This window comes from Malania oleifera, chromosome 5 (assembly GCF_029873635.1).
Source record: "Malania oleifera isolate guangnan ecotype guangnan chromosome 5, ASM2987363v1, whole genome shotgun sequence".
Taxonomy (NCBI): domain Eukaryota; kingdom Viridiplantae; phylum Streptophyta; class Magnoliopsida; order Santalales; family Ximeniaceae; genus Malania; species Malania oleifera.
Genome location: NC_080421.1, coordinates 99,561,565 through 99,633,653, shown reverse-complemented (window position 1 = coordinate 99,633,653; position 72,089 = coordinate 99,561,565). Strand labels below are relative to the sequence as shown.

At 36.5% G+C, this 72,089-nt stretch overlaps 2 protein-coding genes across 2 annotated transcripts; both read left to right on the top strand.

The window, feature by feature from the left end:
* Nucleotides 1-29,886: 29,886 nt before the first annotated feature.
* LOC131155408 (uncharacterized) lies at nucleotides 29,887-57,204 on the top strand. The gene is made up of 4 exons (XM_058108499.1): nucleotides 29,887-30,229; nucleotides 30,429-30,460; nucleotides 54,548-54,754; nucleotides 56,516-57,204. The coding sequence occupies exons 1-4, from the start codon at nucleotides 29,983-29,985 to the stop codon at nucleotides 56,831-56,833; spliced, it is 804 nt and encodes a 267-aa protein (XP_057964482.1). The 5' UTR covers nucleotides 29,887-29,982; the 3' UTR covers nucleotides 56,834-57,204.
* Nucleotides 57,205-65,620: 8,416 nt separating this feature from the next.
* LOC131156065 (uncharacterized) lies at nucleotides 65,621-69,589 on the top strand. The gene is made up of 6 exons (XM_058109515.1): nucleotides 65,621-66,364; nucleotides 66,479-66,685; nucleotides 66,911-67,345; nucleotides 67,770-67,864; nucleotides 67,992-68,646; nucleotides 69,530-69,589. Exons 1-6 carry the CDS (start codon nucleotides 65,621-65,623, stop codon nucleotides 69,587-69,589), a joined length of 2,196 nt encoding a protein of 731 aa, XP_057965498.1.
* The last annotated feature ends 2,500 nt before the right edge of the window (nucleotides 69,590-72,089 follow it).

Here is a 72,089-nt window from a genome sequence, read left to right as displayed (position 1 = left end):
ATTCCTCCTATCTTATTACTCACAATCTCTCTTTACTTTATTTTATTTTGTTTAGCTTCCTTCAAAAATTCGATTGTTTCAAATATGTATTTGTATTTATCATGTTTATTTACTTACTAGCTAATTAAGATATTAAGGACAAACATTTTAAAAATAATTAATTACTCGAGATAAATAAGGGATGTTATGTACACATCTCGTGTTTTCATTGATTAATTTGGTGAAATATTTTTTTCTCTATGTAATTTTTAGTGTTTGATATTATGAGCTCGTGGTGCCGTATTGATTTTTAAAATTTAAGTAACTTCATTTAAGCGAATTGTCTTATTTAATGTAACCAATCCTTTTATATTTCAACATAATGTATGATAATCTTGAAATATATAGCCCTTTTATTTGCATATATGCATGTCAAAAGAATAAATTTCTTTTTCGATTTGAAAAATTGTAAGAAGGGTTTTCAAAAAATTAACAATTAAGTGTAAAAAACAGCTTATGTAGTACTTCTATGCATGTGTTGTTTAATTCTAATTGGTTTAACCCATATAGCTTATTAGATAGAAGTCTACCTACTAATTTATCCTTTTTAGGTGGCTACCGCTGTCACTCCTCATGTAAGAAGTCTAAAAATAACAACAATTTTTATTTTTTTTCATTTTCTTTCATGTGACTCTAATAAATAATAAATATTGGTAAAAGATTAACTTTTTCTACGTCCATAATTTTATAATAATTTAGTTGGTGGGACAGCCAAAGGTATCTCAATTAAGTCATTTTGATAATGTAAATATCTATTACATGTTAAACTATCCTAACTCTTTGTCTCAATTTATACTTGATGATCAAGGAGACACGCATAACTAGTACACCCAAATAATAGATAATGTAAATTATGGATCAATTCATCTAATAATGGTTTTGTAATTAAAGAACCTTATCAAAGTGAGTTAAGACCCACAAACAACACAAAAAATACAAACAAACAAAAGTCCTAAATAATATTTCTTCTTTGATATTAATGAATATGTAAATTTAAAATATTGAAGATAAAATTTGAAGCATAAATATAAGATCAATATACTTTTTTTTATTTAAAATATTCAAGATTAAATTATTAAAAATTTACATGATATTATACATAATTTGCATTATATATATATTTATAGTATATCGGTTTGGTTTGGTTAATTGTGATTATTGAATGGGCCAAATAAAAACCAAACTGATAAATGAAAAAAATTAAAATTTTGTGACCAAAATTGAACCAAAGAAATGGTTAACCAATTTTTCGATTTGGTTTGGTTTGATGTTGTGGTTCGATTTTTTATTATGAAACATAGATTCTTAAGTAATATCAATTAAGCAAATAATAAATAAATTTTCTAAACTGAAATTAAACATTCAATTTCTAAAGATAATAATAATAAACTTGGAAATGGAAAAAAAAAATTATTTTCAAGAACTAAACAGGCCCTAAGTGTACAGCAATACCAAATTCTACAAATCATTATGCAGAGTATATACACATACTAATAGAGACACAAACGTTAATGAAATTATTAATTAAAAAAACTAACCTTCCTCTAGATGCAGCAACGAACCCAAATAGTCGGAACGCAAATATGATATCAAACCAACTCAAAACATAAAATAAATCTCAGTAAGTTAAATAATCTATTCATGTTTTTTTTCTAAATAACAAATAACATACCCTACCCCATCTTCGGCCCTTAAATAGCCTTGCCTCGCCTTCGCCCGAACGGTCACCTGCCACCTCGAACGGTAACCTGCCAACGGTCCTCTACAAGCTCGAACGGTCTGCAACTTTTCTCCTCTGCAATATTGTGTTCTGAGAGGGCTCGGGAAGGATTTGAGCAGACGAAGCAAATCTTGCAGGACGATCCTGCGAGATTTACCATGTGTCACCACACGGATGGATTTCAGGCGCAAATCTTGCAGCTTAGTCCTGCGAGATTTCCGCCACGCGTCACGTTCCAGTTCGATGCCTCATTAAATCTCGTAGCCACGCGTCACGTTTCGATTCGATGCCTCATTAAATCTCACAGCTTGGAGCTGCGAGATTTCTTCAAGCGTCGCCACGCGTCACCTGCCCCCTGTTTCTCTCTTTGCCACGCGTCGAAGGCAGAGTGACCATCAGTTTAAATCTCGCAGCATGAAGCTGCGAGATTACGTGACCATTATTTTGGGAAAATTTTTCCCAATCAGAGTGTTATTTTATATTTTATTTCTTTTTTATAATAAAACGGGAAAAAATTCTGCACCTAGACTTAGCTAAAACTCTCTCTCTCCTCTCTCTCTCTCTCCACTGCACCCCTAATTGTTAGCTACCTTCCTTTAACCTTTTGTCTTTATATTATATACGCAAATTAATAAATTTAAAATTTTATAAATAAAAGAAAATATAGGTAAAAGTAGCATGTGAAAAAATAAAATAAAATAAAAATTAGAGAATAGGTTTAATCTAATAAGTACAAATTATTTATACTTTTGTACTTATTAGACTGAATCTATTCTCTAATTTTTATTTTGTTTTTTTATTTACATGCTGCTTTTACCTATATTTTCTCTTATTTATAAAGTTTTAAATTTATTAATTGGTGTATTTAATATTACTAAAAAAATATTTCCGGTGGTCGAGTCATGCAAAATATTTAGCTCCATAAAAATTTATGAGTACTCGTGTTTATAAAATAAGAAAAAAATTCAAACTTTGATTTTTCCCTTGCAAATAATTTGTAAGTACTTTTCATGCATTGAAAAAATAATTTTACATTGGGAGGTTGTGAAATCAGGACTCTGTAATTAGAAACAAAGTCACCGGCCCACCATTGATATCATAACCCCAGCTGAAATTGAGCTTCTTATATGTGTGTGTGTGTGTGTACCCAATGGGTACTAGACTATCTGCCTGATAAACCAATATATAATCCCTAATATTTTTCAAGTACTTGATTATATGCTTTACCACAGTCCAGTGTTCTCACTTTAGGTTAGACTGATATCTACTGACCATGCCTAAGGCGAAACAGATATCAGGTCTAGTGCAAAGCATAGCATACATGAGACTTCCTATTGCTGATGTATAAGGAATTGCCTTCATGTTCTCTACCTCAATTGATGTTTTAAGAATTTGATCATTGGATAAAGAGATTCTATGTCTGAAAGGGAGTAACCCTTTCTTGGAATCTTGTGTTGACTTTTTGGTCAGATCCCTGTTTTAATTATGACAAACCACAGTATCCCATCTATATGCTTTGAGTACTTAAGCAAGTTTATGTTTTAGTTAGCACATATGATGATGCAATGTGGAAGTCATAAGAGCACCTGAACGAGCACACCCTGGTGTATTCCATGGAATTGCAAAGGAGCAATGCATGAAGATCGATTTATGTTTCAAGTTGTATTATATTTTTATATTTATCATTCGGGTCTGTAATTATAATCCTTGGTCTGTAATAATTAATGTATGACATACATGATAGGATTATAACTCAAATGACTATAGGGAAACCAAATAACCGTAGGGCAACCTTCTATCGACCGATGCCGGATTTTTTCAGTCGGCTCTCAAAGACCTTAAACTGGCCATAGGACACTATTATGCATGAAAATGTTCTCTATTGACTTAAAATTAATCATTATATGAATAAGGACAACCTTATAAAAAGAATAGGACTGAAATGCTCAAAAAGGGCATATTCGGTCGACCGAACGTTAATATATAGGGATCTTCGGTCGACCGAACCTCCATCGAGTCAACAGTTTGACCCTTCGGTCGACCGACCTTAAAATGAGCTGCAACGCTCTGGTCGACCGAGCTGACATGTGGGGAGATCCCAACTATCTAATCGACCGAACTTATAGAAGGAAATTTTCCTGGTCGACCGAACCTCGAAGGGTTCAAAATTGCCTTTGGACAGTCGACCGAACCTGTAATTCAAAATTCTCCCAGTCGACTGAACTTAGTGAGATGGTCAACCGAACCTTAAAAATGGCCGACCAATCCTCTCGAGTTGTCAAATTTTTTACCGAGTTAAATGGGGTTAATTTTTTTAAACAATTTTAAAATAAATTTAATAATTACCCATATGTTCCCAACGGTCAAAATTTTGGGCATCTCTATATATATGTCCTCATTTGCCCTAATTAAGTGTTGATTAGCAAATAAGATTAACCAAAAATCCTCTTAAATTTCCTAAACCCTATTTGTTCATTCAAACCCTATACACTCTTTATTTTGCTATTCCCTTGATAGATCAAGTTCCCAAAAGTGTTATTAAGTGATTCATATTGCTAAAACTCTCCTTACTTACATTGATTGTTATTTTCATTGAGAGTTTTTAGTTAGGGTTCTTCCCCCGTTTTAAATAATAAATCTTTGAGTGGGAATACCCTTACAGCTAATGAGTCTTTGCATCTTGCAATTGATTGCAAGACTCATAAAACTTGTGATATTTGATTTGCAAAAATATTTTTACACAAGCTTATATATTTTCAAATATCTCTTGAGCTATTAATTTTAAGAAAATTTTATTTGAGATATTTTGAATATTATTGTTAGAACACTTTGAAACTTGTGGTGATTGATGTACATTGATTATTTGTTTTAAAGTTTGCTTGGAAATACACTTTAGGTCTTAACTGTTGATTTACATTAACTTGAGTGTTATTACACACATATTTGCACTGAGCTTATAGTTCTTATCTGTTTGAGGTGCATTGATTAGTGTTTGTGCTGAATTGATACATAGTCTGCTTAGTTAAGAAGCATTTATTTATACGCCAAATTTTTATATATTTTGTATTCTAGACATGGGCCTGAAGAGGGAGACTAGCCCTGTTGAATAGTCCCGGATTGGCTTAGATCCGGTTAGGAAAGTTAGGTGCACTATCCTGCTAAGGTGTGGTTGTAGGTTGAGGTCAACCCTGTTAATTGATCTGGTTGTAACCGGTGCCGCTCCACCCATTAAGTGAACATTAGTGGAATTCTCAGGCTTACGAGTTAGAGGCGGGGACGTAGGCATAGTTGGTTGAACCCTGATAACATATCGTGTGTACACTTTACTTTTCCGTAATTTATTTTTTGCATGTGTATGTTATTTTATGAATGTTGCGCATAATTTAATTTCCGCATATTATCTGCACATTTGGGTTTATGTGTATATAGAAAGACCCTAAGTTGTGAAATACTATTGTTGGATTAGTTAAACTTAGGACAAAATTTTAAATACCCAATTCACCCCCCTCTTGGGAATACACTAAGGCTAACATCTTATATGTTAAAATGGGCAAGAATCATATTGACATAAGTAGCTTGTGATAAGCCCAACATCCTTTGCTTGCGATCTCGCAAAAGCTTGATCCTAAGGATGTGACTAGCTTCTCCAAACTCCTTCATGTCGAACTGTCTGGATAACCATACCTTAACCAAAGATAATACCATCACATCATTTCCGATGAGTATGATATCATCCACATATAGCACCAAGATTACCACCACGTTTCCATCAGGATTTTTGTATACATATGACTCATCAAGACATTGATCAAAACCATAAGATTTAATGGCTTGATCAAAATGGATGTTCCAAGACCTAGATGTCTGCTTAAGTCCATAAATGGACTTCTTAAGCTTGCACAACATGTGTTGTTGGCCTACTGCTGCAAAACCATCTGGTTGCACCATATAGATGCACTCATCAAGAATTCCATTAAGGAAAGCTTTCTTGACATCCATTTTCCAAATTTCATAATTGAAATGAGCTGCAATTGATAAGAGAATCCGGATAGACTTTAGCATGGCTACCGGCGAGAAAGTTTCTTCATAATCAATTCCCTCTTTCTGAGTAAACTATTTCGCAAAAAGCCTAACCTTGAAGGTTTCCACCCTCCCGTCTTCTCCTCTCTTCTTCTTATAGATCCTCTTGCATCCGATGGGTTTTATCCCTTCGGGTGGCTCTATAAGATCCCAAACTTGATTAGAGTACATGGACTCCATATCTCATTTCATAACCTTATGTTAGAGTTCTGCATCTTTATCTTGAAGTGCTTCACAGTAGTTGCCGGGTTTGGTATCCAGTTCATCAGGGATCCTGTCATAAGACTCTCCCAAAAACATATATCAATCAGGCTGGTGTACAACCCTCCCACTACGATGAGGCATGTTTTGTTGTGTTGATCTTGATCCTTGTGCAACATCATTCTGCCCTAATTGTACAACCGGCGTATTGATGGTAGCTACATGTGATGGGCTAGACTCAGCTTGAGTTATAACTTCCTCCCTTTACGACGAGGCAACGAGATGTCAATAACTCTGTCTTGTGGAGGTTCTTATTGCACTATTGGTATAGCTGATATATCTCCTCTCAACTCTTCTAGAACAATCCTACTCGGGTTAACTGAATATTCTCTTGTCTTGACCCTCACCTAATGATACCCTGTTTGAAGTTTAATTTTTTTGGAGAAGACTTGTGTTCCCGAAGTTGGTTAAACAAGTCATATGTACAGAGTAGTGGGTACTTGTTTTTAATTGTCACCTTACTTATTTCTCGATAATCGATATACATCCTTAACAACCCGTCTTTCTTTTAATAAACAAAACCAGTATTCCCAATGGTGACACACTGGGTCCGATGAATTCTTTATGCATTGAATCCTATAACTGATGTTAACTTTGGTGTATTCCCAAGAGGAGGGTGAATTGGAATTTTAAACTTTTCTCCTAGGTTAAACCAGATATTAGTATTACACAACCTACGGTTTGTCTATGCAGTTCCAAATGCGCAAATAAATATAACGCGTGGAAATTAAATCATGCGCAAAATTCACAATATAACATAGACGTGCGAAAATATAAATTGCGAAAATATAAACAGTGTACACAAGATGTGTTATCGGGGTTTAGCCAATTGTGCCTACATCTCCGCCTTTAGCTCGCAAGCTTGAAGATTCCACTAATGCTCACTTAACGGGCGAAGCAGCACCAGTTACAACCAGGTCAATTAACAGGGCTAACTTCAACCTACAAATACACCTTACCAGGATGGTGCACCTAGCTTTCCTAACCGGGTCTAAGCCAATCCGGAACTATTCAACAGTGTTAGTCTCCCTCTTCAGGCCCACGCCTAGAATATAACGAATAATTAAATTTGTGTACACGAAAATATGCTTCCACACAAGCAGTTATGTACTACAATACCACATAGTATAATCAATGCACACCAATCATGTAAGAATTATAAGCTCAATGGTGTATATGTGCAAGCAACACTCGGTACAATATATAATCTCAAATATGCACAAGAGTGTTCAAATAAGCTAATTTTTGAAAGCAAAGTATATCAAATCTCAATATCAGATTAGTGTTTCAAAGATGCTAGTAATAATATTCAAATGAATTAAAAAATATTTTCTCAAATGTGTCAAGCACAAGAGTTGTTTGAAATCAAATTTTGTAAAATATTTTGCACACACAAAAATTATAGGCTAAGGTATCTTGCAATATTGATTCAAAAACCCACAAGCCACAAAGTTCTCCACACACCAGATTTATTAAATTAAATCAGTGGAGAACTTTAGCCCTAACACTCAATCAACAAGAAATACAATATAAGTGTTTGAGTAATATTGGATTGAGTATAAACACTCTAGGCACTCTCACAAAGGTTGGTTATTCAAGAAATTTGGGGTAAGAGAGTGTATGGTAGTAGTATGTGAAAAATAGGCTTGGGAAATTTGAGAGAGAATTTTTCTTAATCATAATGTTAATCCCCACTAATTTTGAAAAATGAAAGCATATATATAGAGAATGGGCAAATTATGACCATTGGGGACATAAGGGTAATAATTAAAAAAGTTTTAAAATAAGTTTAGGCCAAATGACCCCATTTTAACCTCGGTAAAAACTGAGCAACTCAAGAGGGTCAGTCGACCATCTTGATGGTTTGGTCGACCGTGGTGCTCAATTCAGTCGACCAAGGAGAATTTGAACTGAGTGTTCGGTCGACCATTTAAAAGGCGATTCTGAACCTCTGCGGTTCGATTGATCGTATTAGGTTCGTTTGACCGAACTTTACGAACTTCGATCGACCAGCATGAGAATTAACTAGTTTGGTCGGTCGACCAAAGTGTTAAAGTTTCCCATATAGGGATTCGGTCGACCAGGGTGTTGCTTTATGTTTCTAGTCGATCAACCGAAGGGTCAAAATGTTGACCCGGTGGAGGTTCAGTCGATCGAATGGTTTTGTGTATTACAGTTCGGTCGACCAAACATGCCCTTTTAGAGCATTTCAATTCTATTTTCTTTATAATGTTGTCCTTATACATATAATGATTAATTTTAAAATAATAGGGCACATTTTTATGCAAACATGAGGGTGTTAAGGTCAGTATGAGTTCTTTGAACTTATCTAGAACTTACATGCATGCTATGTAGGGATTATTACAGACCTTTTTCCTATGTTACTATTACAGACCTAAATAAAGCAATAATATAGATTACAATAGAAAAGAAATCTTCTAGGTCTTTAGTCTTAGAGTCTTCATATGCTATCAAGTGATTTGCTTATATGGACCTGCACACAGACTTGATAGACATCAAATACCTGAGTATTTGTCATTATCAAAACTGAGTATGACCTATAAGGTCAAGTGCATAAAATAATTCGAGTGCATAACTCTGGGGGGGAGAATTTATCTTTCATGGTTATAAATTGAAATGCTCTCTTGATATCATATCTTTTATGCTTATATAAATAGCATTTCCGCACTATTCATGACCGCCAGGGTAGAGGTGATGTAGATGTTCCCTTACAGGTTCAGGGAGATGTTAAGACTAATGAGCAGTTGATAGTGCCAGAGATTCCACCAGAGATTCCATCCAGGAGATTTGCCAGAGACCGACATCCTTCTACTCGGTATTCAGCAGAACAATTTGTGTTATTGACTGATGGGGAAGAGCCCCAGTGTTTTACAGAAGTCATGGAAGATGAACACAATACAGAGTGGGCTGAGGCCATGTAAGATGAGATGCAGTCATTGCATGATAACCATACCTTTGAGTTAGTGAAGCTACCTAAAGGAAATAAAGCTTTGGAGAACAAGTGGATTTATAATAAGAAGCTGAATGAGTTCTTTTCACAGCCATGACACAAAGCTAGATTGGTTGTAAAAGGGTTCGATCAGAGAAAATGTATTGTCTTTGATGAAATCCTCTCTCCAATTGTAAATATGTCATTGATCCGTACAGCACTCGGCTTAGCAGCTAGTCTTGACTTGGAAGTTGAGCAGATGGATGTGTAAACTGCCTTCCTTCATAGTGATTTGGAAGAAGAGATTTATATGAAGCAGTCGGAGCATTTCAGAGTGAAGGGGAAAGATGATTATGTTTGCAATCTGAAGAAAAACTTATATGGTTTGAAACAAGCACCAAGACAGTGGAACAAGAAGTTTGAGTATGCTATGGGGGAGTAAGGCTACAAGAAGACAACTTCAGATCACTGTATATTTGTTCAAAAAATCTCTGATGATGATTTTATACTTTTACTGCTTTATGTGGATAACATGCTGATTGTTGGTAGGAATGCTTCAAGGATTAACCAGTTGAAGAAGTAATTGAGTAAGTCATTTGCTATGAAGGATTTGGGGCCAGTAAAGAAAATTATTAGCATAAGAATCAGTCGTGACATGAGTGCCAAGAAGTTATATTTGTCACAGGAGGAGTACATTGAGAAAGTGTTTCAGATGTTCAATATGGACAAAGCAAAAGTGGTTAGCTCTCCTATTACTACCCACTTCAGACTAAGTACACAGGAATGTCCTTCTACAGATAAGGAAAATGAAGACATGGAAAGAATTCCTTATGCTTTAGTAGTAGGAAGTTTGATGTATGCAATGGTTTGCACAATACCAGATATAGCCTATGCAGTTGGTGTAGTTAGCCGATTCTTGACAAATTCGGGAAAAGAGCATTGGAATGCAGTGAAGTGGATCATGAGGTATCTTTGAGACACTTTTGGTTTGAGACTTGGTTTGGGAAACAGACAACCATTGTTAGTTGGCTACACAGATGCAGATATTGTAGGGGATATCGATACTCGTAAGTCTATTTCGAGCTATTTGATAACTTTTGCAAGTGGGGCTATAGCTTTGCAATCGAGATGTCAGAAGTATATTGCTCTTTCTACGACAGAGGCAAAGTTCATTGTAGCAATGGAAGCGACTAAAGAGTTGCTATGGGCAAAAAATTTCTTGAGAGAACTTGGTTTCAAGTAGCAGAGGTATGTGTTGTTTTGTGATAGCTAAAGTGCTATTCATCTTGCTAAGAATTTTAATTTTCATGCAAGATCGAAGCACATTGATATACGATACCATTGGATCAAAGATGTATTGAAAGATAAGTTACTGGAACTTGAGAAGGTTCACATTAATGATAATGGTTCTGATATGTTAACAAAGACACTACCAAGGGAGAAACTTGAAGTTTGTTATTCGATCGTTAGGATGATGATTCCCTCTATATAGTCAAAAAGGGGGAGATTTGTTGGGTTATTTCCTTCCATGTGAAGAAAAGCCCAAGAGGGGGGTGAATTGGCTTTAAAAATTTCTTTTAATTCCTTTTTATTTTATTTATTTTAACCAATTTTTGACTTATTTGTTTAATTTGTTAAGCACTCAAGAACTTAGTTTCTTTATTTAGTCGTTAACCATACAAACATCCGATCATTCAACCAAACCAATCAACTATAATTAGAAAGCAAACAAACAAGCCAATACACAGCACTTATGTAATATAAAAACTCAAAATGGTTGTTTGTTGATATTATCCAAATCCGAACCAAACCCTGTAGTGAATGAGAATTTATGTTTGCTGATGTAAAACCTTGTATAAATGAATCCAATCACTCTTTCCAAATATTTAGAATTCAATTATACTCTTGGTAAATTTATCTTTGGGGTGTTAACCAAGTAATGTACTCCTATATGGTTTCTACAAGATATGGTGTAACCAACGTACTTCCTTTCGATTTCCGCAACCCAAATCAAAATTTGGACTTAAGTTTATTTGATTTCCAAAAATGCGTAGTATGTATAATTTAGATATTTAAAACATCCACGCAGTTGTATATGAACCAAAAATAAAGAATAGGGAAAGATAGAGTGAGACGGGGATTTTTACGAGATTCGGCTTATACCCAGCCTACGTCCTCGCCTTTGGCAAACTACCAAAGGATTCACTAAACCTGTTCCGTTGACGGGTGGAACAAAACCTTTACAAGCGATACCCCACGCTCAAACACTCCTTCACTAGGCTAGAGCCCGCTTCTCCAAACGATGTCCCCTTGTTCGGTCACTCCTTAATTAGGCTAGAGCCCACCTCTCTAAGCAATGTCCCCTTGCTTAGCCAATGATCCAAACAATCCTTGGAACATCAAAGAACTACAAATCAAAGAGCAAGTATACAAGTATACAACTACAAGAAATACAAGATAAGATCTGTATACAAGTATACTCTCTCAAAGAGCAAGTTAGTACAATTTCCGCATTATATACTTGAATGTAAAATATCAATATGAAATATAATGAAGCTCAAGTGTAGAATTCGCCAATATCCTTCTTAGATGAGGATTAGCAGTAGGAATTCAGAGGAGGAAGGATTAGCACTTCAGAATATCTCAGCAAAAGAGATTTGCAATGAGTGAGCAAGAGAACTTTTGAAGAACAAGAGTGCTTTCAACTTCTCAAAACAGATTTTTCAATTCTTGGATATATTTTGATTTGCAAAACCATGTATTTATAGGCTTTCAAACTTATTTCCATGTTGCAAAAGTTTCTTTAGAGAGTTTCCTAAGTTATTAGAAAAATTGGAGCTCAAAACGGCTATATTTTAAAATATTAGAATTTAAAAATTTGCCTTTTGAACAGTGTTCAGAAGTCTGAAGATTCGAATTCAATCATCTGAAGTTCCTGCAACACTTTAAAAAATGAACTGAACACAGGGTCAGATGTCTGAAGTGAAGGTTCAGACGTCTGAAGTGTCAGGTTCAGATGTCTGAAGTGTCAAGTTCAGATGTCTGAAATGTCAAGTTCAGATGTCTGAACAGCTACTGCCTGCTTTATTTTTGTTCCAGAAAATCTTCAGATGTCTGAGGTGTCGAGTTCAGATGTCTGAAGTGATTCTGTGTGCTATTCAGATAGCTGAAGTTCCTCCCGTGAACAGTGTTCAGATGTCTGACAACTGTGACCCCACTTCAGTGTTTTGGCCATAACTTTTTCTGCATAACTCCAAATTAGGTGTTCTTCATGTCAAAAGAAATCTAATAGAAAATCCTACAACTTTTATTTGAGAAAATTTTAAAATAAGGAGATTTTGATAGATAAAAATTCACCTCAATGCAAATATATAAAAACTGACAGCATTTGGAAAATATCTTTTTGGTGCTTTTCATTCCAAAAATGATTCTAACCTTTTCAAAATAATTTTTGACCTTATAAAAATATTTTGCAGGTATTTTAAAAGGTATCTAGGTCCAAGAAGTTAACCTAAGAACTTCAAAATATTTCAAACGATATTTTAAACATTAAAGTACTTACATGAGACTTCTAAGACATTAACATTCTAGGTTCTTGAGTCTTCATGTTTTGTCCTTAGATTGAGTCCATCTTTTCTTCAAGCTTCCATATTCTTTGAGCTTTCTCACTTTGGCTTTCTTTGGCTCTTTTGACTTTAATATTCCTTGGCATGCAAGACCTTATATTCTTTAAGGTTTAATATATCATCTTTAAATCCATGCTTTGATCTTTAAATTCATGTTTTGACTCTTTTAAACTTCATTTGATCCTTGTGAACACTTTGACCTTACTTTCTCATATATGAGCCCTGAAATAACATTACTCACACAAATATGTTAAATTCTACTTGTTTGTTAGCATCAAAATAAGATAACAAGATTTTAAACCTTGTAAGGCCAACACCGTGGTTTTTCTTCCTCACACTGGGGAAGTTTTCCACGTAAAAAATGCTTGTGTTCTTGTGAGTTGGTGTGATTGATAATTTTTCCTATTATTTTCAGCACGTATAAAAGTAGAGATATACTATATTGCATATAGGGAGACGAATTATTCCGTTGTGGTTGTTTGTTGATATCTCTCCTAACACTTACATCCATATGCATACATATACATACACATACTCTCATGCATGCATGTATGCATCCATGCCATATAGTTATATATGTATCCCTACATCTTGCCATCATGTATATGCATACCATGCATCATGACATGCATCACATGCATATGTCCATTCAACCATGCATATGTTCATGCATATCATGCATCACATCATACCTATGCATGTCATGCATGTATGTTAGAATTGGTGTATTCCTAAGAGGGGGGGTGAATTAGAATTTTAAACTTTTTCTCCTAGGTTAAATAAGATAAAAGTATTATTTCGCAACCTAGGGTCTTTCTAAGCAATCCCAAATGCATAGATAATATTAATATGCGGAAAGTAAATCTTGCACAACATTCACAATATAACATACACGTGCAGTAAGTAAATTTGTGAAAAAATAAAATGCACACACGATATGTTATCAGGTTCGACCAATACTGCCTACGTCCCCGCCTTGGCTCACATGCATAAAGATTACCACTATTGCTCACTTAACAGGTGGAGCGGCACCGGTTACAATCAAGTCAATTAGTGGGGCTGACCTCAACCTAAACACACCTTAACAGGATGGTGCACCTAGCTTTCCTAATCGGGTCAAAACCAATCCAAGACTATTTGACAGGGCTAGTCTCCCTCTTCAAGCTCTTGCCTGGAATATAATAATGAAGTACAAATTTTTGTATACAACCAAATATATTTCTTAAACTAAGTAGATGTGTACCAATATGTTCAACCAAATAATGCACTCACATATGATAGGATATCAAGTTCAAGTGAGATTTTTTTAACCAATGTGGTAACTCTTAAATAAGATGTAAATCAATGTGTGTATGTGAGAACGAGACTTTTGATGTCTAGTCAATATGCTTGTAATGTGATTAATCATAAGCTTTCTATAACCCTAAGAAATATTTCAAACAATATTTCTAACACAATAGATAATAAGGTTTTCAATCTTGCTAAAAATGTTTTCATCAAAGCACAAATCAAGCTTTTGAAAACTTGCAATGAGGATGCAAGATCTTAAGTCACACAAGGGTTTTTCCCAATTAAATATTTATGAATGAAATATTACGGGAAAAACCTTTGCTAACTCTCCAAAAATCAACACATAATCAAATATAAACAAGGGAGATACAAATGATATGAAAACACTACCTTGTTTCAAAGCAAGTGGTTAGATGAGTACAAGAGATAGGTCTTTGGCAATAGGATTGAAGAGATATGAAAGTATAAGAATTTTGGACAAAAATATTTTTAAAGAATTTTTCCTAATCTTAAATCCTAATCAATGCTTAATTTTTGCAAATGAAGGGCTATATATAGAATTTAGAAAAATATAGTCGATGGGGACACGCTGGGTATTTTAGAAAAAGATTAAGTAAGTTTAATTAAAGTTAACCCAGTTTAACTCTCTGTAAAAATTCAACAATCCGAGAGGCTCGGTCAACCGTACTTGAGGTTCGGTTGAACGTAGTGTCCAGTTCAGTCGATTAGGTAAAAATTGAACTGAGAATATGGTCGGCTGTCCAAAGGTGATTTTCCAAACCTCTGTGGTTCGGTCGACCAGATCATTTTGAATTAGGAGGTTTGGTCAACCAGGAGGTTGAAATTTCCCATGTGGGGGTTCGGTCAACTAGGGAGTTGCCTATAAATTCTTGGTCGGTTGACTGAAGGGTTAACTTGTTGACCCGATGGGGGTTCGGTCGACCGAAGATCTCAGTGTAACTAAGTTCGGTCAACCAAACATGCCATCCTTGGGCATTTCAATCTTTTTCCCTTTATTAAATTGTCCCTAATTATTCGATGATTAATGTTAAGACTATAGGGCCCATTTTAATGCAAACATGAGGGTTCTAAGGTCAGTTTAGGTCTTTTTGAGCTTAAACCCTATCATGTATGATATGTATTAATTATTACAGACCATAATGCCTTAAATATTACAAACCCAATTAAAATAAAAATATAATAGATAAATATTCCAGGTCTTTATTTTCTTCAAGTGCATGTGCATCATATAGAAACCTCCAATTGATCCTGAACACAAACTCATCAAATATTAAATACCAAGATATTTGTTATAATCAAAACGAAATATGACCTATAAGGTCAACAATGTACACTCACACACCCGAGCACTTACTAACACACATGCACACACACACATGTTGTCATGCATCATAGAAGAGAGAGAGAGAGAGAGAGAGAGAGAGAGAGAGAGAGTGGCAATATGTGTGAGAGAGTAGTTTTCTTTAAACACATTTCTAGCAACATATAATTTATTTTGAAGTCCTTCCAATAATTGGGGTACGCCTATATAATATAAAACTAGCCACCTAAGAGTCCATTTGATATTATTTTTGTTTTATATTTTCATTTTTGTATAAGAAAAATATAAATTATGAAGTATAGATGTTTATGTTGTCAATTTTTATTTATACTATTGGCTTTTAACTATTTATAAAAAAAATGAAAATGAAAAATTTTATAATTTTTAATTGTTTTGACAATTGTCAAAAAATTTTAGTATTTAAATTAATTTTTAAAAATTAAGCCATTCATTCTATCTGTCTTTAACTAAAATTTAAAATAAAAAATCATAAAAAAAACTATAAAAAAATTAAAATTTTAAGAAACACTAAGACTATTTACAAAATGTTTTTACTATTTTATACCAGTCACCTATTGCAAAATTGCTACTCTAAAGTGAAATTTGATAATAATTAAATAAAACAACTATAATAATTTTTTTTATTATGATATTTTAATTTGTAGTATTTTATAATTTTATTATTTTTATCATAGTTCTTAGTTGTTATTTTTAATTGAAAGACAAAAATAAATATTTATTTAATCAAAATTTTAATTATTTTAATTTTAAAAATATTAACCAAATAATTAATTAATCATTAATATTTATTTTTATAATTTTTGACAATTACGGCATACCTCCCAACTGGGGAGTTTTTTCCCATTTTATTATTAAAAAGAAATAAAATATTAAATAATACTCTTATTGGGAAAAATTTTCTCAAACTAAAGCTCACGTAATCTCGTAACACCAAATTGCGAAATTTAAAAGCCCAGCGATTGAGAAACTGACGCGTGCCACGGTTGCAGAGAAAATCTCGCAACATGAAGTTACGAGATTTAAAGGCTCGGCCCAACAAGGTGGTGATGTGTGGCACTGATCAAATCTCATAGGTTAGTCCTGCGAGATTTACGAGCTATATTTATAGCATATCATTTGAATTTTCCTTCTTTACAAATTTAAATTTAAATAATATATTATTGTGGTATTAAAAAGTACTTATTAATTACAAATATGTATTTTATTATGGAAGTGTTTGTATACATTCAATTATAAGAAAAGTGATTATCCAATAATTAATTATTGTCAAATGCACCCTGATCAATAAAATAAAAAAAATCCTCACATAAAAGAAATTATTGATTATAAACAAGTATTTTGTCATAAAATTCAAAAAAAATTCAAAAATATGACTCTAACCCCTGAATTTTCAAAAAAATACTAAAAAATTTCTTATAATTTAATTTTATTAACGAAATGAATATTTTGTTAGTTAACTATTAAGTGCATGTGGAATAACAAAATTTGTCCTTAATAGAATGATATTTTAAAATGACATTAATTTAGTATATATATATATATGATTAATATAATGATTAAAGTCAAATAAGTGGATTAGGGACCGAACAAAAATTTCAAATTGACAACTCTAATGCTTTGGGTCAACTAATTATATAAGTATGACAAAATAATTTGTATTATTTCAAATTTTTTTAAAAATATAATTGGAAAAAATAAAATTTCTCAATAAGTTATAAAAATGCCTAGTAATTATAATACTGCAAAATGTTTATTGGATGTAATATTTAAAATTAACAATTAAACACATTATAAAATAAATTAAATATAATTTAATATTTTTAGAGTCAAGTAATGTATAAAATATAGTATTAAAAAAAATGTAAACTAAAATTTCACTGACTTTACCAAAGTTACTATGTTATTAATGGTCTTCAACAAGACTAAAAAAGTGAACCAATCAACCGATGCAAACTAATTTTACTTACTTAATTGGTCGTAGTTAAATAAAAATGAAAAAAAAATTATTTCGACTTATTAGAGTGGGTAAAATCCATAAAAATCATACTTCACTCGATCTAATATATATATATACACATATATATAGCTCATACTCCTATTATTTTGAAAATAATTTTTTATCTATTATTTGTCATAAACTCATAAAAAGATCACATTATTATTTATTTTATATTGTCAAGATAAATTAAAACCAAATTTATAATTAGTGTACAAACCAATCAACAAGTAGTAATTAAGTGATCTAAATACACTTAGCAAAATAATAGGGTGGTACCGATTCTATGAAATTAAAGTGATTATTATGACCTCCAGCAATCTCAGACACTTGTAGATGTTGCGATACCATTCAAACTTAAAATAACAAAAATTTGCTATCCATTGTCATTTTGGGTGAAGGTTTCCGCACTTTGCATGTTATAACATATATATAACTGTTATGTTTCATTTTTTACATTTGACAGTATTTAATTCTTTGGAGCAAAGGTCGAATTTTCACTGTTTAGTTAAATAAAAGTTATTTTATTCATCTCAATTGAATTTGAAAAATTATATAAATAAACTTCAAGAGTATGAAGTGTGCACAAGACACATGACTATACAAATAAAATGAAAATAATCAAATATTATACAAGTGAAATGAAAATAATCAATGATATATACAAAAGAAATAAAAATAATCAATACTGTACAAATAAAATAAAAAATAATCAATGATATACATACAAATGAAATGCAATGAAAATAATGTTAAACTACTCTGTGCCGCAGCGAGGTCGTCTCCGGGGTCGTGGTGGCTGCCGTTTGCGTCTGCCCTCTCCCTGTTGGTCATCTGCACCAGGTGTTCCTGGATGTGGATCATCTCTGCCAAGAGGTACTACATAATCATCATCCATGCGGAGCGCACGCGGTGAGAACTAATATGATGTCTCAAGATGAGAATGAGGCGGCATAACGGGGCATCGACCTCCTCCCCATCGAAAAGATCATCCAATAAAAATGACATCGATGGGGTAGCAGCAGAGTCAGATGGGGCGTCAGCCAGTCTACTTGACGGTTCGGCAATATCAGCTGTAGTGGAAGGCACATACGGTGCTGACGGACCGAACACGTACTCCGCCTGTACAACCGGTGGCGAGGAGATGGGAGTCATTGGACGACTAGAGGAGGCATGTCGTTTTCCTTGTATTGGAGCTGGTCGACCTCCTCGTGCTGGGATCCATCGATCATCCTCGTGGATGAGGTCTAGTGCAGCACTCATCAATCAGTGGATCGCAAAATCGGACGAGATCTAGTCTGCCTCAATGACTATGTCAGCCTGCAGGATATGAAAATATTTGATTAACGTATGCAAGTCGTAACTTATACATAAAAAAATGAATTGTGGGTTATAGTCTTCTTACGAGGCTCAAATATACAACAGCGGTCCTGTTGATGAAGCGGCGTGTGATGAACCTATACCAAGTAAAGTATGGGTCATCTAGACGTATCGGACCGTCCTCCGCCACTCCTGGTATGATGTAGTCTCGCCGATGCTCCCACATAGTGACGAATATCGTGTGCGTAGTCAACCAGTCTGTGACCCCTCGACTGCGCCCATCCATGTCGTGGAGGTCATCCCTAACTATATCTACCCTCGACGTCAGAAATCAGTCAAGAATGCCCTGTTGATACTCGAACTGTCATATGACTTGATCGGGGAGATACCACTCAATAATATGAAAGCATATGAGTTGCACTCGGGCTACTCACAAGTCACTCCCATCTACATAGTCAAGAGGCATGTCGGCTAGAATCTCAGCCGTGTAAGGCATCCATAGGAATTGCACTTAGACATAAACAAAAGTTAAGCGAACTATAAATAACTGAAAGAAAGAAAGAGAATACCATGTGCTATACTTTAATTGGTTTATACCTCATGCTCCCGGTGCATGTCCAACTCGAACCTGTACCAGGGCAATGTGTGAAGCACAACCATTGGTGCCCTCAAGTCGTCCCTCCATCTGTGTAAGATGAAACATAAGTTTTCGAATGTAACGACTAGTATGTACTACAAATTAGTATTCGTAGTACTTATACAGTGAATGAGGGATAGATGATGTTGGTACTAACTGGTATGCGAGTGGGAGTGGATCAACCGGACGACCGTCCTAACCCCTTTGAATCTGCAAGAAACCTCGGCGCGTAGGCGCGAAGGAAGGAAATATCTCCTAGGCCCAAACTTGGAGTAGGCGAAGGGGGCCCCCGCAATCTGTGTCTTCGAGTGCTAAGCGAGGCGACACATCTCCCTGTATAGCCACGTCAAAGTAGCGGACCCCCAACTGTACGAGTGACACGCTCCGACGTCCTCAAGGAGTAGAAGGAACATCAGATATGCATAGCTGCCCGAAACATAAGAAAATATCACCCCACAGATCAAATGCAATAAGTGGGCTCGTGCGTGGCATGCTATCGTCCGTGCATCTGCATCTGTAGGGAGCTGACGAAACGCATTCCCCTCGAGGAACCGTATACAGATGCATGCACCAACCAACTTGCTGTCAGGTGGAACAACCCCTAACAAATGCTCACACATAGTACGTAGGGTGAGTTGTCCCTGACGGTCTATAGGTCCCTCCACTGGTCCGGCAGTACGACCGGTCACGGCTCGCCCATCAATCAGCAACCTGAATAAACGGTGATGTCCTGTAGTGTGACGGTTGCCTCGCCATGAGGTAAGTGAAACGTGTGCATCTCAGGTCTCCATCGCTCCACCAAAGTTATGACGAGATGCCAATTGAGTTGGATATGGGTAATCCGATAATTGGCATAAAATCTCGCATCGCATATCAGGCAGATGATGCGGTGGTCTGCCTCCAACCAGCGCTTCGCAAACTGTGTGCCCCCTCGGCAGAACAAGGGGTTGGCGTGCCCATCAGCCTACGCTCGACTGGCCCTGTGATCATCACCCATCATCAATACGCTCGAATTAGACGGCCCTGAATCAATCCTGCAAAATGCATCATCGCATTAGAATAAGTATATAGAAAAGAAGAAGGGTCTGAATGAGTCCCAAACTGCCTACAAAATCAACGCGACGGTCCAGAAGCATCCCCAGGTTGGGTCCTTCTCAGACACCTTGTACGATTATGTCCTTTTTGATGACATATACTACGCGTGCTCCTCTTCCTACCTTCCCTTGCGTTTATCTCATTGTGTATATAGGAGCTCCTAGGACGACCTTTATGTCAAGCATACGCTGGATTTGCCTGTATAGTTGGCAACGAGGATGTTGGCTAGTATGCCTCGTGCATAATCGGATGAAAATCCGCTGCATATGTCACATAGTATTTGGCAGTGCTCCAACATGACTCAACGTATTACAAAGCATTCAGTCATGTCTCCGCACATGCAGCTAGAAGGTGGGAGCATGGAAAGTGTGACACTTGCCACTTCTCACATGAGCATTCGTGCATATCCTGAATGCGCAGAGTTTGCACGTTGTTTCCTTTATAAGGTCCCAACTGCGCAGTCGTGATGCTAAAAGTATGCCTAGACCGGTTGAACGTCATCACGCGATGTCCGGTCGCCTTCAACTTCCTTCTTTCCATCGCTAGAAATATGTGAGGAGTGAATGCATTTCCTCCCGATATTGCGTTACGAGCAGCTTCTCGTTGGTTATTGAAATAATGTGCAATGCGATAAAATGTCAGTTGCACAAGGGCAGTGATTGGGAGGCTACGAGAGCCCTTTAGGACGGTGTTGAAACATTCGACGAGGTTAATCGTCATGTTCCCATACCTTCTGCCACCGTCATGGCACTGAGTTCACATATGAAGAGGGATCTGATCAAAAAACGTTTTCGCGGGTTCCCCACCCTCATCGAATATCCTCTCCATCCACATGTTAAACTTTCTTACCTGATGCTCCCTTCTCGCTCGCTCAGCCATACGCTTAAGATTGACACTGTGCACTTTCATGCTAAAGTTGCTGACCATGTGTCGAAGGCAGGATCGGTGGTGGGCACGTAATGGTTGCGAATCGGGATTGCGATGCACTGCAGCTAGGATCCCTAGATGCCTATCTGATATAAGGCAAATGTCGTCCCTATCAGTAATGGAACGAAGACAACACAAAAACTAATTCCATGTGTCCAAACTTTCCTCTTGCACAATAGCGAATGCAAGGGGAAATATTTGCCTATTTTTATCTAGGCACGTCGCAATAAGGAGTTTGCCTTTGTACTTACCGTACAAGTGTGTCTCATTTACCCATATAACAGGAGGATAGTGGGGAAAACCCTGAATAGACACTGCGAACGCCCAAAATACTGATACAAATGTTGCGGCCTAATCGCTACCTAGTATAGGAGTCCACCTCCACTTGACAACAGTACCAGGATTATGCGCGCACATTGCTTCTATCCACCTAGGCAAAGTCTGATAAGACATCTCCCAATCGTCGAATACTTGGGCAATTGCCTTTTGTTTGCCCAACCAAACCTTCTTATATGAGATGGAATAGCCGAAACGACGATCTATGAACTCTTTCAATGTAGCAATTGATGTTGATGCATCACCCTTTCTCATATTCACGATCTCCCTAGCAATAAGGGACGACGTGATTTGGTTATGGTCCTACGAGAGAAGTTCGTTCAAACACATGTGCGGACCACCATATTGACTGATTTCGAAAAATTGGTGTTTTTGACGATACATTGCACACACTCTTCAATCGAAATCAGAGTTCTTACACCTAACAACCCATAACAGTGGAGTCGACTGCACGATGTGAAGTCATGGTGCGTTCGAGCGTGGTATATTCGTACAACCGCTATCAACTGATCTTTCGACCCGAATAGCATCCCTTTACTCAGTTCTGACGATTCATCCCAACGAGTTACCCGTATAGGAAGCTCCTTACCACATGAAAAATCTGCAGCATCTACGTCAATTACACCATACATAGGAGGTTCGTCCATAAACTCGACATTGTACGTGGCATCATTCATTTCACGGGTGGGTGGGTCGACATCATCGGGGAAATCGTTCGTCCCTTCACCAATTTCCTGCTCGTATGTGTCATCTCGTAAATGAACATCATTTGTGATGTTCATCCCCTCGTCTAATGCGTTGTTCGTAATGGCAAACAACGATTTTGGTCGTTCTGCTGGAACTTCTTCGTAAACACCATGATCATCCGTGTCAATAATAGATCTTTCGTACGTGTGCGGCTTGAACGACGATCCTGGACATTCGTTCATATCCACAACAGGCATCCCACCAACATCTGTACTCGTGTATGGATCTGCATCTTCTTCATTCGCTTCAACCACATGCTTAACAGACGTTCCTGTCTGCCCATTCGCGATGACACCCATGTAAGGAATGTTTTTGACATATAATTGCATAGTTAAATATGTCGTCCCTACGCAGTGTGCATCCAACACAATGCGCAGACCGTAATCATCAATTATAGGAACAGCTTTATAAAGGATAGTATCATGATGCCCTTGAATCGGGTGTCTTGCGGTTACCCGCAATGCATATTGATTTGGATCAATATGCAAATACTTGTATATCTTTGTATACAATTTAGTTAATTTACACCTATGACCAATTCAAATAGGTCAAACTGGCTGAATACTATAACTAACACCGGTTGGTCTAGTTATAATGTGACCCCCTATGTACAACAATATCGTCATCGGAGTACTGCTTGAACTTCCTACCATTTAGATCAACGCTCAGGAAAGATAAAAGACCTACGCAAAACAACAATTGTATGTATAAGTGATATGCTAATTCAATAGTAATCAAGAATTATTTTCACTACGTTCATGCGCATGCAATCTTCCAAGAATTATTCACTTGATAACAACGTATTTTTAATACTTATAATAAAAGTGACTTTCCTAATACTACTTGTATGAGAAAATGTTTGACAAAGTAATGGTGATGAAAAAAAATCATGTGTTAGAGAATATGAACCACAAAAATTGAAACACTATTTTTTTTTTACGAACCCTAGCTAACCCTTTGAAGCACAACACAATGCATTATTCATAGTTATACCTTTATTTGAAAGAGTTTTGTTAATTACGTAACTAAAAATGATGACAATGGTAATATTTCTTTTACAACATATTTTTCTAAATAAATGGATTAGTTGATTATGAGTTTGGTCAAATAACAATAAACTTAAAATAATAATGTAAGAACTCGAAAAATATAAAAGGAATTTCTGCAGATTTCGTTGACGAAGCCAGATTTCGTCGACGAAGGCAGTAGACTTTTCGTCGACGAAATTCAGAGGTTCGTTGATGAAGAGAAGCCGAGAGGTCTAGAAAATTTTAAATATCAGACTTCGTTGATGAGGCTGCCGACATCCGCGACAAAATCCTTGACTTTTCGTCGATGAAGGTACTTTTCATTGACAAAAATCGGGCGGGTCAAAGGCTTAAAAAGGGGATATTTGGGTTTTCTTCTTCATTAAGTTTCTCTCTCTCTCTCTCTCTCTCTCTAAACTCTCTCTCTAGATTTCCTCGCCGGTCGTTAATAGAATTGGAAATCTAAGGTTACCACGAGGATCGTGGAGGGATTCTCTACAACTTCTGTGGATCGAAATCTTGATTCGAGCATTTTCGGGTTTCGGGCCAAAATCGAGGTAAGGCTCGGTTTTCATTTCTGATTCGGTATATGTATAGTAGTATGGATCGTAAGTATGTTTAGTACTGTGGTTTGTAGATTTCGGAGTCTCGGTTCGTAGTTTTGAGAGCCGTAGAGTTCATGGTTTGGTTTCGGGTTGAGGTAAGGGGATTCTGTTTATATTAGCTCATTTTTGAAATCAGGATCGATAAGCCTGTAGGCTACGATCATATGTATGTTTTGGCTACTTATTTGGGGAAATCTATCGGGTAAAAACATGGGATTTTCGGGTTACAGTTTTCAGAAAAATTGGGGATTTCGGGTATCATCTCTTATTTGATTGGAAAACCGTTTATGTTGTTTAAACTGTATTATTGAGGTGACCGTAATCCATATTTGCCTAAACTGTATACTTGAAATTGTAAACGATATGATTTTCCGTAAACCAAATAAGTGTGGTATGTGTGTATGTATGTATATTGTTCTAGATATTTGTGAAAAACAGCTATGTGGCGGCTTATTACCGTACGCTGAAATATATAGGGACGTGAGTTCCAAAGTGATTCCAGGTTTTGTGAAAAACGGCTAGGGGCGGCTAATTACCGTATGATGTGCCCTATAACGGCTAACTACCGTGGGAAAGAGTGGCCGGCTCTATATTCGGGGTGTGAAATATCACCAAGAGTGGCCGGCTCTATATCCGGGGTGCGAAATATCACCAGTATGATTCGGCTGGTCACCGAATGTAGCAATGGACCACAGTGGCCCTAGGTTGACGTAGCGTAGTTTGCACATGGTAACGTAATCGGGTTAGACCAGGTGACCTTGTGTAGTTGCATATGGAGTAATGGATTCACTATTGGGCCTGAGTCAGAAACCTTTGTTGTTTAATGTGTTGGAACGTAACCGCTGTGAGACTAGGTGACTTGTTTAGTTGTGAGTAGTGTGACGACACTGACCATATGTATGTATGTATATATTTGAGTATCGTATGAACTAGAATGATTTTGTGAAAATATTGGAACTATATGGAATTGTATGGAAATGTATGGAACTTGTTTTGAAACTGTACGTATTGGTTCAAACTGTATCGTATGAATGTGTTATAAAGTATGAAAATGACACTGGTATGCCACACACTGATATAACCTGTTTTCTCCCTTACTGAGAGGTGTCTCACCCCGAATATATACAAATGTTTTTCAGGTCCTTCGGGTAGCCGAAATTAGCATCCTAGCATCCAGAAGCGGGGGGTGTACTTAGCTACCACTAGTACCTGATAGGTACGAGTTTTGTAACCGGGTGGTCGTGATAGATTTTGTTGACACTCGTAGTATGTATGGTATTGTAGGGAATGTATAATCTTGTATGTTATAGACTCTGGTATGGTACAGTTTATGTATAGAAAGACCGTATTCTACTGCGTATGTTGATGAGTATAGAGGATTGTATGTGTGTATGTAGGGCATCCGTTCACCCCATGGGGTCGGACCCTTCTTGTATGTGGTATCATGTATGTTTTAAATTGATACGGAGATAGGTTAGGTTACTAAATTCACCCTTGGGTCCCATTTCCGGGTTCGGGGCGTGATAGATAAGATCTAAATTTGGCTTTACAGGGGTTTGTTTGCAATTGAGGAATAAGCATGAGAGTAGTTGTGAATGTTTGTTCATAAAACAAAATACTTGCTCATTGTTATATATATTTAGTTAAATTAATATAGAAAATAGCGGTAATTGTTTATGCTGTGAAGATGAATAAAGAAGTCGACATTGCTAATACAACACCATCGAGATGACGGACAATAGAAATATAAATTCAAGGGACATATGATTCTAATTTACTACTGACGCAAACAACTGCTAGCAATTTACCTTTATTTCTCAAAATGTGGTAATGTCTAGTGAAGTGTCTCTAATTGTGGGAACATCCTCTACTTGAAAACTTAATTAGTTGGAATAATAATTGTGACGCCCCGAAACCCGCCAATGGGGCCCGGGTGCCACGTGTTCTAATCACTTATATCTGATACCATAATTAACATGCACGCAACGGAACATAAATAAGTAACCTCAAATAAATACCAGAGTTCTATATAACAACCCAAAAACGAACACCATAACATCCAGATATCCATATCCACAACCAACATTTAAAACATAACCCAATACAAATATATCTGTATATATATATCAGTATCTCACAATACCCCAAAAAGAAACCACAAAAAATAATCCCAGCCTAGGCCTTTAAACCCGATCTCCAGAAGAACCTGAAAAGTTGTTAATCCACTAGGGTGAGACACTTCTCAGTAAGGGTGAAATAAATTATAACAGTGTGTGACAAATGAGTTTTAATATTTATATATCAAAATAAACTGTTTCTCATATAACATCAATAACAACTGAGAAAATGTATCATTAATAACATCATTGACATCTAATATCACACACACATCCAACATGCACAAATACATAATTTTTATGCAGGCAAAAGTCTCAGAGGATAGGGAAGATTACCCGCTCATACAAGTAGTTTTCCTCTTCTCTGGTATTAAAAACTACCTACCAGAGCACTCACCTTACTCAGTAAGCCCTCAAGTGAAGAATTACCTCGCCGCCAGTATACACATCTTTATTATTTTAAAGACGAAGGTTTTTGAGAATCGAGATGTCTACCCGCCTATATAAGTAGCATCCCTTTGCACAGATACTAAGAAATTACCTAGCAGAGCACTCGCCTTTCTCAGCAAGCCTCTGGTGGTATGTTTACCTTACAGTATGCACACACATGCATTTACAATATGATATACCAGTACTGTTATGTTTTAATTAAATTCACATGCAAAACACATCCACATAAGAATCACGCAACTTATACTTCGTCTACCAATGTCCTTAGTACGTGGCCCACACATAGCAATTACGTACATATCAATACGTGGCCCACACAGGCACCTACGTACTTCTTATCTACGCGTGGCCCACATAGGCACCACTACCCACAGAGGATACATAACATGGCCCACACAGGCACCATTATCCACACAGGATATAACGTGGCCCACACAGACACCACTACCCACAGAGGGTACATAACATGACTCATACATGCGCCATTATCCACACATGATATAACGTGGCCCACATAGGTACCACTCCAGCTTCCACAACACGTGGCCCACATAGGCACCACTATTCACCAGTATCCAATCCCCATGACCTACCCGTCATACATCAGTAGAACAAGCTCCTCGACCTACCAATGTCCTATCCCATATAAATGACAATATGACAAGTTCCTCGACCTGCCAATGTCATATCATGATTACATCTAGGCAATATAACAACCTCCTCATGCCAACATTATATTGAGATGCATACGAATAACCAAACCAGTTAGTTCACACAGACGCATCAATGCATTATCACACAGGTATCCAACATATCAATACATTCCCACACAGGAATCAAACATAAAAATTCATTCATCATGTCATAATCATCTAAACAACCCCTCATGCAAGCTCAAATATCACAGAAATTCATATTCAATTTATTAGAAAGAAATTGTTCTCAGGCCACACGATTTTAATATCATAAGCAAATATCCCAAATATAACCTTAAACCAAAATTATCATTTTTCCAGTAATTAGGCTATTCTGAAAATCATATAGATAAATAATAAATTTCATATGCTCGTAAATAATTGGTTTACCTTAATAAAATACTGATATAATTTTATTCCCCCTTACCTGATTCCCTGAACCACGCCTGTGCGACTCCTAAAATTATACCCACGATGCTCATCCGAACCCTGATTCAATCAAATTAACTCCAATAAAATATTATTTTGACATTTCCTAATTTACAATAATTAAATAACAATTAATTTCTAAATAACCAATTTATCCTAGTTTTGGAGCTATTCCTACAATGATCCCACAAGAAATCCACTTCGTTAGATTTGTAGAGAATCATCCCTAGATTCTCGTGGTGGTATTCGATCGTCAATTTGACTTAAAATTTAAGAAAAAATGAAGCAAGAATAAAAATTTGTCTTACCCCAGGAGATATGTCTACGTTGCTTTTACGATAAATCCACTTTGGTAGAAATGTCGGTGGCAGAGAATGAAGTTCAATGGTATTCTCGGATTTTCAATTCGGCGAGAATCCGCCGCGAAATCGTAAAGAAAAGAGGAGTGGAGAGCGTGAGCTGAGAGAGTTTTTTTTTTTTTTTTTCCTTTCTTTGTTGCGTGAAACTTCTTCTTTTTTTCTTCTTTCCTCTCCCGCTTTGCTCATAAACTTAAGCACTAAGTTTTTTTTTTTTTTTCTTTCCTTTATCCTTACTTATACTTTTATATATACTTATATATATATATATATATTATTTTTGGTCATTACAATAATAATAATAATAATATTATTATTATTAATTAATAAATATGTTTTAATTTTTGGAGGTTGAAGTTAATTGGGAGTTGAGGTAGGTGCAGTTTAATTAATGTAAAATAGACATGTAGTTGAAATTAATTTTTGCCTATAATATTATTAAGTTGTAGAACTTAAGACTGTTTGGTCGGTCCATCCTATTATTATTATTAATTAAGAATAATAATAAAATAAATAAATAAATAAATATATTTATTCACTTTAAATAACAAAAAATATTACCCCAAAAAAATGTTCCAATTTTTTTGTGATCCAAATTTGACTAGTCCCAAAACACATCAATAAATATAAATTATTTAATTAAATAAATATGTTTTAATTTTTGGAGGCTGAAGTTAATTGGGAGTTGAGGTAGGTGCAGCTTAATTAATGTAAAATACAAGTGTAGTTGAAATTAATTTTTGCCTATAGTATTATTGACTCTTAGAACTTAAGACTATTTTTAGTTGCACAAAAATATTAATACAATGAAAATACATGATGGAGTAGATTTACATATCTCTAAATCACAACATTCTTATTTTATTACAATAATTTATTTTTTAAAAAATAAAACTATTTTATTAATATTATTATTGTTGCAAACAGATATGAAGATGGGGAATCCGAATTTTTCAAAATGTATGTCATGCCAATATACAGTAATTTTAACATGCACATATTAGATATACATTTACACCTATTAATTATTACAAAATATTTTAGTATTATGTATGTGAGCAATAAATTGAACAGGCAAAACATGAAAAAAAAATAAAATAAAAAGTAAATAAATTAAAATTAACCTTCGTCCAGATGCAACTATGAATCGAAAAAATCCAAACCAAGATATGAAATAAATCCAACTAAATGCAACAAATTCAAATTCAGTAAGTAAAATAATGAAATTCACGTTTTTGCTAAATAAAAAAATACCTACCCCATCTTCTCCCTTAAATAGCTTTCCTCGCCTTCAAACGGTCACCTGCAAGCTTCGCGAACGATCACCTGCAATCTTTGCCTCTCTGCAATCGCCAACTGTTTCTCCCTTTGCAAATGGTTTTTTGAGCGCTCGGGCGAAAAATGAGCAGACGAAGCAAATTTCGCAAGATAGAGTTGCGAGATTTTCCACGTGTCACACGCCGCAACATTTCAGAGACAAATGTCGTAATACCAAGTTGCGAGATTTCTACCACGTGTCGCCTTCCCAAACATTGGAACTTTAAATGTCGCAACTTCGTGCTGCGAGATTTTCTGAGCCCCGTGCTACGTGTCACCTTCCCGCTCGCTGGTAGTTTTAAATCTCGCAGCTTAGTGCTGCGAGATTTGCTCAGTTCCGTGCCACGCGTCACCTTCCCACTTGCTCATCAATTTAAATCTCGCAGCGTAAAGTTGCGAGATTACGTGAGCATTAGTTTGAGAAATTTTTTCTTAATAAGAGTATTATTTAATATTTTATTTTTTTTTAAATAATAAAACGGGAAAAAACTCCCAACTGGGGCGTCGCTGGAAGCGGCTATTAGTTGTACAAGACACCACAGTGGAGGCCTTGAACCAGAGAGCAAGCCTCGAGTCGCCATTTCTCGAGCGATCAAGAATGGAAGACAACAGCATCCTTCTCAAGGAAGTGTTTGGGGAATCATCGGATAGTGAAGACGACGATGACGAACAACCATGCCCTCGCCACTTCGGGGACTATTCGATCCACGAATGTCGTCGATCCCAGTCTCTGCTCCTTGAAAAACCTAGCTGGGAACGAGTCACTGGGATCAACGGCTTGTGCTTGTGTAGGGACTTTCTCTCTGCAGATCGGCAATCTTCTTTGCTCTCTGCTATCGAAAACGGTGCGTTTGTCGTTCTACGCCCCTTTATTCCGCGAAAAAGGTTTCCGAGGAAAGGATTTTGCTGTTAAAATTCAAATTTGAGTATGACCTCTTTTCCCCGGGAAAAGTAATCTTTGACTGTGATGAATTGATGCCGATTTTCAATTATGCTTTACAACATTAGTTTTTTTGAATTATGCTTTACAATTTGTAATTGCAGAAGGGTGGTTCACTGAAGCCTCTCACAATCAGGTACCATGCAGCTTAATTATTACGTAATGTAGGTAATGCTCTAGTTTTCTTCAGCATTACGCATTGCTATTGTAAATTAGCAACACTGTCTTGCAATATTGGATTTTATATAATGAATGCATTGTGCTCTCTCTGACATTGGTGCGCATGTTGTTTATGTACAAATTCTTTGATTGAATTAAAATATCGAATTGCATAAGTTGTAAAGCATAATAAGAAATACTGATTGCAGTACAGATTGGAGGAAGGTATAAATTACAATATTTGGCAGTGCAGATTGAGGCTAATAAAAAAAAAGGTTTCATTAATTAGAACCATACATATCATCAACTATAAAATAGATTCAAGATTACATTAATATGAGTGTAGTGTGTACTAAAAAATTATTGATAAAAAAAAAATCAATTTTAAACTTTTGAGTGATTTCTCCTGTCATGAATCTATATTCTATAGTTGTGCTTGCTGCCCTTTCATGGCATACAATTCATTTATTGTCAAATTGCTATCGAAATTTTTAACAATTTCCATCTCAATCTACATGACCAACAAGTTTGCAATATAATTATCTTTAATCTTATTGCGAAGCCTAGTCTTTAACAAGATTCATGGTTGAAATTGCAGGCATGTTTTCAGTTGTAAAAATCAGAAGAGTGAAAAAAAAATGAAGTAAATTTATGAATAAGAGTATGTATCACTATTTTAATGTTTTTTCTAGCTCTTAGAATAATTTAGAAATGGTTGGTAGTTTTGAAATTTAAGATTTTGACAAAAATCAAGCTCATCATGCTATGACTGAAATCTCAAATGCAACTTCTCATGCTTAGTAAAATTAGTTGGATAAATTTTATTTGCAAACTTGAACATCATCTCCATTAAATGATTTGTAACCATCCCTGCTGCAATATTGAGCTAAGGATAGCTCCTTTACATCATCTCAAAGCCTTGAGTTTACTTATTGTAGTTGAGAGTTAATGTTGCAAAAATCTCATTAACTTGGAAATGATTGCCCATTGCGTTAGATTCTTCTTAATGACAAGATCAACCTCAATCTGTTGTATGAGAACAACTCATTTTGGAAATGTCTATCCCATGTTTTTTTCCAAACAAACAATCTCATCCATATTCTCAAAAATTTTTGTTGAGAATCTTTGTTGTCAATGCTAAGTAAATTGCATTCACTATATCTTGAGATTTTCATTGCAGTGCTTGACAAATATCATCAGTAATCTCCATAATCTCTCACATTAGATGAGAAGCACAAATTCAGAAGGGGTGATTGCGTAGTGAGTTGCATCTGCATATACTCTTTGATCTTCTTCAACAGTTATATTTTTTAAGAGGGCAAGTGGCTTCAAACATATTTATCAAGTTATGGATGAAGCTTAAGTGAGAATCCTAATAAATATCATCAAGTTGTTTAAGAGTGCCTATGAATTAATATAATTGTTCTAGATGACTTACGTAATGCTAATTGAAGTTGCTGAGCATGACAATGGATACAATATGCAAGGGCCCTAACTAGAGAATAATGATTGTGATTTGGTCGATTCTCCATTTAGCTGCTTTATCCTATCCTTTGCCTTGAATATTTTGTTTTGCTTAGGTTATACTAGGAAAGTACATATGATTTTTACATTCAAAGTCAAAGAACCATGAAAGGATAATTGAAATGTTTCATTATGAAGACACCTACATTAACATATCATAAAACAGGAGCTATGTGCTGATTTGTGATTTTAATAATGCAAAAATATGCATTATCTATGTCCTCTTGAATTATATTTCACACACTAGCAAAGATGTGTAATCTTTTCTTGAATCCCATGTGAAGTGGAGGATGTATTTTATGGAGCATTTGCTAGCACGTCTAAAGCGACATCCTTATTGTGAGAAGCTATTATTCTTAGGACTTGATCTTTCATCATGAGCTCTTAGAGCACAAGCTTGTATCGTTAGCCACGTAACCACATCCATTGAAGTTTCAATCAATTAGAAAACAACTCCCAACAACATTGAAAAGTGTTGCAGCAAAGCAAATAACTTGTTATTTATTATGCACTTTGTCTATTCTTTGCATTTATTTCCTTATTTCTTTACCCTATGTTTGGTAAGTAGGAATGGAATGGGTTGGGAGTAGAATGAAATGAAAAACTATATGGGGAATACATAAACTTATAAAGATCAATTCCATTTCATTCCATCCTATTCTTGTGTACCAAACAAATCATTAAAGTATAGTGAAAATGAAAAATTATAAGGCGAATACGTAAAATTATAAAGATCAATGGACATTCCATTCTAGTCCATTCTCGTTTACCAAACAATAGTGAAAGTGTGGTCGGTTGTCTTTTGACTTTATTTGTTTGTTTGTTTGTTTGTTTTTTTAATGTGGCTTGGGATGGGAATCATGTGCATGCTATTAGCTACCTAATTCCAAATATTTAAGTGTAATATGCATTGATTTAATTTATGGATTAAGTATAATGATATCATGAATAAGCAAGATTTAAAACTTAATAGTATAGAAAATATGTTATGAATCTCAATTTATGCTAACAATTGAACTTTGCTTTTATTTTGTGCGCACGTGTGTGTGTTTGTTTTAAAATAATTTAGCCATTAAGTGGGAAATTATTAATGGCAAAAGATGCATCCATTTAATTGATAAAATAAATTTGAATTTTTTTTTTTTATCTTTGCCTTTTCAAATTTGTGCGTAATGGACAATGTACCTTCTTTAACCAACTATTAGGTAATACAAGCCCCTCACCGTTCTTTATTTTTTGTAAAATCTCCTTGAGAAATGGACTCCTAGCATGTCTCCTCTCTTTGCGTGCTTTCCTATTCTTGAGCTATTGTTGATAATTATTTGTTTACTTTGTGTAAAATCCCTTTAAGAAAGGATTTCTAGCATGTTCTCTCTTTTTTTTGTACTTCCTTATTCTTCATTGCAATTTGACTTTCTAAAATGTTTCATGAGTTATGTAATTTTGGGTGTCGAATGTGTTGTATTTAATTTTCTTGGTTAGAAAACATTTGCCTTTATTTAGTTGCTCCAACATATAATAAAATATATTGAAAATGTTTTGCTAGGTAAAACGTAGGCCACATAGTGCGCCAGTGAGGAAGAGTGATTTAGTTACTGTAAGGGGCAGTAGAAGGGGTAGGGTTAGACCTAAAATTACTTGGAAGGAGATAGTGAGTAAGGATTTAATAGTCATAAGTCTGTAAAAAGAAATGGTCCATGATCGCATAAATTGGCAGAAATGGATTCATATAGCCGACCCCACCTAGTGGGACTTAAGGCTTGGATTTTTTTGTTGTTGTTGTTGTAAAGTGACTAATCTTTCAAGCTTGTCCTTTAAGGGGTCATGAAGAACTATGTGACTTGAAAGGAACCTGAGAATTTTCAAGGTTGAGAGGAATTCTCCCCCTTTGCTGTGGGATAGAGTTAACTTTCTTGCTTCTTTCTAGGTTCCTTTTATTGGAAATTTTTTGGGGATTTAGCTCTCCGATCTTTGAAGGAATTGGAGGCAGACTCACTGTAATTAGTTGAATAATGGATGTCTTATCCTCCATCTTGTGGATTTATGTTTATCTAATGGGATTTTTCATTATCTACAAATAAAATTTCATTTTGCAAGAATTAAAAACAAGATTGAGGGAGGATATAGTGGAGCCACTGATCCTTAGCTTAGCACTGGAAGTGGGGATGGTTACACAGCCTTAAATGGTAAATGATATTAGTGAGCTTGCAAATAAATTTTATCTTAAGGATCTTATTGAGCATTAGAAGTTGAATTTGAGATTTTAGTTTAAGCACTATGAGGTTGAGGTTCGTTGGTGCCCTGAATTTTAAAAAGTGTCAACCATTTTAGAATTATGTGGAGAGTCGACAAAAACAAGAAAATTAGTCATATATCCTTATTTGACTCGTTTTAGCTTGTTTATTTCTACAACTGCAATCGAGGTTGCATTTTCATGTATGAATATTAAGACTAAGCTTTAGAAGACGGTGGTCATCTTTTTGAATTCCTTGATCATGTACATTGAGAAATAAATTGCTTAAACATTTGATACTGATTCGATAATAGATAAATCCATGCTATGAAGGAGCAGCGGGCACAACTATAGGTTCGTAACTCAAGAAATAACTCAAAAGTTTGCAGTTTATTTTTTGGTGATATACTTTTGTTATAAGATGTATGTGTATTTTTACTATATTGACTAACTTTAAGTTATGAGGAGATTTATTTATCTATGATTCTAATATAATGAGACCTTTCTTTTTTATTTTTCACTTGTCCCTAAAGTAGATATTTTAGCCAAAACTCGGTGAAAGCTATGATAACTACAAAAATATAAAAACATCTTCAAAATTTTTTAGAGGATATACCCTGCATGGGTGATTCCTGGATCTGCCACTTGGAGGGTCAAGCAAGGTTGATATGAGCTTCATTATAGAATTTGGGGAAACTTATATGTGTTCCCACTTCCTGTTCTTTCTCTTTCTCTCATTGCGGAGGTATCCCAACCACCAAACTTACTAATCCATTTCATTTCGCTCATCCAATCTTTGTTGCCATCTTCATTTATATTAGTATAACCTAATGATTTTCTGCTTTATATTTTAGTGGAAGAAAAGAGGAAAAATGTACCTCTTAAAATATTTGGCTGTGGTGAGGAAGGGTACATACTAGATCAGTGCTTTAAGCAAGAAATGTCCATTTCTCTGTTTGGGCGTATAGTCCATTTTCCCTTTGTGTTTTTGCATTTTACACGGAACTTCCAGGTCAACCTGCCAAAAAGGATATGTATAAGCATGTTATGTAAACAATAATTATGTTAGCAATAGGTGATTATAATTACCGAGATGGAATGAGAAACATCTATTATACATTGAATATACCTCTATAATGACATTATTTATTAGGTGGATGTTTAGGATTTTCACTTTTTTTTTACAATAACTGACTACATATGGTTTTGCTAGCTCTGATGAGCAGGGATGCTTAGGCCTGGGTTAATGAAAGCTATAGAAAACTATGTAGCTTGTACAAATTTTTTAATTGTCATTACAAACATACGGTGTTGTGGCACAGCATTGGTTTGTCCTCAGTGAGTCAGTGGCACAATCGATGGGTGTGAAAACAATGTTAGATCTTTGGTATGTCAACCAAATTAGGTATTGTTCCTGTGATGTTCTGATCTGGAATCTTACTCCCTTTGGAATTGGAATGTTTATCGACTCAGGTTTTTTTTTGTGGTTGTTCTTGGGATTCTTGGATTCTTTTGAATAGATGGTTTTGTAGCTGTTAAAGTGGCGATAGTTATTTAGTCGAGGTGTTCTTTTCTAATAGTTAAAAGGGACTCTTCTGTCATTACTAAAAGACATATAGCTTGTTAGGGTGCGGTTGGTCTGGCAAACATAAGCTCTTCTTGCCAAAACTCTCTCTCTCTCTCTCTCTCTTGTTCTAACTCTAATTCTTCTATTGCCAGTCCAACTAGCTTGGATTTCTCAGATCACAATGATATGCTATTAAAGCTAACTTTGATCCATCATTCTTGAGTTTTCTCTTTGTTCACTGTTCATGGTTACAGTTGTTCGTTGCAGCCGTCTTTCATGGTCACTGTTGTGTTTTTCCTTAGATCATAATTGTCCTCAGGTTTGAGAGTCATTCAGTGTCTGTTAGTTGTGGAAAATAATTTTTATGTTTACAAAGAATTATAAAAATGCAAACTTGTTTTTCAGTTCTCCAAGATTTGTATTATGAAGGTAGAAAATAAAGGGTTTGTTTAGTTGTGGAAAGCTTTGCTTGATGAGTAAATAGTTGTGGGGGGTTTCCTTTAGAGGAGCTCACTTTGGTGTAAAGTAATTAAAAGTAAATTTGGCATACAGGAAAATGGTTGGGATACTAATGTAGGTTTTGAAGAGACCTTGGAGATTTATATCTCAGCTTTATCCACATTATTCCTAATACCAAATTTGTGATGGGTACTGGGATGTGCATTCGTTTCTGGGAAAGACCCTTTGGTGGAGGATTTAGCTCTTTTCATGTTGTTTCCTCATTTGTATCGTCTTTCTTCGTTAAATAATGGGGCTGTTATTTTATTTATTTGTTTATTTATTTAGTGCTATCTAATGGGGAGAATTTTCCAAGGGATTTTCATTTCTGTAGACCTTTTGAATGATGGAGAGTTGAAGGAGTCTGTCGCTTGTGTCTTTGTTGATTTTGTTGGAGGATTGCTGTCCCTTCAATAGGGAGGATGTGAGGAAGTGGTGCTGGAGTCTTCAGGAGAATTTTCTTGTGATTCTTTCTTTGTGTTCTTGACTGAGAGAACATGTTCTTTTCTTTCTTTCATATAATTTGGAAGGCCAAAGTTTCCTCTAAAAAAGGCTTTTATTTGGTTGATTGTTTTAAATAGAGTTAACACTAACAATCTGTTGCAGAGTAGGAGACCCTCTAAGGCATTAATGCTAGATGTACGTTCTTTTCCTTGATATTTCTGAATCTGCCTCTCATTTGTTTATGCGTTGTTCTTTCTGTTTGAGGATTTGGAACAAGTTTTTGGTTTTATTGGGGAAAGTTGGTTTTTTCCAGAGTTCGTGGAGGATATGTTGGCTATTTCTTTTGGGGTTGTAGAAGGTGCAAGGACAAGTCTGCTGTATGGAGATGTGGTTTGTTTGTTGTGTTGGTGGGTACATGGATGGAAAGGAACAATCACATTTTTAAGGGCAAGAAGACTTCTTAGTTTTTGGCTTGGGATAAAATTCAGTATTGAGCTTCTTTATGTTCTGTTGCTGTTGGTTGTTTTAAGGGAATATGTTCTGAAGATGTTCAGTGTGATTGGTTTGATGTTTTGTTTTTCTAGTTTAGTTTTTATCCTCATTTTTTTTTTTTTTTTTGGAGGACTCCATATTCTCTTGTTGTGTACATTCTTTCTCTATTAATGTACCTCTTTTTAAAAAATAAAAAGGAAAAAAATAAGGAGGGATGGGGGGAGTTGGGCTTAGTGTGCCGGCTCAAGAAATAGTTATATGATTTAAAATAGTGTCCCACAACATTGGTTGGTCAACTTTATGCTGTAGTATTTGTGTTTGGCCTTTGATGGTGTGCAATAAATCACTCCATATTTTATCATGATGCTTCATATGGTAGGACTATGCTTATTGTATATGCGGATGATATTGTTATTGTTGGTGATGATGACCAAGGAATCCAGAGATTTGGGGCCATTGAAGTACTAATTGGGCATAGAAGTATCTAGGATCCTAGATCTCATATGGGAATAGTTGTCCTAGTACATTCTTGATCTTTTAGATGAGGTTGGGCTGTTGAGATCTAAGTCTTTGATACACCTATGGGTCCTAAAGTTAGTGCCAGATATGGGCGACTTGTTGCATGATCTAGGATGGTATTAGAGACTTGTTGGAAAGTTGAGTAACTCACAGTTGCTTGATTAGATGTATCTACTGCAACAATTGTTGTTAGTTTCTTGATTCTTTGAGAACAAGTTACTAGGATGCAGTCTTAAGATATATCAAAGGTGTACTTGGGAGAGGTCTCTTATATTAGGATCAGGGTCATTCTTATATTTGGGAATATACAGATGTAGATTAAGTGGGGTCATCTTCTAATAGAAGATCCACAATTGGGTTTATGTATCTTTGTTGGTGGTAATTTTGGAAGAGTAAGAAACAAATTGTGGTGGCTAGGTCAAGTGATGAGTCAAAGTGTAGGGCCATGGTTCACACTACATGTGCACTTGTTTGGTTGAAGAACATGTTGGATGATCTAGGTTTTCTATATTCTCGGTCTATGGAGTTGATGTGTGATAATCGAGCTTCCATTCATATTGCCTCCAACTGGGTCTTCCATGAGTGGACAGAACACATTGAAGTTGATTGCCACTTTGTTCTGTAGAAACTTGTACAAAAGCTCATTGCAACCACTTATGTGAAGTCTGATTTGCAGCTTGTTGATTTATTCACTAATGCCTTGGAGGTGCACATGTTAAATTCATTTGTAACAAGTTAAAACATATGATATCTATGCTCCAACTTGAGGGGGAGCGTTAATCATTATTTTGGTCATTTAACATTACAAGTGTGTGCTACTATGTTCGTAAGCATGAGTTAGTAAGGGTATTATGGTCATTGGCGTGTACTTGACACATATTATAAATAGAGGAAGAGGCCTATCCTTGAGATTAGGTCTTCCATTTTACTTTATACTTCAAAAAAAGCTAGCTTAAATAAGTGGGAAAATAAAAAGCAAGGGCAAATCAAAGCAAGACTTAATATAGGGCTTAGTTTTCAATATTTAATATGTCATCTTGTGATTGTGCATCATGCATGTATATAGGATTTCTCCTATAAATAAGGAACAATCTCTAGGAAATAATATCAAATCTGATAAAAAAAATCTCTAGGAATAATATCAAATCCCTGCACATATTTGTAAAATCTTTAAATCATAAAGTCCCTAGATTACGTTGACACATGGTAGATACGAAGATCTTATTGGGCATGATCCTCATTAATTCCCCAAGGTGAGAACAGCTTGCAATTGGTGAGGAAAGGTAGATTTATTGCTCCAATAGATTCGGGTCCATGCAATGCAACTCATTCTTGGCAACTTGTGTGGATTCGGATGTATGCAATTAGTCCACTTCATGAGGCTTTGTCTATACCCTCCGCTTGTTGCAACATGCTTGTCTTCTAGAAGACTCTCAACACAATCTATAAGAGGATGAAAGTGTTAGAAGCATTGGAACTAATTAATACTGATGGAGGAATGACTCCAAAACGTGAGACATTTGCATGCACAAAAAGAGGTTTCAAGGTGCCTTGGTAAGGGGTTAAGTCCTCAGATTTGAAAATAGGAATAATGCTTATAGTGGATGGTAGTTCATATACAAAAGCATTGGGGCTCAAACATAAAAGAATGCGAAAAGGACCACGTGCATACGACTTCCTTAAAAGAATGCTCGAAAAAAGTTGAAGATATACCATCATATAATCACCCTCATTAATTTTGACATGCTTATGCTGAGCACTAGCAGTTAGCTTATATTGTGTAGTTTTCACAGTAATCTTTCATCTAATAATAGCACAAGGGACGTGAATATATTGGGCAAAAGACTTAGTTGACAGACATGGGTGGGTGTTAGATGGTGAGGGAATAAGATCAATAGGGTGGCAAGGGGAAAAACTGTGAACAACTTCAAAAAGCTTTTTATGTGAATTATTTTATGTAAATTATGTAGCACGTAACAAAAAATCCCAAGTAACAGATCCTCTACTATGCACCTAAGTCAGTCAACCAAACCACGTCAATTTCGCCATTCATTTATGCTAGAATGCCACTTTACCCAAAAGCTTAAGCTATTAGGTTGTAGCGAACAATGTATATCAGGCTTTAATGCTGCCTTGCACGTGCAACTCAGCAACACGTGGAGATATAAAACAAACGATAAATTACACCCATTATAAGGAATACAATAATTTTCAAACACCACACAAGATGTGGGCAACAAGACTAGAACCTAGGACCTCTTGGTAACCTTGCTCTGATGGTTATATTAGTCATTAGCATTATCACTACGAAATATCCTGATTGACATATCAAATTGAGTCTTTATTTTGAGAATAGAAGGCACAAAAGATACTTAACAGCTCAGAACAATCTTTCATTAAATGCAACCAAATTGTTTTGGAGTAGTCATTGACAAATGTAACAAAGTACCCAAACCCCAAATTTGACTTGACATGACTAGGACCCTAAACATCGGAATGTATTAGCATGAAAAGACTAGCTGGCTGTTTTTTGACCCCGGTAAGCAAAGGGAACACGATGATGTTTTCCCAATTGACTAGACTCATGTTCAAGATTAGACACAGCTTAAAGTAGGAAGTAGCTGTTTTACTTGTTCAAGGAAAGATGACCAAGGCAACAATGGATTTTAAGTGGTGTAGTAGTGGCTGTGCAGGCAATGGGAGGAGAGAGCGACTCAAAGTAGTAAAGCCCATAAGCCTCACGTCCTTTGCCAATGTCTTCCTTGTCTTCATATCGTGAACAACCACAGAATCAGGAAAGAAGGTTATAGAACAATTTAGTGATTTTGTCAGATGACATGAGATTGAAAGGGGATTTAGGAATGTACAAGACAGATGAAAGAGAGATGGAGGGAGTAGGATTTATTGTTCCCTTAATTGTAGTAGTGGATCCATCAACAAGGGTAACTGAGGTAGATTGTTAGGATACTAGATGGCAGCAAAGAAGTTTGGTTACATATGGTCAATGGCAGCAGAGTCAATAACCCAGGGACTAGTGGAAGAGATACCAAATGACATACAAACTATAGGATTACCTTTTTGAGCGAAAGATGCAATGTGATAAAATGTTTGTCGAGATGATTGATAATGTAGAAACCTTGAATTTTCCTCCTTTCGGTGTAGTCATGGTAGTGGTACACTCAAACAAGTGTAACAAGGGAAAATACTTTTGGGATTTTGAGACTCCATCTCGACACTTACAAACTTAGACCAATGATAACAAGATTAATAGCTGGAACAATTGGGACAACCACAAACAAGGTGACCCACCATGAATCAGTCACAAATAAACCAGCACAAGGTACCACAGCACCAAGAAGCCTAGTCCATCCAAACACTCACAAACTTATATGAATGATAACAAGATTAATAGCTGGAATAATCAGAACAACCACAAACAAGGTGATCCATCATGAACTAGTCACAAATAAACCAGCACAAGGTGCTGCAGCACTAAGAAGCTTAGACACAGCCCCAAGAAACCAACACACAGCCCTAACAATACCAAGAAACCATAACAATTGGAACAACCATGAACAAGGTGACCCGCCACGTATGATTCACAACTAAAACAGTATGGGGCTTCCACAGCACCAAAATGCTTACACACATCCACAAGAAACCAGCACACAGCTCTAACATTACCAAAGAACCATTAAGAAAGTGCTCTGAGTGAACAATTGAAAAATTTGAATTTTTGAACAAAATACATGACAATCAACTTGATATTATGATGTACAGAGGTATTTAGAACATTCTGGAAAAAATGGGAGTGAAAATCTTGCTCAAAATACTCTCACGCGCTGGCATGTGGAGTTGGAGCTGCCAGCTTTCAGATAGCGCGTGGCGGTATGGGGGAGACTCTTCGGCTGTGAAATTTCACAGGGCAGCAGCTTGCAGTTTTGAGGGTGGCTATGTGGTTATTTTTGAAAAATATGAAGTGTTTCTTTTGAGTTTCTGAAAGAACAGCAGCATCAGGATTTTTCCGGCGACTATAATGTTTTTTGGCAGCTCCTGGACTTTGCTTCTAGTCTTTGGTGGTACAGATTATCCTTCTACAGTCGCAGGTTTGAGGTTTAGGGTTTGGTTTTGGTTTGAGGTTTAGGGTTTGGTTTTGGTTTGAGGTTTAGAGTTTGATTTTGGTGTAGGTTGTAGGCCAACAATGTATCTCAAGCTTTAACAATTTGCTGTTAAAAAATTTAGTTGGGCATAAAATAATGCCAACAAAGTGTACTAAAAATAGCTTACAAATTTAACATCTGGATTAGAGACTATTTACATGGCCAACCCAGGGAGCCGTACAATTTCATGAAAGAAGAGCTTGGCTTGGACTGACACATCTCTGGCTTTACTAATAGAATGAAATGAGCCATTTTTTAATACTGTCACAAGTACAAAATCATGACCCCCCAACAAATTTAGGCAACTCTAGCATAAAGTCCATGTCAAGATCCTTAAAACATTTATGAGGAAGGAGTGTATATTGGTTGGTTGGCAGGTACATCTTTCTTTAAGGAGGGCCAATAGAATCTATCTTCAACTAGAAGTGTGGCCTGATCACTACAGAAATGGTTAGTAAGGCCTCTAGCATGCAGTTCCCAAACTAAAAACCAAAGCAGGAAGTGTGAGGAATCGTCCCTACCCGCAAAATCAATATAATCATGAGGGTTATCATCTTGCACCTCTCTGAAAATAATATCAAAGTCAGGTCAACAATGGTACTCATTCTTTATACACTTAATTCCCACTATGTGAGCACTCATAGAGTGTAAAAATGCTGCAACTTGACTAAGAGCGTAGCAGGCTTATTCTCGGTACTCACTTAGTGCCCAAGAGCAAAAGAGTGTCCTTGGAGGAATGGAACCCTGCTGTAAAGTTAGAGATTGGAGAAGAGAAACAGTGAATTAAAAAAGAAGAGGAGAAGAAAAGAAAGAGGAAAAAGTAAGTGGCAGTTTCTTTGAGCATATTTACACCTCCAGGTCTGCCCTCCTAAATTAATAATAATAATAAAAAGACATGGAACACAAAAATGTTCCTAATAACACCATATGCTTACTAAAATAGTAAATTCTATTCTAACATTTCCCTCATGCTAAAGGTGCATAATATTATCTAAATTCCAGCTTGTTATGACCATTATACAAGGCATGCTTAAATAATGCCTTCATGAAAAGCTTGGCTTGCTGATCCACATTTCATAAATGAAATCCTCACATCCACCTTCAACACAGTATACATCACTAAATAATAGTTAATTTTGATGTGCTTTGTCCTCTCATAAAACTTGGGTTGCTTGCAATACAAATGGCAGCTTGGTTATCATGAAACATCTATATGGGATTTATTACCGAGACTCCCATCTCTGATATAGTAGACTTCAACTACATCAGCTCACTTACAGTATGAGCCATAACTCTGTATTCTGCTCAGCACTGGATCTTTCTACACAGTTTCTCTTGCTACGCTAGTTAGCAAGATTACCTCCCATGTATAGTATTCAGTAATAGATCTGACTATCAAAAGAGCTAGCCCAATCAGCGGTAGTGGGTAGCACAACGTAACGGTAATGGGTGTAACGGAAAGCGGGAGTTGCGGATGTTACATAACGGGAAGCGGGTGTAACGGCTGTGAATTTTTTTGAAGCACGCACACCCTTGTGCATATTAGCATACTTGCATGTTTTAAGCTTTTTTAGAAAGAGTTTTAGTGTGTTTTGGATCCTTTAGTTTGAGTAACTAAGTTATTTGGTAAGAGCAACAAGTTTACATTTGTTTTAAACCACCATTAATAGAAAAATTACATGTGTGTGCGTATTTATACTTCCCATTGTTCTTATCTACGATAAATTCTTATGTATGCTAAATTATATAATAAAACAAAATACATTATACACTCCATTAATCTATTAGACACATAAGATATACGAATAATACAAATATAAAATAGCTAGAAAAGAAAGAAGGTTGAAGTTGAAAAATATATAACATAATTATCACATTACTAATATTATCAAAATAAAATATTTTGCTAACAAGTTAGTATTTTTAAATTGTTAATTAATGCATCTCTTATGAATATTTAAAGAAATAGTAAATTTTGTATCATTGTCGTCCCCATTATAATATTTTTCCCCTCTCGCCACATGTAATATGATTTATAAAAGAGAGGGAAAAAGTGAGAAGAAAAAGAAAAAAATATAATAATTTTTTTGGGTGTAACAGTTCTGTAGCGATTACGTAACAGTTGTAGCAGCCTTTACGTAATGGTCTCGGTTTGTAACGGCCGCTACAATCGTGATTTTTCTTCCCACTAATTTCGTGGTGTGTAACGGTATCGGTAACCCAAAAAACCATTATGTAATGGCGTTACGTAATGGTCGTGGCTGTTATTTAAAACCATGAACCCAATCTACATCCGAGTAACCCATGAACCTAACAAACAACATCCTAAGGTGGATGTTTGGGATTTTCCATAAACTGATCACTTGCGCACTAAGGTAAACTCGCTAGCCAACTGCCTGTGTTGACGTTTCTCTTCAAAGCTTGGTCCAACATCCCTAAACAACTTGACGTTGTGATCCATAGGAGTATCAACTGGAACTGGTTTAATTCCCAACATAGTAGTATCGCTTAGCAAGTCTAGGGTATATTTTTGCTAACCTAGATTTAACCCTTTCTTACAGTGCACAATTTCAAGACCAAGAAAGTAATGCTAAGTATCCAAGTCTATGATTTGAAATTTTGCTTGAGCCACTGCTTGACTTTTGCAATCCCGCTCTGGCGTGCAAGTGATGATGATATCTTCATTGAATCTCCTTACTTACATCCAGATGTCTACTCATCTGTGCAATATAGGATTCTATTGTGCTCCACAACAATGAGGCAATCAATGCATTTTCTTGAACCGATACCTTCTTCCATTTATTGTCACTGGTCTATATTGAAATGAGTGCTAGGACTTGCTTAAGCCTGTAAAATAGAGATCTTGAAAGTAGAAAGCCTTAGACAACTGCACATAATTATTTCCATTCAATTTCTTAGATGTAATATGTGGCAACGGTGAAGGAATCAAACTTTTGGATTGAACTACCACTAACAAACAGCCTCCAAAGGTATCAAATGCTCATTAACCGAGTGCCGTTTGCGAACAACTAAAAAAGATCCAAGGATTGAATTCCATGCCCATTGGTATGAAACCATGGTTTATAAGCGGATTCAAAGTTCAAATCCAATGGGATCAAATCAGACCACGAAGAGGCATTTACGAAGCCTCAAGTGCTGGTGTGTGGTGTTGGAGATGTCAACCTTCGACTGGCACGTTGGGGACTTCTGGTGATGAGATTTCAAGGATCTTTGGACAGACTTTGTCTGTGTGCAACAATGGTGTTGGTTTTGCAACTATAGCATTTTTCAGTGGTTGCTGCGGCCCTTTAGGATTTAGGTCGTGTAACCATGCTCTGGTACTTTGTTAACATAATTTAACAAAATTGGAAAGCCTAACACAGTGGTACGTCTCTATTTCTATTTATAATAATGTCTTGTACATCATAATGATCATCATACCCTCACAAACTTACACTCACTAACATACTGCAATGACAATAAATAACCGAGCAGCACCAAAAAATTATCCTTCTAATACTGCTCTTGAATAATCAAATTCAGTCCATTTGTTTAAATTAAAGGGAATATTCATCAGATTACGTGTGCTTACATCCTTTAGCAGAATAGGATTGTTGAAAGGAAGAATAGATGGTTAATTGACATAGACAGTCATGTTCTCACAATTTGTTCTCTGATTAATAGAATGCCTTTAGTGTCCAAGAGGCAAGAGGGGAGAGTTCCTTTTCTCGTGCATCTTGATGCTTATGTGTTTTGTTGTAATATGTGGCTCATATGATTGAGTAGAAGGCATGTACAAAGAGAAAACATGAAGAAAATAGGAATGCTGACTTACAGGAGGAAACCGCCGACAGTTTCCCCGTAATTGTTGACCGTTTGGTTCAAATGTAGTGAAACAGTCGACGGTTCTGAGTCTGTTACTTTGACTGTTTGCTCTCAATATTAAACCATTAACGGTTTGGCTCGGTTACTCGGTGTTTGTTTTCAAATTTTGAATTGGGACGTTGGACAGGTTGTATTTTGGAGGGTAGTCCTCTGGGAAATCTTATATTTACATGGTTTATGTTGTAACTATGTAATGTTCAAGTCTTTGGACACAAGATAGTGAAAATTACATTGCTGATTGCTCCTGTGGATGTAGGCATTGCCAAACCACGTAATTCTTTTTGTCATTGTTATTACTTTCATTATAATCCGTGTGATTATTGTTCTGTATGTTTCACTATTGGTTGCTGCGTTGTATGATCGTTTTGTTCCATTGTGCATTCAATTTTCACGACAAATTGGTATCAGAGCATTGTTGTAATGACTTCTGGAACTTATTCTGCAAAGTTCAATGTTGTTAAGTTCAATGGAACAGGAAACTTGGGTTTATGGCAAAGAAGGGTTAAGGATCTGTTAGTGCAGTAAGGTATGGTGAAGGCTTTATACGAAGTTGCTTTATACGAAGTTCAACCGGAAAGCATGGATGAAACAAGTTGGAATGAATTTGAAGCAAAGGCTATGTTGGCTATTCGACTTTGTTTGGCCGATGACATGCTGTATCAGGTGATGGATGAGGAATCTCCTGCAGCTGTTTGGAAGAAACCTGAAAGCCGGTATATGTTTAAGTTTCTAACGAACAAATTGTATCTTAAGCAGAAGTTGTATCGGCTTAAGATAGCGGAAGATTTGGATTTGAACCAACACATCAATGCATTCAATCAAATTGTAAGTGATTTGATGCGTGTTGATGTGAAATTTGAGTAGGAAGACAAGGTGTTGATGCTATTGGATTCCCTACCTGCGTCTCACACGTATGAAAATTTGGTTACTACTCAAACATGGGGTAAAGAAACCCTAAATTTGAAAGAGGTAACAAACGCATTGTTGGGCTTTCATCGAAGAAAGAAAGCTAGCGATGAAATTTCATAAGGTGAAGGGTTTGTGGTAAAGGGTAACCAGGAATGTGGAAAAGAAAGTTCTGGAGCGGATCTCGTTTGCAGTCTAGGAAGAAGGACATAAGGTGTTTTAAGTGTGGAAAAATTGGGCACATAAAACCGGAGTGTTCGGAGTGGAAAAAGGGGAATGTAGGAAATCAAGAGGGTTTGTCAAAATCTGCGAATGTAGTGGAAGAAAAAGACTTAAGGAGCAGTGATGGTGATATGCTTTTTGTCTCATCGGGTTTAGAACGCCTCACGGATTCTTGGATCCTAGATTCGGGATGTTCTTATCACATGACACCAAATAGAAATTGGTTCAACACCTATAGGTCAGTAAATACTGGTGTTGTTCTAATAGGAAATGATGTTTCATGCAAAATTATTGGAATATGAAATGTTAAAATTAAATGTATGATGGTGTTGTGAGAACATTATGCGATGTAAGGTATGTACGGGATCTATGGAAGAATGTGATTTTAATGGGCACTTTAGATTGTAACGGGTATAGTTATAAGTCTTAAAGTGGGATAATGAAGGGGTGTGAAGGCGACTTGATGGTGATGAAGGGACAGAAGTTAGTGGAAATTTTTATGCACTGCTGGGTACAACAGTTGTAGGTGGAGCTACAATTGCAGATTCTGAGTCAAGTAATACTGTTTTGTGTAAAACAACCACACACAAGACGGATGGTATTCATAACTACATTTATTCAGATGTTTGGGGACCGGTGAGGATAACATCATGGGATGGACATTTGTATTTTGTGAGTTTGTCATGAAAGGTCTTGGTGTGCTTCATGCGGCACAAGGCAGAGATGTTTGCCAGGTTTAACTTGTGGCTGAGGTGGAAAATCAGACTGGGAGAGAGATCCTCAAGTTAGACATTGGAACTAAGTACGCTAGTTCTGTTCAAGGAGTTTTGTGAGCAGCATGGTGGGTTATATGCAGGGCTTGCAAGGAACTTCTTGGTAGAGTCAATGAGTATGACATATTTCTTGATTAACCGATCGCCAAGGGTATCACTAGATGGGGAAAGTTGCAGTAGAGGTGTGGACAGTTAATGCAGTAGACTACTCTGGTGTGAGAGTGGTTGAATGTTCAATCGTGCGTGTTTCTAGTGTGGTGAGAATTAAGCTTGGTAAAATGTCTAGACGGTACATTTTTCTCAAGTACAAGAAAGGTGGGTTCAAGTTGTGTGATCCAACGGCAAACAAGGTGGTGATCAGTGGAGACATGGATTTTGGTGAAAAAGCCATGGTGCAGCGTACTCCAATAGATAAAGAGAAACAAGTGTCAGAAAACTGCAACTACAATGAACACGTGATGCAGGTGGAGTTGGAGACTCCTGGTAGAGATGACATTGTTCATGATGAAAGGAGTTATAGCTCGGGGGATGCACTATCAAGCCACCACCCAGGTATGAAGCCACCAGATGCACTATCAAGCCATAGAAAAGGGAGACCAGCAAGATCACAGTGGCCCCAGATGCACTATCAAGCCACCACCCAGGTATGAAGTTGATGTTCTGGTGTCTTATGCATTTATTACTACCAGCAAGGTTCCTACTATTTTTCAAGATGCGATGCATAGAAAAGGGAAAAACAGATGGATGAGTGCTATGGTGGAGGTGATGGAGTTATTGCAAAAGAATCAAATGTGAGTTGGTGGAGCTTGTATAAGGGAAGAGGACGATAAGATATAAGTGGGTGATTTTACTGTTGTTTTATGTGAACGACATGTCATTTGTTAGGAAGGCTTTGACTGAAGCTAATTAGTTGGGAACTATGTTGAGAAAAGGTTTTGACATAAAGGTTTTGGGTATGACCAAAAAGAGTCTTGGGTTGGAGATTCTCAAGGACAGAGTTGTAGGGAGATTGGAGTTAACTCAGGGTGGTTTTGTGGATAGAACTTCTCAGGGTGGTTTTGTGGAGAATCAATGTAAATTGTCTATCACTTGGTACCCAAGGATGGACAGTGATGTTTGGGACATGTCAAAGGTCCCCTATGCTGGTGCAATGGGGTGTTTTGGCAGGCAACAGAGTGATTTGTCAGTTGTGAGATTTGTGGATGCAGACTATGCAGGGGGCTTTGATGATAGAAGGTTTACAACATGGTATGTGTTTACTGTTGTGGGAAGGCCTATTTGTTGGAAGTCTTGGGTACAGTTTCAGGTTGTACTATCAACAACTGAGTCGGGGTTTTTGGCAGTAGCCGAAGCTGTCATGGACAAGTTCAAGCTTTGCTTGGACTTAGTTTATGTCTCCAATTGTTAGACGGGAGGCGGTCCCAACCTAATGTCCCAAGGTCAAGGTGGAGTAGCGGGTTTATGTTTTCAGTTTTCTCCTAAGGGGCGTATATTCGCTAGGGTGGAGATTGTTGTAATATGTGCCTCATATGAGATTGAGTGGAAGACATGTACAAAGGGAAAATATGAAGAAAACAGGGATGTTGACTTGTAGGAGGAAATCGTCGACAGTTTGGTCCAAATGCAGTGAAACAATCGATGGTTTTGAGTCTGCTACTTCGATTGTTTGCTCTCGGTATTAAACCTTCGACGGTATCTCTACAAACCGTTGACGGTTTGGCTCGATTACTCAACGTTTGTTTTCAAATTTTGAATTGGGACGTTGGACAGGTTGGGTTTTGGAGGGAATACCTCTTCTTTGGACACAAGATAGTGAAAATTACATTGCCGATTGCTCCCGTGGATGTAGGTATTGCTGAACCATGTAATTCTTTGTGTCATTGTTATTGCTTTCATTATAATCTGTGTAATTATTGTTCTGTATATTTCACTATTGGTTGCTGCGTTGTATGATCGTTTCGTTCCTTTGTGCATTCATTTTTCACAACATGTTTCTTGTTACGCCTCATGATTTTGGTTGCACATGTTTTGTTCATGTTCATCATAGTCAGAACAAGCTGCCTCCTCTTGCTGTTATGTTAAATGTATGTGTTTGATTATTCTAAAACTCGCAAAGGCTATAGACATTAGGATCATCAGTGTTGTGAACCTCCTACTGAGATGCATTATGTTTTTTGAGGGAACACCTAATTTTTTTTTTGGGTTGGGTATTCTTTCGATGAGGCCGTTCTTGGTCTGTTTTGTTAGCGGTTCTCCTCCTTGTCTTAACTCTCCATTTCATGTTTGCATTCCTTTATTAGATAACTCTGCTGTCAGTCCAAGTGAGACATCCCTCATTGCTCCAAAAAAACACATAGGGTTTGTGAATGTAGTAATAGACAGCTGATAGTAGGCATCAACCTTCTTTTTGGCCCTCCACTCTATTACCCATTGATCAGATCCTATACTTGGAAATCCTTAGTTACCTACTCTGTTTCTAACTGTGTCCTCGACTCATCTTCTCCCTACTGCTCTTTTCTTGCTCTGCACATTCATCTGTTTATCCGTCTTATCTCATGTTGAGGTCTTTTAGATGAATGGAAGCCTCAGCTTCTCAAGGGACATCAGAATCGGGGGACCTTCCTCCTGGTAAGTTGCCTATTTAGTGTCATTAGGTATAACGCCATTATCACCCCTGATGACACTATAAAATGCTGAAAGTTTAGTTGGTGCTAGGGGACTTGTAGTGTTGATTATTTTGAGATCTTCAACTGAATTTTGTTTGGGTCCTGATCTCCTTGGCCTAATTTTTATTAGCCTTTATGTCAATTAGATGTTAGAAATGCCTTGTTGTATTGGTGGAAGATGTTTTCATGGAGGGACCTTGATCTATGTTTATTAGGGTGAGTGTCAATGGTGTTGGTTGCATAAGATTATTAATGGTTTAGGCAATCTGTAAGGGTTTGGATTGACAAGTTCAGTAAATCAGTTTTTGATTTGGCTTCATATAATATTAATTTTTGATGACTGTGTCTTTGTTAGGCAGAGACAAATATGGTGCTTCTAGTGGTTTGTGTAAATGACATCATTGTCACTGATAGTGATTCTAGATGAATTGAATATACAAAGTGCTGGCTTCAGAATCTATGTCAAAACAAGGACATGAGAACTCCTTGATATTTCTTTTTGTACTGACGTCAGATATCTACAAAGGTCAGAATTCATCACAGAGGATTATACATTGGGCTTACTGAAACTGGTATTTTGGGACCTAGACTAGCTGTTACTGCCAGGGACCTGCATGTGAAGTTTCATAAGATGATGTGCTGGATTTTGTAGATGAACATCAGGAAAGTCTATTGACAGGTTGATATATGTAATTGTCACGAGGCCTGCAGGTCCATTTGGTTAAGGTTCCAAAAATGAATTTCTATATTGTTGTTTCGGAAAATGAAAGCAAGGGATTTCATCATGTTTGTTTTACTCAAAATGCGCTTGGGCTGTCTTTGAAATGTTTCTGAAAATGCATGGTGAATGCTAAGGTTGATCCAAGCGGTGCTTTGTTAAAAATATAATTATACTTATTATTATTGCTATTATTATTAAAAAATAGGTTATACCCCATACTCTGTGTTCTCATTGTATCTGGAAAACTGTATTTGGATACAGCAGAAACACCTTAAAATTGTTTCCTTAAACCTGTACCTTTTGGGGCCTTTTTGGATACATTTCCAAAAATGGTTTTTGAAAACCCTTGATCAAATCCGAATTTTGTGCATTCTTTAATCCCAGGTTTCCGGATATTTATCTGAAACCTTAACCAAACTGGCCCTAATATTTCATTTGTGGTTGTTAATCAATTTATAGATAATCCCAAGCAGGTAGACTAGGATGTTGCATGTAAGATTTGTAGATACCTCAAGGGCTGTCCTTGTAATGATCTGGTATATAAGTGTAGCAGGTGTTTTGATATTGTTGGATGCTTCAATGTGGATTGAGCTGATTTGGCTGAAGAACATAGGCCTGCTATTGGGTATTGTACCTTTGTTGGTGGTAATCTTATTACCTGGCATAGCAAGAAACAAGCTACAGCTGCAAGATCTAGGGTTGAAGCATAGGGACATCCTGTTACCCACACAATGAATGAGTTAATGTGGTCAGATCCCTTACGTCAATGTTTGGTTTTCCTATGACAAAACCTATGTATATGTACTCTGATAATCAAGCCGCTATGTATGTGGTAAGTAATCTGTGTTTCAAGAAAAAAAAACAAGGCACATTGAAATACATTGCCATTTTATGCAGAATGCTGTGATGAAGAAGATTGCGGCTGCACCAAGTTTTGGGTTGGGGGTTATCTATGCACCCACAACTCAAGGGGGGAATATTAAAGTGGTCTTTAGTGAGGGTATTCTTGTCTTTTTGTAATAATGAGAATTTTTTTCTCATTAGTAAAGGAAATAAATATAAGGCTGAGCATTATTTGGTTAAAACTGAAATAACTGACCAAGTAAACAATATTTGGTTAATTAGGTGTGTTAATTTCGGTGGTTTGGTAAAATTTTGTTGAAAATTAAGTTTCCAGTTGATGGTTTGGTTGATCAAAAAAATTTATCGATTCCTGAACTAATCAACATGTGTGTGTAAATTTTGAAAAAATCCATACTGAAAGTATATGCTGACTGGCAAAGTAGTACCATCAAATCTCAATCTCAATTCTCATCATTCTCAAGCAGTAAGCTCTAGCCCCTCAACCCAAGGTCTCAATTTTGATCCATTTCTCCTCTCTCCCCTCTCCTTTGGCCCTCTAATCTCCACTCTCCAGGGTCCTCACCAATTACTGCAGTGTGCAAGCATCTATCATCTCTACACCACCATGCTTAGCCCCTCTCCTCTCTGGCTCTCCCTCTCTGCTGTATGCTACTTCTCTAGAGTCAAGACACCACGCTTCGATTCTTCTATAACCTCCATTTCAACCTTCAATTGGAAGCCGGCAGCCCGCAGGTGAATGACACTTCTCCATCCTTGCACTTAAATTGTTTGATGAAATGCTTGTCTGAGTTTATATTCAGAATTTGGCTTTCATGAATTTTGAATTTGAAGCCATATTTTGAAACTTTTTATTGTTTCTTGTTCCTATTATGACCCATTGGAATTCGGCACTTCAGTGGCTTGATTTGAAATCTTAGGTGTACCAAACAGTGTACCATAGGCAAAGACTGATTTAATTGATGTCAAAGGTTGTATGAAGGGAAGGTGTTAGACCTAGAACAACATGGATGGAGGTAGTAAGAAATGCTTTGATACCACTCCAACTTTCGAGGGATGAGACCCTGGATTGAACAGAATAGTAAAAAAAAAATTAGAAGGCATTCATATAGCCAACTGCACAAAGTGAAACTTAAGGCTTTTCTGTTGTTTGTTTTGTTTGTTTATTTGTTATTAGCCAACTCCTACATAGTTCGGGTGTCTGCTAATTTGGTTTTAAAATCCAGAAAGTCATTATTCCAACTTGCAATAGAACATGCAAGAAATTCTGAAAGCTGGGACTCAGAATGCTGATTCTCTTTGCTCCTTGCAATCTTTCTCAAGCATATTATTCATCATTGATCCTGGATTTAGAAAATAACTGTGCTCAGTCAGCCAAAAGAAATGGCAATTTACAGAAAGAACCACAGTTGCTGATCAAGGCACTATCATTTGCGAGAATGTTTTTAGGAAGAAATACAAATGGAAATTTGAATTGAGAAAGGCATACTTATTCAAAGGTAGGCTCAAATCAGAAGGATAAAGAAGCAAATTGTATGGAGGAGAAGAAGAAATGAATTGATATGCCAGACAATGAGAGAGAGTTTGATGGAGATTATGTGTGTGATGATTTTGTTTTATTGGACAAGGTTTGTGAACAATTGGAGATATTTCTGATTCTTCGGTATTTACTTGGGGTAGTTTCGTGTGTGCCAGCATCTCCCCTTAGGAATGGGATCTGTTTCTATTTTTGAAGAGGATTGTTTAGGCAAACACAATTTTCTGCTCATTTGAAGGAGTTTAGTATTGACGTTCAACAGCCATTGAATAAGTAGGGATTGTGGCTTTCTAATCCTTTGCTTGGATGTGGTAGCAGTGAGGCAAGGAAAGGCCGGCATAATTGGAAAATTTATTGTGTTCTGTGAATCATGATGGCAAGGAATTATCTTATTTAGAAAGTGTTGGTCTTTTATTTCATTTTCAATTTTTTTTTTTTGTATTTTTTAAAAAATATTTTTTCTGTTTTTGCTTTTGAGGATTTCTTGCCCTCTTCTAAGTTGTAATTGCTCTTTTCTTTCTTACTACATTTTCTTTTATCATCTACAAGATTACAGCTATGTGAGTTGCATCTTTGAAGATTCAAGGAATTGTTTCGATTAACTGAACTGATTGAAATAACTGGAAAAGATTTGGTCAGTTATATAATGGTTAATATTGTAAATTTCATTTGGTTGGGGTAAAAACAATTTTAACTGGAATTTTTTGCTTAATTTGAAATTCTGATTGATTGCTCACGCCGAAGTTTATGGTTGTGACTGGCCTGGAGAATGTTAGCTCCCGACCAAGACTTCTCTGTGGATCTCACCAGTTTAGTTGTGGTTGTTGTATTGGGAGTTTAGTTGTATGTCCTTGGATTGCTTGTGCCATTTGTCAATCATCAATGAGTTCTTGTCCTTGTATTGCTTGTGCCATATGCTTCAAGTACCATTGGCTTTGCTTTTAGTTAGTATTCCTTGCAGTATAGTTCTATCGTTGCTCAAAGTTTTCTATAATAAGCTCGCCTATAGAACCTTCTGTCTTTATAAATTACTAATATTTGTTTTTTCTGCTGCAGGCGATGAGGTTTGGGGATCTTCCACCATGGGCAATTGAACTTTCTAATTCTATTCGTGAGGCAATGCATTTCAGTGATGTTGTTTATGGACTGGTGGACATCAGGACATATGATGCGGATAAGGATGATTATTTGTTGCCATCGGATTTGCTATGGAGAGAGCCGCTTTTCAATCAACTTATTGTAAATGTATACCAACCAGGTGAGGTGCGATGTGACTTTTGAATGTTTTAAATCTGAGATTCGAAGTTAAGGTTCCTTTTGAAAGTTGAAACATGAAAGAAGGAAGGTAAATACGAAGGAATTCACTTTTTCTTGTTTGGTTATTAAGGCTCTGTTTGGAACTCAGAAGACCTTAGGGAAAGGAAACAAAAATAGGAATCAACTTTTTAGTTATCAAGCAAAGTAAGGAAAACAAAATATATAACAAATCAGTAAATAATTTGGTTTTACACTTCATTAATATTTGTAAATTTTTTTATAATACTGGGACAAGGTTTCATTTTTAATCGTATTTGATATAGGGGGGAAATACAGAGGAAAAGGAATTTCTTTCTTATTTTCCTTTCTTTTTCCTGAACAAAATCCTTGATCTAAATGGAGCCTAAGGATAATGAGAGAAAATGAAATTTATGGTAAATCAATGGACTAAAAAATATTTTATTTTACATGTTATTAACCTTTGATTTTTCTTAATTCACAATCATATTTGAACACATTTTCATTTGTAGCAGTATGTGAGATAGAGAGAAAACACAATGAAAAATTGGATTCCTTCTCATCTTCTTTTCTTTTTCTTTTTTTTGGTCTCACAAAAATCTTGACCCTAAAGAAGTCTAAGGTAAATCACCTCCCCCTCCCCCCTCCCCCCCTTTCTTTTTGTTTTGTTTTCGTCTGTATTCTGTTGTAATTGATACAGATACACTTGCTTTGAAGTTGTGGCTGTAGCTGCAATATAACTAAGATAGCCTCTCTTCTTTTCTCCTGTTGCTTATGTCAGTTCTTATTATTATTTTTATTGATAAGATTTTCTCTCTCTTAGAAATCTTTCTTGGATGTTTATGTTGCATATCAAGTAAAGGATGCATTGTTATTTGTTAAGTACCTAGTGTGATTTCTTGTTGTATGTTTATGTTGTAAATAGTAATATGAAAATGCATAAAATATTGTGTGGGAACAGGCTGATAATGCAGGGTAGCTTCGAGTAACATGTAATTATCCCCTCATTACTAAGTGAAAGTTGTATTTTGTTGGGAAGAAAAAACACAAATAGGCACTTGAACTTTTCCTGTGGTTTTATGATATTAATTAGTTACACATGGAAACAAACCTAAGACTCAATTTTATTTTCTGGTCCAATAATTTACTGGATAAGTAACTAAAAACGAATGGAAATGGAGACACCATAAATGCTTTGAAATGCTTAAATATCGAAGGCAATATATGCATACTGAAGATGGCGCCAAGGAGGAGAATATTTTATGAAAAAAAAATTGTTGTGTTTTTTAATGGTAAGGAAAAAAAGTTATGTAAGATGAACCAACTTATTATTATGCATTGTTATAACAAGTGTGTTTCTGGTTCTTATTTTCTAGATTAGGCTTTCTATTTTGTCAACATTGCCTTTTCCATCATTTGTGGTTATTTACATTTTCTCACTTGTGCAGTTGGCATCTTGTTATAAGAACTATGTTTCTCCATTTGTAAGCATCCTTTATTTTTCTAGAAAAGCATCTTAAATTGGTAAATGGCTCATCCCCATTTTTCTTCTCAAGACATCTTAGCTTTTTTGTCCATGCATCTATGCTGATTATCCACTTCTTTGCTGTATTGGTAGTTAGCACATCACATTTGCATTTTGATGTTTCACATAAACCCTTTTTTGGATGTTGATGTTGATGTCGATGGGAGTTGAGGAAAAGTAAAATATATGGCTGATAGCATAATGCTGTAATTGTGCTGGTGCAGGGAATCTGTGCGCATGTTGATCTCATGCGTTTTGAAGATGGAATTGCCATTGTCTCCTTGGAGTCATCATGTGTGATGCATTTCACCAGAGATGAGAGAGACAATTGCAATATTGCAGAGGGAAAAGACAATCCACCGAAGACAAAAATTCCTGTATATTTGACCCCGGGGTCTCTAGTTTTGATGTGGGGAGAAGCTCGCTACCTCTGGAAGCATGAGATAAATCGCAGGCCAGGATTCCAGATATGGGAAGGCAAGGAGATCCATCAGGAGAAAAGGACCTCCATAACATTGAGGAGGCTCTGCAAAAGCGAATAGTGCGTTTACCAGTACATGATTTGGGGCATTGCCTGCTTTAGCTCTTGTTTAATCTTCTTATATTGTCGTATACTCCTGCTTCTCCTCAAGGCAGCATGCACCAACTTGAAATTTCAATTATAAGGAAATGAAGCATAGCGCCTAGTTCAAGAAAGAATGGAAAGTTACAGTGATCCAACCAAGATTCCTAAGAACTGGGAATGTGCTTTATTGTATTGTCTGAATGCTTCTTGTCCAATTCCTGTCAATTAGAATCTAAGGTTTCTGTTTGAGTCATAGCATGTGTTCGCTGGAATGAAACAGCCATAGAAGATGCATTGTTGTTGTATACCAAATGATAATGCAAAAAGTATTGTGAATCCATTCTCAAATTTCAGCATGAAAATGCATTCTCTTAATCGATCTAATTTTATCATGAGGGATAATCATTTTGCAAACTAAACAAAGCCTAAATTTGTGAAAAAATTTCATATGACATGAGGGATAGTAGCAGGAGTCGGGACATATATTAAGGAGATCTTAGACTCACAAGGATAGTTTTAGTTTCAATTATATGAGATGCCTTTTTGTATGGTAAAATTGTTATACCAATCTCATCTTCCATGCAGGAATGATAGTAATTGCATGTCATAAGGTCTAGAAAATGAAAATTTTGAACGACAATTAGAAGGATTGAAGAAGGAAGAGGTACCTTTTGGAGGAATTGTGGTTGTAGAAGGTGTGTTTGAGATTGAGGGAGAATGAGCTCCTTCACCTTGTTAGGGTTTTTCGAAGGAGCACAAAGCAACAAGAGGACGGTAAGGGAAGAGTTTCCTAGTGACTAGTGTCGTCAAAATGACAGCAAATTAAATCAAACAAACAATGCCTTATTAAGTAGACAAAATAAAGGTAAATTATATTCCAGACCTGCTTCTCTAAGTTGTCCATGTCCATGTTCTAGGTTGTCCATGTCCAATGCAAACAAATGTAGGATCCATCATCACATATTTCATATATATAAAACTACAGGGGGTTTGTCTTCTGGGTTGTCTATGCATCTGTTTCTAAGATTTGAAACTTGTGAAAATGGGCCTTATGTTTTACATATCCGATGCAAATAAATGTGGAACCTATCGTCATATATTTTATATTTGTAAAGCAAACACATGGATACGTGGAAGCATAGATCTCTTATATAATTTCTCCCTTTTACTTCGTCAAAATGAAGATATTTCCAAGTTTTTAGCTAACGTTTCAGAACATCTACCGTAAATATTCTGATGTTCGTTGAGTTGTAATGAAATGAATTGGAAGAGAAATGAAATGAAATGAAAAATGATGCAGTAAATTCATAAAATGGAAAAACTAATTTCTTTCTATTCCATTTCATTCTTATATACCAAATAAATCTTCTAATGGGCATTTGATAAAATTAAGTGTTAAGTGCTTAACAATGAATTTAAATATGATTTTGTGAACAAGTAATTAATTAAATTTAAATCGGGCATTAAATATAAATATTGAATTATTTTAATTGTTTAGTATTTAATATTTGAATATGTAATCTTTTTAAATTTTAACATTCTCAACTCTTAGGAGCATAACTATTTTAAATAAGTAACAAGCAATTATAGATATTATAGTTTTCAATTTAACATAAATATTATTTTCTGGTCTTATATTTAGCTAATAAATATAAATTAAAATAATATAATTTATTTTTATAGAAAAGTCAACTTTATAATTTTAATTTTAACTATTTGGTTGATGAGTTTTTTTTTTTATTTTAATAATTGTACTTTTATAAGGAATAAAATTGGGAAAAAAGACCTCTAGTTTTCCTACTTACTGAATTAGACAAGCTTTCAAGTCAAATTTTAGTATACATATTTTTTAAAAAAAAAAAATTGGAGTTACTACCAAACATATGGCAAATGGGCCACATTCCACACATGTTCAACACAAACATGGGACACCATTGCCATATGTTTCACATCTATGAAATAGGCACATGAACACGTCGAAAGATATGTCTCCTATTAATGGCGTATTCGAGTTGAATCAAGTCGATATGGTAAGATACTTGAACTCGACTTGATTCGAAAATGTTAAGTTCACAACTCGGCTTGGTTACAAGTGCTAAAAACTTGAGATTGACTTGATTAAACTCGGCTTGATTATAAATTAATATTATATACATGTATATATATAATGCACATATAATATTTAATATATTTATGAAATATATAACATAAAAATAATAAAATTAAAAAAATTAGACTAAGTTTGAAACTTGATTTGAGTACTATTATCGAGGTTGAACTCAACTTGACCTCAAGTAGAATCAAGTTGAGTAGAGTTAGGGGACAAATCGTTTGACGACCTGATATTACTACCATTTTTTTTTTTTAAATCTTCGATACCATGCTATAATATCCTGAACCCCAAAATGGGTACCGAGCTAACCTGTTCATCACATAAATCTAACCATGCAGCGAAAGGAAAATACATATAACACCCTAGATACAAAACCTGAGTACTAATGCCATCATAATTACACGGGTTACTTTTCAAATATCTTACTTACATTACATCCCCAAATGTATCAGCACTTACTTTTAATAACACTATCTAAGTCCTGTCCTAGAGTGCTAAACTCGATCCCCTTATGGTCCTGAAATGTTGGAATATTTATTGGGGTGAGACACCTCTCAGTAAGACAGGATAAGTTATTACTAGTGTGTGGCAAATGAGCTTTTACATAAATAACATAACTATTAATTAAATTATAACTAAGATAGCAATTGCATGTAAATATGTATCATAACTCACACATACATAGTTTCTGTTTCTGTAAATTTACATATATATATATATATACAACTGTGAAAACTTCCCTAGATGGATAACTGTAATCATGAATTAACCCCGCATGATCGAGTTATGTGGCCCCTGGGTTGGATTTAACCATGGCTGGCCTACTAGGTTAAATCAAATTATGATTCGTCTGTAGTACGATTGGCCTGCTCAACCTAGTCTGGACTGCCAGAGAGCTCCTCTACTATCCTCTGAGGCACAATCAACTGCCATCACCACACTCTATCTAAGATGTGTGGTTGCACTATCTATACTGTATTAGCTACGGTACCATGCTCTGTTATGGTCCATCAGGGTTCTGGTAATGTATAATACTATTCCTGTATATTATTGTTTTACTATGGTCCTGTATAAACTGAAATACCATGATTCTGTAATAACTGTAATACCATAATTCTGTAATAACTGTAATACCATGATTCTATAAAAACTGTAATATCATGGTTTTGTAATAACTGTAATATCATGGTTCTATAAAAGCTGTAGTATCATGGTTTTGTAAAAACCGTAATATCATGGTTCTATAAAAGGTGTATAAAATTCTGTATTAAAACTCTATACTAAAACTGATATTTCTCAAGCCATACGATTTGAGTGATACTCATAATGCTATAATCTGTAAGGGAAAAACTGTATTTTCCTACGGTATGGGAAAACTATATTCTCTGTTGTATGAAAATAATATATCATCTATAGGATTTTTCCTAAAATCCAAATTTTTGCATTTTCTCGAATATGTATAACATATGAAAAATCATAAATTTCCATACCCATAATTTCATATCCCGTAATATCCACAAAATCATATACTGATATCCCATAATCATATTATACTTTAGCTGGTAAAATTTTTAAAAATAATTGGCATAACTTATTCCCCTTACCTGCTGCTTAGTGAGAGGGTGCTTGCTTAGATCTCTAAACCCACACCCACGGTGTTTGAATGTAACGACTTGAAGAATAATGGTATTTAAATAATTAAAAGGAAGGGGAAATGGAAACAGGAACAGAAGGAGGCAGCCGCGTTCGTCGACAACGTTGCATTTTGAATGGGATAATCCTAATAAATTTTCCAGGCCTCGTTGGCGAACACAGGGGTTTCGTCGACGATGGTTCTTCAGGATCTTGTCGACGAAATTCCATTTTGTCGACGAGAAGATACTGAGAGAGGATTTTTGGAAGTCTGAGATTCGTCGACGAGGGTTGAAGTTCGTCGATGAGTCTTCTTCTTGGCCTCTTCGACGAGATGACGTGGCTCGTCGATGAAGGCCATAGTTTAAATAGGCCTAAAATCAATTTTTGGCCGAAATTTTCTACGCAAAACCTCTCTCTCTCTCTCATCCTTCAGTTTCTCCTCCTTCTCTCTAAGTTTTTGGGTCGGATTTTCGCCGGTTCAACGATCTGAAGCCACGACGACGCTCTTGGGAAAGTTCTCTACAAATCTGCCGGAGCGGATCGTCGATGGGGCTGAGTTGGAAACCATCCCAAATCCAGGGTAAGACTTTCTACTCATTATTTGGTTATTTGACAGTTGTAGAAAGCGTAATACGCATAGAAATACTGAACTTTAGTTCTGGGGAATGTTGTTTTTAGGGTGTTGAATCGGGAACCCTGCGGGTGAAGGAGTGTCTTTCTTAGGGGCTTTTCAGGACTCAGGTAAGGGGATAAACTAAGCTAATAATTTTGTGAAAATATGTATATTGTTACAACATTTGATTTCAAGAAAAATAAATATATATTTATATATGATTTATATTTGGAAAATATTGCTGAAAATGATGGTATGTTAGATATATGAAAAACCTATTTCGTGTGGCATGAGTAGAAATTATAATGAAAAATCATTTTCTGGGAATGTGTTAATGACACAAATTTTTACAATGGAAAACCGGCGTATGGGCCGAGATTTTAATATATTTTTCGACATACAGGCCAAGCTATGTATGTGATTTGCCAGTGTATAAGCCGTGCTATGGATATGAATGGCCAACGTACGGGCTGAGCTATGGATATGTTTGCTGGCGTACGGGCCAAACTATGGTAAAATGTGAAATACTGGCGTACGGGCCGATGATTTTCATTATATACGTATACATGCAATATGATATGATTGATTTGATAATTAATGATATTAAATATCCATGTATCACAGTTTCAGTATATGTTATATGATATTAGAACCTCATTGGCTTGGTTTAGGCTAGCACTTGCACGGTACCGTTGCTATGTGTCCATGGTCATCATGATCATGATATTTGTGTTAACGCTGTTGTACGGAGTGGTGTGAGATTGGATGGTCGATGTGGTTTTTAAGAAGTGTGTGAGCGCCCCTGGTGTATGGACTAGGTTTGGCAGACCCATCAGACTTACAGACTGTACTTTTGACTTGGTAGTGGTCGGCCAACCATTGTTAGGTCATGCCTTCGGGCCACATAACCCAGTCATGTGGGGGTAATACATGACAACAGCCAGCTTACCTATCATGAATGTTTTTGTATTATATTTTATGAGATGAAATATGATTATGAAAATGCAGTATGTTCTTCCATGCTATGATGATATATACGTTTTCACAGAATTGACATGACAATTTACTAAATATGTTTCTATATGATATATGTATAACACGGAATACTCATATTGCCACACACTAGTGTTAGTTTATTTCCCTTACTAAGAGGCGTCTCACCCCAAAATTTTATAAACATTTCAGGAGCCCCTAATAGGAGAGGGGGTAAAGCTCAGCTGATCTAGTACTGTTGAACTGCCCTTCTAGAAGGGTAAGTGTTTTGATAGGGTCGGATGTATTTTGTGAGATGACCTTAAGATATCTTTTGGGTTGTGTACTGTGTGTATATAAATACAGTGGATGTAGTAACTCTGGTATTGTGATGGATGATTTTGTATTTATGATATTATGATTGCATGTTTCCTGCTGCTTAGGCTTCCGTTATGTGTTCTGATGTATCCCTGGTACCCACGGGTCCAGGTGGATTATGATCTGCTGAGTTTTGTGATATTGATTTTATTATATTATGAAAAAAATGTGGAAATTAAGCAAGTCATCACATTGAAGCTCAAAACCTTAAAATCATTTTTCCCCCGTTCAATCAACTCAACCCCAGAATTATAATCATTTAAACATCCCTAGGCCCATACACTCCATTTAATTCATTAAATTTTAAGTAGATAACACAGTTATCATCCTTACCTCAACTTTGAAGTGGTGCCAAGAAATCTCAAAACACAAAATTGCTCTGATCAAATGGGGAAGAATCGTTGCCGGGATCCCGAAATGGTGTTTTTCAATTGATTTGAGCTTAAACTAGGCACAAAATCGAAGAGAGAAGGGGTGAGGGTCGCAACTCTAAAAAGAGAAGGAGAGAGGATTTAATTTCTTCTAAAAAATATGACTGATTTCCTTATATAGCCCACTGACCCGTAACAAAATCGTCGACGGTTTGGTTCTTAACCAAACCCATTTTCACCGTTTTACCCTTACCTGGTTGTGGTAACTCAAAACCATCGACAGTTTTCTAGCCTCCCACCAAACCATCGACGATTTGGTCTACACCAAACCATATTCTATTTTTCTTTGTTTTTCTTATTATTTAATTTTTCCGGGTATCTACATCCTCCCCTCCTTACAAAAAAATTTCGTCCTCAGGCTTGTTAAAGAGAGAGTCTCTCCTTTCTCACTAGGAAGGTGCAAGCCATGGGGTTGATCGTGAGTTCTTCTTGATTCTTGGCAGGTTTAGTGTTGATTGGTAGAATCGAAGGAAGATTGAAGTGGAATCTTGTTGCGGCTTGGATTTGTTTCAGGTTGCAACTTTGGATTAAGCCCTCGGGGCAGATTATCACTTTCCTGCCCATGTTAGGATTCAAATTTTGAACCCCCCCTGTGCATGATGGATGGTGTTGCAGTGGACATGGTGCATAAATCAATGGAACAGACAGAGAATGCGAAGGAGAAAGTTGAAAAGGCTCTAAGATTCATAGAGTTTAGAGGTGGAGACCGGGAGGTTTGGGCTCTAAGGAGTGCGCAAGAAGTTCTAGAGCAACAGACCAGACTTGTGAAGAACCTTGAGATGAAATTCTAGCAAACAAAAGCCAACCTCACCATGGGGAAGCTCATGGAGATCATTCAGGACCATTTGGGTCTGAATGCATGCGATTCGGATGACGATGGGAGAGATGGTCCCTCGAGGGGTATGGGTTTGGCAACTCTGATGGTTCCAAACGAAAAAATCAAGGAAGCTTTAGGGCTTATGGAGAAGGAGGAATTTTCAAAATGAATGGATGAAACGAAAAGGCCAGTGGTAGGGAAGCGACTCTGGGGAGATGATGAACATGAATGTCCTGGTAACAGGATAGATGAGGTTGGGAATCCTTCTGAGGTTGGAAAGAAGGAACAGAAGGAAAGAACAGTAATGAGGCATAACAGAAAGGTACCTTGGTCGGATTTGTTTGCTAATAACAGGAAACTAGAGGCTTGTACCCCAATTCCTTCCTTCCCCTCAGATGGTTAGGGTGTGAGGATGAAGCTTTCAGATATGTCTAGACCTGAAGACTCCTATCTGAAATGCTTGGTAGGATACTTTGTTGGGAGGTTCCCGGGAAGCAATGCCTTAAGCACAATAGTAAGCTCATGGAAAGCTGAAGTCTCCAGTATAAAGCATGTGGATGGATGGGTTGTCTTCAAATTCCAGAAGGAGGAGGAGCACGACAGGGTATTGCAGAAGGCACCCTATGCTATCAATGGCAAGACTCTCTTTATTAAGAGAATGCCTGAGAAATTCTAGTTTGAACCAGAGCATAGAACAACCCTGCCAGTATGGGTCCAGCTGCGAAACCTGCCAATAGAAATGTGGACCCCGATGGCTCTAGGAAGGATCTATTCGAAAGTGGGTAAGCCACTTTGTGCAGATAAATTAACCATGATGCAGGCCAGGATCTCTTTTTCTCGAGTCCTGGTTGAAGTGGATGTGGTGAAGGAGGTCAAACATTCTGTCAAGATCATCATGCCAGATGAGGAGGAATTAAAACAGACAGTTACATATGAAAACATGCCTAGCTACTGTAACCACTATAAGTATGTGGGGCATTCTATAAGTATGTGTAGATTCAGGAAACAAAATAGAGGAGTTGTTAGTTCAAAGGTGTATGTGGCCAAAATGTCTAACACAGGGACCAAAGCTACGGTCAGGGATGAAAATAAAGAGAAAAAAATAGTGGAAGGGGACAAGGTAGATGAATCAAATGAGGACTAGAATCAAGGAGCTAAAAAAGATAATGAATATGAAACTGACAGAGTCTATGATCCCTCAATCAGGCCAACAACATGGAGAACTCAAGTAGAGGAAATCCCTAGGGATATAGCCAATGATTTATTCCTAGAATCAAGCTGGGGGGGTGAGTCAAGTGCTTGAAGGTGTGTGGGGCAATCTGGGGGAGCTAGAGGAAATATAAAGGCATAAAAGGTCATGGAGAGGGAGGTTGTGAAACAAAAAGATTCCAATTACCCTATGTCAGAGGGTGAAAGAATTGTGGAGTCATTGGGGGTCTGTATTCCTTTAGCTGGCCAGGCTCAGTCTTCCGGAATCACATAGACATAGGCTCGAGACAATACATCTGGGCTATCTCAGAATGAGGACCCTCTGGTGATATGTGCACTGCAGGCTAGGGGTGCTCAGGTAGGTAGCTCTACTGTAAGAAGAGCTGGACATACTAGGAGAGAGGAAAATGATGGCTTCACAATAGTTAAAGGTAAGAAGAACATCAAGAAAGGGGTAGGGCAAACACATCAGAACAGGAGGGTGGGCCTGTCTCCCATCCTAATCAAAGAAGTTAGCCGCATGGAACATCAAGGGCTTAAATAGGCCCTTGAAACAAAATAGGGTCTTTGATCTCATTAAGAAAAATAAACTGGACATGATGGGAACTGTAGAGACCAAGTTATCTGATGATAAGCTAAAGGGGATGATGAACAGAAAATTCAAGGATTGGAAACAATTAAATAACTTTGAGGCACACAGGGGAGGGAGAATTGTGGTGTTGTGGAACCCACAGACAGTGCAAGTCTTAGCACACCAGATGAACCTTAAATGTCAAGTCACCTCGAAGGTGTTTGTTGTGACCTTTATATATAGGTTTAATACAGTGGTAAGAAGAAGGGAACTGTGGAGAGACATAATTCATTATGGAAGTGGATACTCAGGACCATGGCCGCTGATGGGTGATTTTAATTGTGTCCTAGATGCAAAGGAGAAAAGAAATGGAATTCATCCTTTAGATTATAAGGTAAAGGACTTCAGAGACTATCTCAATGAAGCTGGGCTATGTGATTTAAATTCCATTGGGTCCTTTCTCACTTGGTCCAACGGAAGAGTTTGGTGTAAGCTTGACAGGGTGATTGTAAATCAGGGTTGGCTAATGGAAGATTGGAATGCTCAGGCGAGATTTCAATTCCCTGGTGTACTCTCTGATCACTTTGTCAGTCTGGTTTCTCTGTTTGAACACCAGGAAATGGGTAAAATCCCATTCAAATTCTTTAACATGTGGACTAACCATAGTGACTTCCAAAAAATTGTTGAACAAGTGTGGGGTAAGCACTATGATGGATACAATAAGTTCAGGCTGGTAAAGAAGCTACAGGCTTTGAAGATCCCATTGAAGGTTCTTAACAAATTCCATTTCACTTACATTTCAGCCAAAGCAGAAAGTGCTTCTGCTGAATTACTTGAAATTTAGGAGAAGCTGCACAATTCTCCCTCTTATTCCACACTGCAGAAAGAGCTTATTGCAAAAAGGAGAGAAGCAGTAAGATTGGAAGAAGCTAACAGGCAGTTTGCAGCACAAGTGGCCAAATGCAGATGTCTAAAGAATTGTGATAGAGGAACAGCTTATTTCCATGCTATATTGAAGAGGAACAAAACTAGAAATCATATAGCATCAATTACAAACCAGAATGGGGAGACAACGGAATCCTATGAGCAGGTGGCAAATGAATTTGTGAATTTCTATAAACAGATGCTAAGGAAGGATCAGAGATACACCATGATTGATGAATAGATAATCAGGAAAGGCCCAGTGTTGAATGAGGAGAGAAGAAAACAAATGATTGTCCCTATATCAGACCAGGAGATAAAATAGGCCCTATTTAGCATTGATGATGGGAAATCACCAGGTCCTGATGGTTACTCATTGGGGTTCTTTAAAAAGGCATGGAACACAGTAGGGAGGGATGTAGTGCTACCAGTGAAGGAGTTCTTTAACTCTGGAAAGCTATTGAAGCAACTGAATCATACAATTATTGCTCTGATACCCAAATCAAGTCACGCAAGCAATGTAAATGACTTTAGACCAATATCCTGCTGTAATGTGGTGTATAAAATCATTTCAAAGGTGATTTCAACAAGAGTCAAGCCCTGTCTTAAGGAGTTGATTAACCCAGCTCAGGCAGCATTTGTTAAGAAAAGAAGTATGGCTGAAAATATACATCTTGTTCAAGAACTAGTAAGAGGATACGCAAGGAAAAGAGTTACTCCCAGATGCCTACTCAAGGTTGACTTAAGGAAAGCCTTTGACACTGTGGCTTGGCCTTTCCTGACAGATATGCTAAAACACTTGAAGTTTCCTCAGGAAATGATCAATTGGGTAATGGAATGTGTGACTTCCACCTCCTTTTCCATATCAGAAAATGGAAGACTGTTTAGGTATTTTAAAGGGAAAAAAGGGTTAAGACAAGGAGATCCCCTTTCTCCTCTCCTTTTTTTCATAGGCATCGAATACTTGTCGAGGCAATTGAAAACATTGGAAGGCAAGTTCTATTTCAGATTTCACCCAAGATGTGAGGAGTTGAAGATCTCTCACTTAATATTTGCAAATGACTTGATGTTGTTCTCAAGAGGAGATGCTACCTCAGTTGGGTACCTAATGGAGTGCCTAAAATTATTCAGCAGATGTTCTGGTTGATAGCTAATAACATGAGATCGAGTATATACCTGGAAAGAATTAAACAGCAAGAATTGGAAAAGATTTTGAATCTAATTGGTGTGAACCTTGGGGAGTTTCCCTTCAGATACTTGGGAGTCCCTCTGCTGGCACCAAGACTGAATTCAACTCACTATGGTCTAGTGGTGAATCGAATAGCAAGTCTACTGAAGGATTGGATGGGTAATACACTATCTTATGCAGGAAAGTTGGAGGTTTTAAATTCAATAATACAAGGGATAGAATGTTTTTGGCTGGCCATCTTCCCCATCCCACTGAATGTGTTGAATCAAATTGTGAAACTCTGTAGAGGGTTCCTTTGGGGTGGGAGGAGAAAGCCACTGGTTGCATGGAAAGATATCTGTGTCCCCAAAATAGAAGGGGGCTTGGGAGTTGTTGACTTGAGCTTTTGGAACAAGGCATTGCTAACCAAAACCTTGTGGAACATACATTTGAAAAAAGACTCTTTGTGGTCAAAATGGATGCATCATATGTATTTGAGCAATACAACCATCTGGGAAGTGACAGCAAAGAAAGATGACTCCAATCTCTTTAAGAAATTTCTGGAGATTAGAGATCAATTGATGGAAAAATGTGGAGATGAGAGAAATTCCACTAAACTGATGGGAAGATGGGAAGATGACAATCACCAGTGCTACGAATTCTGGAGAAACAAAAATCAGATTGTGCCATGGGCTAGAGAGGTCTGGTATAGTGCTATCCTACCCAAGCATGCATTTTGCCTCTGGTTAGCTGTGAAGGGAAAGCTCCCTACTTGTGACAATATGACTGTAGAGGGAATGGATCATAACTGTACTTACTGCAAAGCTGGTCCCGAGACCCTTGAACATTTGTTCTTCAGATGCAATTTCACAGCTGGGGTATGGAAGAAAATCAAAGAGTGGCTGGGCATAAGGAGGGAAATGAATACGATTAAAGCTGCTGTAAAATGGCTTCATAAAGAGGTAAAAGGAAATGGATTTTGCTTGATTGGAAAAAGAGTTGGTTTGGCAGTTACAGTATATTTTGTTTGGCACTTCAAAAATAGAAGTAGGTTTGAATGTTATAATATTACCGCTCAGGAAATGGTCCCATTGATACAAAAACAGATTTATAGGGTCGTATTTGATAAATTTGGTATAAATACTTATGCTTAAAGTTTAGAGAATGAATGATATATTTGAGATGTAAAAGAAATGTAATTGTTTTTCCTGGGAATGCCCAGGTTTATGATGTATGTGCTTTCTTGATGTATTTTGTGTACAAACCATTGAGATAGGCCATTAATGGCCCCTGGGAATGCCCAGGTTTTGATGTAATCTTTGGGCACATGCACTATATTGTATGTTGGGAACTTGTTCCCCTTTGGCCTGGGAATGCCCAGTGGAGCTGTACATATGCATATTTGATCAATATACTTTTACCTTTAATAAAAAAAAAAAAAAACAAAATTTCGTCCTCGAAATTTGCTATTTATCACATGATACCAACCTTAAGGAAAAACGCTAAATTTTATTAATTATCCTCTCTTATGGCGGAAGAATACTGTGGTTACAAAGGAGGGTCCTTGGAGATTACAATCATTCATATAAAAGAAAACTCTCCCAAAACCATTCATAACCAAAACCAAAACACTAACTACCCTACACTGTACAAGTCAATAGACGTACATTGTCATTTAATTTTACTCTTACTGGTCTAACTCTGGGTCTTGCTAAAAAAATGTGCATATCTCTGGTGCATCTTTTCCTCTAATTCCCATGAAGCCTGTTGACTTTTTGGTCAGATCCTTGTTTTGATTATGACAAACCACAGTATCTCATCTGTGTGCTTTGAGTATTTGAGCAGGTTATGTTTTATTTAGCACAGATGATGATGCAATTTGGAAGCCGAGAAGCACTTACATGAGCACATCATTCAACACATTCCATAGTTGCTGAGGAGCTGAGCATGAAGCCTTTATTTGTTTTAATTTTTAATTTTATATATTTTAATTCGGGTCTGTAATAATTTATGGTATGTAATTAATGCATATCATGCATGATAGGAATATAAGCTCAACAGCTCAACATGACCATAGATTGACCATAGGGAATCGAATGTCATTAGGGCACGCCAAGTTTTTTGGCTTAATTGAAAGGCCTAGACTATAGACTGACCCTAGGTCCTCGCACATGCACATAAAATAATCCCCCTGCACATGCACACAAAATAATCCCTATAATCACTTATATTATCAGGGGATTTAATTGGAGAAAAACTAGACTTATAGGAAAAAGTTGTGAGGATTCGGGCTGAATCCTTAGTGTTCAAAACACTTCGTGCGACCGAACCCTTGACTAGTCAGAAGGTTGACTTGGTTTTGGGCGACCAAACCATTTTGACCATAGCATCCTCGAGCGACCGAACCACTGATCTGACCTCTCCCAACATCTTGGCAGCCCGAACTTAAACGTTCAAAATAGCCTTGGGCAACCGAACACATGAGTTCGGCATATCAAACTTTAGACCAAATGACCAAACCGCGGTCTTTTGGAAAATCGACTTGGTTCAGCAAACCGAACTTATTTTTATGCACATGAATTTCAAATTTGCCTTTTCCTGTTGTGAGTGTTCGGGCGACCGAACCTATGGCTCGGGCACCTGAAACTCTCAGATTGTTTTATTTTTTAACCAAGGTAAAATAGATTAAACAAGGTTAATTTTTCTAAACACTTTTAAAATAATTTTAAGAATTACCTTGGTGTCCTCAATGGTCATAATTTGTGCCATGTTTATAAATATATGCTCATTTGCACAGATTAAACATAGATTAGTGAGTTGATTAAGAAAAAATCTCTTTGAATTTTTGAGAGTTCCTTACTCACATTCAAGCCTAAAATTCTTCATCCATTGCTATTTCTTTACTAAAACAAGTGTGGTAAGAGTGCATAGAGTTATCCTACATTATTCCCACTTGCTTTTAATTTTCGTATTTTAAATTCCAGCACATGAATGTTTGTATTTTACTATTGTGAATGATTGGGTTTATAATTGTATAGAGACCCTAGGCTGAGTAATACTGTTTAGATTAGGTAAACCTAGGAGAATTTTTTAATACCCAATTCACCCCCCTCTTGGGAATTCACCAAAGTCAACAAAGCCTCTTCTATGTCATGATGGCGCCATAGCACTTTTACCAATGGAATCCTTTTTGTGCATAATTCCTGTTCCTTATGATCTAAAATCTGCACTGACACTTCTTCATATGACAGAGTATCCTTAAGTTCTAGTGCCTCATAACTGATCATATGGGAGGGATCTAGGACGTACTTCCTCAACATGGATACATGGAATACGTTATGGATTCTAGACAGTACCGATGTAAAGCTAACCTGTAGGCAATTGGACCCACTCTTTCCAATATCTCAAATGGTCCAATAAACTTAGTGCTCAGCTTACCCTTTTTTCCAAACCTCATAACTCCTCTCATCGGTGCAACTTTCAAGAATACCTAATCCCCCACACTAAACTCCAGCTCTCTTCGGTGGGTGTTAGCATAAATTTTCTATCGACTTTAAGTTGTTTTGATCCTATCTCAGATAAGTCTAATTTTTTCAGAGGTTTGCTGAACAATTTCTGGCCCAAAAACCCACCTTTCACCATTTTCATCCCAATATAACGGAGATCGGCACCTCCGACCATACAATGCTTCATATGGAGTCATCCCGATGCTGGCCTGGTAGTTGTTATTATAAGCAAATTCAACCAATGGCATAATGTGGACACTCGAAAAAATAATAACAATAAAATAATAAAGGAAAAAGGAAGAATGAAGGAAAAGGAAAGAAGGAAAAGAAATTATATTAAGGAGTATCAGTAGGAGTTCGTCGATGAACCTAGGGTTCTCGTTGACGAACGTCCTTCTAGATCTCGTCGAGGAAGTACATGTAACAACCCGAAAATCTGTACTTTAAAAAAAAAAAAAAATAGACTGCATAATATAACATTATGATACTCCTGTATAATCTGCTATATCATCTTAAGCCCCGAGCGAGCACTAAGGAAAACCTGATTATATTACACACCTATGCAACGGAAAAACATAAAACTGTTCATCCATTTAAACAATACTAGAATTTAGTAACTCTTCCCTAACCATACATACATATTTACACATCACCCCAGTATCATCCACTCAAAAATACAATCACCTGAATACATTGGCCCTATAGATAGGGTAGTGTAGTCGCCTTCTCTATCTGTGAGCCCGATCCGCTTGCCTAATTGGGTCACCCGAAAATATTAAATCACTGGGTTGAGACAACGCTCAGTAAGAGGAAATATGCTATCACTAGTGTGTGGCAACTGAACTTACACAAATATTATACTGATAAATATCTGAAACTAAGTTTAACTGATAAAACAA

Coding starts and splice junctions, on each gene's coding strand:
- LOC131156065 (XM_058109515.1), top strand. CDS start 65,621: ATGATGGGAACTGTAGAGACCAAGTTATCTGATGATAAGCTAAAGGGG. Junction 66,365..66,478: donor CTTTGAAGATCCCATTGAAG/GTTCTTAACAAA, acceptor TCCACACTGCAG/AAAGAGCTTATTGCAAAAAG. Junction 67,865..67,991: donor TCTACTGAAGGATTGGATGG/GTAATACACTAT, acceptor GAAACTCTGTAG/AGGGTTCCTTTGGGGTGGGA.
- LOC131155408 (XM_058108499.1), top strand. CDS start 29,983: ATGGAAGACAACAGCATCCTTCTCAAGGAAGTGTTTGGGGAATCATCG. Junction 30,461..54,547: donor CTGAAGCCTCTCACAATCAG/GTACCATGCAGC, acceptor TTTCTGCTGCAG/GCGATGAGGTTTGGGGATCT. Junction 54,755..56,515: donor ATGTATACCAACCAGGTGAG/GTGCGATGTGAC, acceptor GTGCTGGTGCAG/GGAATCTGTGCGCATGTTGA.